General features: G+C 42.2%; 2 protein-coding genes across 2 annotated transcripts; one reads left to right on the forward strand and one right to left on the reverse strand.

The window, feature by feature from the left end:
* Positions 1-35,202: 35,202 nt before the first annotated feature.
* On the reverse strand, positions 35,203-39,564 carry LOC145712411 (T-cell surface glycoprotein CD1a-like). Its single transcript, XM_060629637.3, has 6 exons — positions 39,382-39,564; positions 38,279-38,545; positions 37,320-37,598; positions 36,845-37,123; positions 36,428-36,518; positions 35,203-36,282 (listed from the first exon to the last, which is right to left on the reverse strand). Exons 1-6 carry the CDS (start codon positions 39,440-39,442, stop codon positions 36,204-36,206), a joined length of 1,056 nt encoding a protein of 351 aa, XP_060485620.1. The 5' UTR covers positions 39,443-39,564; the 3' UTR covers positions 35,203-36,203.
* Positions 39,565-55,879: 16,315 nt separating this feature from the next.
* Positions 55,880-60,343, forward strand: LOC145713357 (uncharacterized). Its single transcript, XM_081791945.1, has 3 exons — positions 55,880-56,265; positions 58,631-59,760; positions 60,070-60,343. The coding sequence occupies exons 1-3, from the start codon at positions 56,058-56,060 to the stop codon at positions 60,103-60,105; spliced, it is 1,374 nt and encodes a 457-aa protein (XP_081648071.1). The 5' UTR covers positions 55,880-56,057; the 3' UTR covers positions 60,106-60,343.
* The last annotated feature ends 11,746 nt before the right edge of the window (positions 60,344-72,089 follow it).

Raw genomic sequence — 72,089 nt, forward strand, 5'->3', positions numbered from 1 at the left:
CCGCAGGGACTAAACCGAAAAGGGAGAAAGGAGAAAGGAGAGGGTTTCAATTCCATTAAGACCGTAAACAAGGGGAGCGCAAAGGCTGCAACTCCGCAGCTCCCTACCTGGCGGTGCTCTGGTGGGAAGGGCGAATCCCCAGGAGCAGAGTGGGGGCCGGGAGGTTCTCAGGCCACAAGGGGAGGAGCGGTTCCGCTGCTGGAAGGACATTTGGTGGAGACTGTTGAAGCCACCTGGTCCTGGCAGACCCCAGAAAACGGCCACAGTCACTGGTGCTGGAACAAGGTCGTGGAGGGTGAAGCCCGGTGCCAGATGTGTGTTGTGATTTTCCATCATCCCTGAAACGCTGCTGCTGCACTAGCTCGTGAAGTTTTTCTGGGCCGGGCTGGCACCTCGGCGCAGTCTCGGGGCACCAGCAGCAGCAGGGTCCTGCAAGCAGTCCTGGGTGCAGCCGACATTCGGCCATTGCTCATTTGACTATTGCTCGGGGAGACCCTCCCTCAGAGGGGCAGAACGGGTCAAAGCCGAGGTCCTTCGGAAGTAAGGGGCCGGGGAAAACAGCCGCGTCTGAGACAAAACTCGGGAGAGAGGTACTGCCTGGGGCCTGGTCACGCAGAGTGAAAAAGCGGGGAGTGGAGGAGAGCTGAAGACAGGACAGGTGCACGATTGTTGATCTGGGAGAACAGAGCGGGTAGCTGGGTACCGCCATTTTAACCGCTCCCAGGCATGCGCATACGCACCTACGAGCTCCGCAACAATCCAGCCCAGTAGACTGGCAGCGCCATCTAGTGGAGAGTGGAGCCATTACACCGAGCCCCGCCCAACCAGGCCAACTTCCTTCTTCAAGAACACAAGTCTCACCGCCAGCTTAGTTTATGGACGATAAAGCGCGTCATAGTCTGACTTCTATGGGAAAACGAAGTAATTTCAGTCCTGTTTCAATCTGTTAGCAGATCCAGCTATACAATTTTTTTTCTCTTTTACCCATCTTTTTCTTGACTACAAAAGAGAAAACATTTTTCTTTTCAATTTTTATTAAAAATATTTTTCTTTATTTTTTCACTATATTTTTTACTTTTGTGTAAATTTTTTCAAATTCTATCTTACTTCTATCATTCTATTTTATTCTACTTCACTGTATTCACCTTTTCAAATTTTCAAACGATTTCCTTGTTTTCTTTTTTTTCTTTTTTCTGTTTTTCATTTCTTTTCTTTTTCTTGAATGCAGAAAGTGGAAAACCTCATTTTTACTTTCAAGTTCTATTAAAAATATTTTCCTTAATTTTTTTACTATATTTTTTGCTTTTATGTAAAAGTTTTCAAATTCTATTTTATTTCCATCATTTTATTTTAGTCTACTACAGTGTATTCACTTTTTCAAATTTTCAAATAATTTCCTTTTTTCCTATTTTTTCTCTTTTTTGTTTCTTTTCTTTTTCTTGAATACAGAAAGAGAAAATTTCATTTTTATTTTTAAGTTTTATTAAAATTATTTTTCTTTAATTTTTTTTCTACTATAATCTTTACTTCTCTGTAAATTTTTTCAAATTCTATTTTACTCCCATCATCTCATTTTGGTCTACTTCAATGTATTCATTTTTTCAAATTCTCAAACAATTTCCTTCCCCCCCCCAAACATTTTTTTTCTCTAATCTGTCAAACCATGTCAACACCCAGACCAAAACACACCTAGGATCTAGCATCATTTATTAGATTTTGTGTGTATGTGTGTGCGTGTGTGTGTTTAATTTTTTAATTTTAATACTTTTTAATGTTAAGTTTTCTACCTCATTAATTCCTTTTCTCCCTCCAAAATGACAAAATGAAGGAATTCAGCCCAAAAGAAAGAGCACAAAGAAACGACATCCAGGGATTTAACCAACACAGATATAAGCAAGATGTCTGAACCAACATTTAGAATCATGATATTGAGAATACTAGCTGCAGTCGAAAATAGATTAGAATCCCTTTCTGCAGAGATAAAAAGGGTAAAAAAATTAGCCAAAATGAAATTTAAAATGTAACTGAGCTGCAATCATGGATGGATGCCACGGCGGCAAGGATGGATGAGGCAGAACAGAGAATCAGCGATATAGACGACAAACTTACAGAGAATAATGAAGCAGAAAAAAAGAGGGATATTAAGGCAAAAGAGCATGATTTAAGAATTAGAGAAATCAGTGACTCATTAAAAAAGAACAACATCAGAATCATAGGGGTCCCAGAAGAGGAAGAGAGAGAAATAGGGGTAGAAGGGTTATGTGGGCAAATGATAGTGGAAAACTTTCCTAACCTGGGGAAAGACACAGACATCAAAATCCAGGAAACACAGAGGACCCCCATTAGATTCAACAAAACACGACCATCAACAAGGCATATCATAGTCAAATTCACAAAATACTCAGGCAAGGAGAGAATCATGAAAGTAGCAAGGGAAAAAAAGTCCCTAACCTACAAGGGAAGACAGATCAGCTTTGCACCAGACCTCTCCATAGAAACTTAGCAGGCCAGAAAGGCGTGGCGGGATATATTCAGTGTGCTAAATCAGAAAAATATGCAGCCAAGAATTCTTTATCCAGCAAGGCTGTCACTCAAAATAGAAGGAGAGATGAAAAGATTCCCAAACAAACAAAAACTAAAGGAGTTTGTGACCACTAAACCAGCCCTGCAAGAAATTTTAAGGGGACTCTCTGAAGGGAGAAAAGATATATATACATATATACAAATATATATTTATATTTATATTTATATTTATATTTATATTTATATTTATATTTATATTTGTATCAAAAGCAAGAAAGATTAGGAAGGACCAGAGAACACCACCAGAAACTCCAACTCTACAGGCATCATAATGGCAATCAATTCATATCTTTCAGTACTCACTGTAAACGTCAATGGACTCAATGCTCCAATCAAAAGACATAGGGTAACAGAATGGATAAGAAAACAAGATCCATCTATATGCTGTGTATAAGAGACCCACTTCAGACCTAAAGACGCCTTCAGACTGAAAATAAGGGGATGGAGAGCCATCTATCATGCTAATGGTCAACAAAAGAAAGCCAGAGTAGCCATACTTATATCAGACGATATAGGCTTTAAAACAAAGACTGTATCAAGAGATGCAGAAGGGAATTATACCATAACCAAGGGGTCTATCCATCAAGAAGACCTAACAATTGTAAACATTTATGTGCCAAATGTGTTAGCACCCAAATATATAAATCAATTAATCACAAACATAAAGAAACTCATTGATAGTAATACCATAATACTAGGAGACTTCAACACCCCACTCACAGCAATTGACAGATCACCTAATCAAAAAATCCACAAGGAAACAATGGCTTTGAATGACACACTGGGCCAGATGGACTTAACAGATATATTCAGAACATTTCATCCCAAAGCAGCAGAATATACATTCTTCCCCAGTGCACATGGAACATTCTCCAGAATAGACCACGTACTGGGACACAAATCAGCCCTCAGCAAGTACAAAAACATTGAGATCATACCATGCATATTTTCAGCCCACAACACTATGACACTCAAAATGAACCATAAGAAAAAATTTGGAAAGGTAACACATACTTGGAGACTGAAGAACATCCTGCTAAAGAATTAATGGGCTAACCAAGCAGTTAAAGAGAAAATTAAAAAGTATATGGAAGGGAATGAAAATGATAATACCACAACCCAAAATCTCTGGGACGCAGCCAAGGGGGTCATAAGAGGAAAGTATATAGCAATCCAGGCCTTCCTAAAGAAGGAAGAAAGATCTCAGATACACAACCTAACCTTACGCCTTAAGGAGCTGGAAAAAAGAACACCAAATAAAACCCCAAACCTGCAGAAGACAGGAAATAATAAAGATTAGAGCAGAAAGTAATGCTATCGAAACCAAAACAAAAAACAAACAACAGTAGAGTAGATCAATGAATCCAGAAGCTGGTTCTTTGAAAGAATTAACAAAATTGATAAACCACTAGCCACTTTGATCAAAAAGAAAAAGGAAAGGACACAAATAAATGAAATCAAGAATGAAAGAGGAGAGATCACAACCAACACAGCAGGAATTAAAACAATAATAAGAGAATATTACGAGCAATTATATGCCAATAAAATGGGCAATCTGGAAGAAAGGGGCCAATTCCTAGAAACGTACACTGCCAAAATGGAAACCGTTTCTAGGAATTGGCCCCTTTCTTCCAGATTGCCCATTTTATTGGCATATAATTGCTCGTAATATTCTCTTATTATTGTTTTAATTCCTGCTGTGTTGGTTGTGATCTCTCCTCTTTCATTCTTGATTTCATTTATTTGTGTCCTTTCCTTTTTCTTTTTGATCAAAGTGGCTAGTGGTTTATCAATTTTGTTAATTCTTTCAAAGAACCAGCTTCTGGATTCATTGATCTACTCTACTGTTGTTTGTTTTTTGTTTTGGTTTCGATAGCATTACTTTCTGCTCTAATCTTTATTATTTCCTGTCTTCTGCAGGTTTGGGGTTTTATTTGGTGTTCTTTTTTCCAGCTCCTTAAGGCGTAAGGTTAGGTTGTGTATCTGAGATCTTTCTTCCTTCTTTAGGAAGGCCTGGATTGCTATATACTTTCCTCTTATGACCCCCTTGGCTGCGTCCCAGAGATTTTGGGTTGTGGTATTATCATTTTCATTCCCTTCCATATACTTTTTAATTTTCTCTTTAACTGCTTGGTTAGCCCATTAATTCTTTAGCAGGATGTTCTTCAGTCTCCAAGTATGTGTTACCTTTCCAAATTTTTTCTTATGGTTCATTTTGAGTGTCATAGTGTTGTGGGCTGAAAATATGCATGGTATGATCTCAATGTTTTTGTACTTGCTGAGGGCTGATTTGTGTCCCAGTACGTGGTCTATTCTGGAGAATGTTCCATGTGCACTGGGGAAGAATGTATATTCTGCTGCTTTGGGATGAAATGTTCTGAATATATCTGTTAAGTCCATCTGGCCCAGTGTGTCATTCAAAGCCATTGTTTCCTTGTGGATTTTTTGATTAGGTGATCTGTCAATTGCTGTGAGTGGGGTGTTGAAGTCTCCTAGTATTATGGTATTACTATCAATGAGTTTCTTTATGTTTGTGATTAATTGATTTATATATTTGGGTGCTAACACATTTGGCACATAAATGTTTACAATTGTTAGGTCTTCTTGATGGATAGACCCCTTGGTTATGGTATAATTCCCTTCTGCATCTCTTGATACAGTCTTTGTTTTAAAGCCTATATCGTCTGATATAAGTATGGCTACTCTGGCTTTCTTTTGTTGACCATTAGCATGATAGATGGCTCTCCATCCCCTTATTTTCAGTCTGAAGGCGTCTTTAGGTCTGAAGTGGGTCTCTTATACACAGCATATAGATGGATCTTGTTTTCTTATCCATTCTGTTACCCTATGTCTTTTGATTGGAGCATTGAGTCCATTGACATTTAGAGTGAGTAGTGAAAGATAGGAATTTATTGCCATTATGTTGCTTGTAAAGTTGGTGGTGTTCTCTGGTCCTTTTTAATCTTTGTTGCTTTTGGTATTTATTTATTTATTTATTTATTTATTTATTTATTTATTTATATTTTCATCTTTTCTCCCCTCAGAGAGTCCCCCTTAAAATTTTTTGCAGGGCTGGTTTAGTGGTCACAAACTCTTTTAGTTTCTGTTTGTGTGGGAAACTTTTTATCTCTCCTTCTATTTTGAATGACAGCCTTGCTGGATAAAGAATTCTTGGCTGTATATTTTTCTGATTTAGCACACTGAACATGTCCTGCCACTCCTTTCTGGCCTGCCAACTTTCTGTGGATGGGTCTGCTGCAAATCTGATCTGTCTTCCCTTGTGGGTTAGGGACTTTTTTTTCCCTTGCTGCTTTCATGATTCTCTCCTTGCCTGAGTATTTTGTGAATTTGACTATGATATGCCTTGTTGATGGTCGGGTTTTGTTGAATCTAATGGGGGTCCTCTGTGTTTCCTGGATTTTGATGTCTGTGTCTTTCCCCAGTTAGGAAAGTTTTCTGCTATGATTTGCTCACATAACCCTTCTACCCCTATTTATCTCTCTTCCTCTTCTGGGACCCCTATGATTCTGATATTGTTCCTTTTATTTTTTTAATTTTTTTTAACGTTTATTTATTTTTGAGACAGAGAGAGACAGAGCATGAACGGGGGAGGGTCAGAGAGAGAGGGAGACACAGAATCTGAAAGAGGCTCCAGGCTCTGAGCTGTCAGCACAGAGTCTGGCGTGGGGCTCTAACTCATGGTCCACAAGATCATGACCTGAGCCGAAGTCAGATGCTCAACCAAATGAGCCACCCAGGTGCCCCTGATGTTGTTCCTTTTTAATGAGTCACTGATTTCTCTAATTGTTAAATCATGCTTTTTTGCCTTAATATCCCTCTTTTTTCCTGCTTCATTATTCTCTATAAATTTGTCCTCTACATTGTTGATTCTCTGTTCTGCCTCACCCATCCTTGCCTCTGCTGCATGTATCCATGATTGCAGCTCAGTTACAACATCTTAAATTTCATTTTGGCTATTTTTTTACTCCTTTTATGTCTGCAGAAAGGGATTCTAATCTATTTTTTTTTTAATTTTTTTTTTTAACGTTTATTTATTTTTGAGACAGAGAGAGACAGAGCATGAACGGGGGAGGGTCACAGAGAGAGGGAGACACAGAATCTGAAACAGGCTCCAAGCTCTGAGCTGTCAGCACAGAGCCCAATGCGGGGCTCGAACCCACGGACCGTGAGATCATGACCTGAGCCGAAGTCGGACGCTTAACCGACCGAGCCACCCAGGCGCCCCTCTAATCTATTTTTGACTGCAGCTAGTATTCTTACTATTGTGATTCTAAATTTTGGTTCAGGCATCTTGCTTGTATCTGTGTTGGTTAAATCCCTGGATGTCGTTTCTTCGTGCTCTTTCTTTTGGGGTGAATTCCTTCATTTTGTCATTTTGGAGGGAGAAAAGGAATTAATGAGGTAGAAAAATTAACATTAAAAAATATTAAAATGAAAAAATTAAACACACACACACACACATACACACAAAATCTAATAAATGATGCTAGATCCTAGGTGTGTTTTGGTCTGGGTGTTGACATGGTTTGACAGATTAGAGGAAAAAAATGTTGAGGGGGAAGGAAATTGAGAATTTGAAACAATGAATGCATTGAAGTAGACTAAAATGAGATGATGGGAGTAAAATAGAATATAAATAAATTTACAGAGAAGTAAAGATCATAGTAGAAAAAAATTTAAAAAAATATTTTTAATAAAACTTAAAAATAAAAAGGAATTTTTCTCTTTCTGTATCAAGAAAAAGAAAAGAAATGAAAAGAGAAAAAATAGGAAAAAAAGAAATTATTTGAAAAAGTGAATACACTGTAGTAGACTAAAATAAAATGATGGAAGTAAAATAGAATTTGAAAAATTTACATAAAAGCAAAAAATATAGTAAAAATATTAAAGAAAATATTTTAATAGAAATTGAAAGTGAAAATGAAGTTTTTCTCTTTCTGCATCCAAGAAAAAGAAAAGAAATGAAAAAGAGAAAAAAAAACAGAAAGAAGAAAAAAGAAATCATTTGAAAATTTGAAAAGGTGAATACACTGAAGTAGACTAAAATAGAATGATGGAAGTAAGATAGAATTTGAAAAAAATTACACAAAAGTAAAAAATATAGTGAAAAAATAAAGAAAAATATTTTAATAAAAATTGAAAATAAAAATCAATTTTTTCTTTTTCTGTATTGAAGAAAAAGAAAAGAAGTGTAAAAGAGAACATAAAAAGGAAAATTGAATAGATGGACCTGCTAACAGATTGAAATAGGACTGAAATGACTTTGTTTTCCCCTAGAAGTCAGTCTATGAGGCTCTTTATAGTCCATAAACTAAGTAGGTGGTGAGACTTGTGTTCCTGAAAAGCGAGGTTGGCCCAGTTGGGCGGGGCTCAGTGGAACGGCTTTGCTGTCCAGTAGATGGCGCTGCCAGCCTACTGGGGTAGATTGTTGCGCGCTGGTAAGTATGCGCGTGCGCGGGAAGGTGAAAATGGTGTCACTCAGGTACTCAGTCTGTTCTCCTGGATCAGCAATCGCGCTCCGGTCCTCTGTCTTCAGCTCTCGTCCACTCCCCGCTTTTTCACTCTCCGTGACCAGCCCCAGGCAGTACCTCTCTCTGAGTTTTGTCTCTGAGTTTTGTCTCAGACGTGGCTGTTTTCCCCCCGCCCCTTACTTCCGACGGACTGCGACTTTGCGGGAGGGTCTCACCGAGCGATGGCCGAATGAGCAATGGCCGAATGTCGGCTGCACCCAGGAACGCCCGCTGGACCCTGTTGCCGGTGCCCTGAGAATGGAGTCAGGTGTCAGCCCGTCCCAGAAAAAGTTTGCGGGACAGTGTAGCAGCAGCGTTTCAGGGATGATGGAAAATCACAACACGCATCTGACCCCGGGCTTCACCCTCCACGACCTTGTTCCAGCACCAGTGAATGTGGCCTCCTTCCGGGGTCTGCTGGGACCAGGTGGCTTCAACAGTCTCCACCAAATGTCCCTCCAGCAGTGGAACCACTTCTCCCCTTGGGGCCTGAGAACCTCCCGGCCCCCACTCTGCTCCTGGGGATTCGCCCTTCCCACCAGAGCACCGCCAGGTAGGGAGCTGCGGAGTTGCAGCCTTTGCGCTCCCCTTGTTTACGGTCTTAGTGGAATTGAAACCCTCTCCTTTCTCCTTTCTCCCTTTTCGGTTTAGTCCCTGCGCCCGTTTCCAATTTTCCACATTCTCTCTAGCTGCTTTTGGGGAGGGGTGCTTTTCCCGTATTCTCCCCCCCTCCCCAGTCTCTGTCCTCTCTCTGCCTGCAAAAGCGGCTCCCTGCCCGTCGCCGGCCTCTCTCTCCCCAAGTTCACCTCTCCGCGCCACGTGCCTGCTGAATTCTGTGGTTCAGGTTGTGCGGATTGTTGTGTTAATCCTCCAATCAGTTTTCTAGGTGTGTAGGATGGTTGGGTGTTGGTCTGGCTGCATTTCGTGGACGCGAGACACACAGAAAACTTCCATGCTCTTCCGCCATCTTGGCTGCCCAACACCATTTTTTTAAAGTGACTTTCTATTTCCCATTGCATATTCTTGCCCTCTTTGTCTAAGATAAATTGAACATAAAGTCTTAGTTTTGTTTCTGGGCTCTCTGCTCTCTTCCACTTTGTGGTTCCATACAAATTTATGATTGTTTGCTCTAGAAATGTGAAAAATGCTGTTGGTACTTTAAGGGGTATTGCATTAAATCTGTAGATTTCTTTGGATAGCATAATACGCACATGTTAACAATATTTGTTCTCCAATCTATGAGCATGGAATTTCTTTCCAGTTCCTTGTGTTACCTTCCATTTTTTAAAGCAACGTTTTATAGTTTTCAAAGTACAAGTCTTCCACGTTGGTTACGTGTATTCCTAGGTATGTTATTATTTTTGGTGCAATGGTAAATGGGATGGTTTTCTTAATTTCTCTACTTGCTGTTTTATTATCAGTGTATAGAAATTCAAGGGATTTGTCTATATTGATTCTATGTCCTGTTACCTTCCTGAAATCATTTATCAGTTCTAATTGTTTTTGGGGGGGTGAAATCTTATGGTTTCTGTATATAGTATCATGTCATCTGCAAATAGTGAAAATTTTACTTCTTCCTTGCCAACGTGGATTCCTTTTATTCCTTCCTCTTGTCTGATTGCTATGACTTCCAGCACCATGTTGAATAAAAATGGTGAGAGTGGATATCCCTGACTTCTTCCTGACGTTTGGGGAAATGCTCCCAATTATTCACTATTAAGAATGATGATAGCTGTGGGTTTCTTTTATATATGTGAGCTTTATTATGTTGAGTTATGTCTAAATCTATTTTCTTGAGGGATTTTATCATCAATGGATATTGTACTGTGTCAGATGACTTTTCTGCATCCTTTGAACGGTCAGGCAGTTTTAATCCTTTCTCTTGTTGGTGTCATATAATGATTGATTTGTGAATATTGAACAACACTTGTATCTCAGGAATAAATTCCACTTGATCATGATGAATGATTTTCTTTAATGTATAGTTGGATTCAGTTTGCTAATGTTTGTTGAGAATTTTTGCATCTTTGTTTATCAGATGTATTGGCCTGTAGTTCTCTCCTTTTGTAGTACCTTTATCTGCTTTTGGTATCAGGGTAATACTGGCCTCATAGAATGAATTTGGAAGCTTTCCTTCCTCCTATTTTGTGGAATAGTTTGAGAAGAATAGGTATTATTTATTCTTTATATTTTTGGTAGAATTCTCCTGTGAAGTTGCCTGATCCTGGACTTTTGTTTGTTGGTAATTTTGTCTTTACTGATTCAATTTCATTGCTAGTAATTGGTCTGTTCAAAATTTCTATTTCTTTCCACCTCACTTTTGGGAGGTTATGTGCTTCTAGGAATCTATCCACTTCTTGTAGGTTTCCAATTTGGTGGCATATAATTTTTCATAATGTTCTCTTAAAATCCTTTGTATTTTTGTGGTTCCAGCTGTTATTTCTCCTCTTTCATTTCTAATTTTGTTTATGTGAGTTGCTGTGTCAATGGCTCATTTTTTAATGTCTCATTTAATGTTTATCAAATTTGTTGATCTTTTCAAAGAACTGCCTCCTGCTTTCATTGATCTGTTCTACTGTGTTTTTCTTTTTTAATTTCCTATATCCTGTATTTCTGCTCTGATTTTATTATTTCCTTACTCCTACTGGTCTGGGGTTTTATTTGTTCTTCGTTTTCTCTCCCCCTTAGTTGTAAAGTTAGGTTGCATATTTGAGATTTTTCTTGCTTCTGTAGGTGTGCCTGTACTGCTATAAATGTCCCTGTGATAACAACTTTTGCCGCATCCCAAATATTTTGGACATTGTGTTTTCATTTTCATTTCTCTCCATGTATTTTGTGATTTCCTCTTTAATTTCCTTGTTGACCTACCCATTCATTGTTTAGTAGCATGTTATTTAACCTCCATGCATTTTATGCCTTTCCAGAATTTTTACTGTTGTTAATTTGTAGTTTCATAGTGTTCTGGTCAGAAAAGATGCTTGGTATGACTTTGATCTTTTTGAACATGTTGAGACTTGTTTTGTGGCCTAATTCATGACCTATTCTGGAGAATGTTTCATGTGCACTGATAAAGAATGTGTATTCTGTTTTAGAATGGAATGTACTGAATAGACCACTTAGATCTATTTGGTTGAATGTTATTCAAAGCCCATGTTTCAATGGTGATTTTATTCTTGGGTGCTCTGTCCATAAATATAAGTGGGTTGTAAAAGTCCCCTACTATTATTATATTACTAACAATTTCTTCCTTTATGTTTGCTATTAGCTGCTTTATATATTTGGGTGCTCCTATGTAGGTACATAAACATACAACTGTTATACCTTCTTGTTGTATTATTCCCTTTATTTTTACACAGTGTCCTTCTTTTCTCTTGGTAGTCTTTCTTTTAACTCTATTTTGTCTGATACAGGTATTGACATCCTGGCTTTCATTTCACATCCATTTGTTTGATATATGCTTTTTCACTCCTTCAATTCAAATCTTCATGTGTCTTTACATCTGAAATGAGTCCCTTGTAGGCAGCAGAAACATTTTTATCCATCTTATCACAGTATGTATTTTTATTATTGCATTTATTTCAATTACATTCAATTATTTATTGATAGGTATGATTTATGGCCATTGTGTTACTTGTTTTATGGTTGTTTTGGTATTCTCCATTCCTTTCTCCCTTGCTCTCTTCTTTCATGGTTAGTTGAGTTTCGTTCATGATATACTTGGATTCTTTTCTCATTTTTTGTGTGACTATTACTAATATTTTTGCAACTTCATTGAGGTAAAACTGATATATCAAGAACTGTACAAATTTAACATGTACAATTTGATGAGTTCAGAGATAGCAAATATTTATGTTATCATCACCACAACCAGGTAATAGACAACTCCAAGATCTTGACAAGTTTTCTTGTGTCCCTGTTTTGTTTCATTTTGTATTGTGATAAGGGCACTTAACATATCTACTCTTGTAACAAATCTTGAAGTGCGCAATATAGTTTTAATAACCATAGGCACTATTTCACAGGACATCTCTAGAACTTACTCACTAACATAAGTGAAACTTTATACTTATTGAATAACAACTTCCCAATTACCCACCATCAAACTTCTAGCAACTACTACTCTGCTTCTATGAGTTCCATTATTTTAGATAACTCATGTAAATGAAATCACACAGTGTTTATCTCTCTGGGACTAGCTTATTTCACTTAGCATAATACCAAGTTTCAATCATATTATCACAAGGACAGTATTTCCTCTTTTTTTGAGGCTGAATACGATTCCATTGTATGTATATACCTCTTTTTTTTCTTTTTTCATCCAAGTGTAGTCAGACACTTGACAAAAAGGAAATAGAAGAAAACTCCAAGAAGAGGAAAGAGCAAGGAAAAGGTAGATAGCAGAAAGAAGCAAAGCAGGTAGAAGGAATAAGATGGGATCACCGAGGCCCTGTTTTCTACCTCTTTGTTGAGAGTCTCACTGAGGGTTTCCAGTTTTTTCTCAAGTCAGTGAGTATCTTTGTGACCATCATTTTAATTTTCTGTCAGAGACAAGTGAAGATGGCAGAGGAGTAGAGGGACCCTGGGCTTGCCTCTTCCATTGAACACAGCTAAATGAATATCAAATCATTTTGAACACACAAGAAATTGATATCGGGATTGAGAGAACAAAACCACACAACCAAAGCTAGAAAAGCGACCACACTGTGGAAGGAAGAAGCTGCAGAGATTTGATGTGAGGGAGAAAAGAACTAGAGGGTAGGGAGCCCTGATCACAGAGAGAGGAGAGAGAAAGAGAGATAGAGGTAGGAGGAGAGAAAAAGTGGAGGCACACTCAGGGGATTTCACAGTAAGAAGAACTCTTTCCCAAAACCATTGACTGGGAAAAGGAGAGGGGCTGTCCACTGCAAGTTTTTAGCAGTGGGGGTGTACAAATTCTGAAATTTTGGAGGTCTGGGCCAGTTTCACGCATGGAGAGCTTGGTAGTGTGGTGGATGCTTTGTAGTGGGCAGTGTAGACTTAGGATCCCCTGGGTTGCACAGGAAAAAACAATACCTCTGCTGGAGTGCACTTGGGAGAGGTGGCATGGACTGTCTGGGGACAAAAGACCCTGCAGGCATCAACATGATGCCCTACTCACTGGCCTGGGAACAGAGATACTGAATGAGGGCAGCAAACCTTGGTGCACGGTTTTGGCTGCACTTTACCATAAACCCTGAGCCAGTGCACAGTTGTATGATGAATTTCCATGACAAAGTGGCAAACACCAAAAGAGTGGCCAGAAGGTCTTCCGGATGATACGCATGGGTCTACTGGGAGGGGGTCCCTAAAAGTTAGAGTTTTGAAACACAGCCGCATGCTTGAAGTACAACATAGGATGTTGTGGAAGACTGTGCGTTCTGCCAGGCAGACCGCTCTGATGCCTACAGGGTGAAGGCAGGGATCTGGCAGAAGCTAGGCACACAAGTGGGGTGATTATTTGCTCTTCTGTCAGGGCTTCCTGAAGAATGGTGGAGGCAAAATCCTGCTCTAGGGACACAAGAGTGGGGAGAAACCATTTTCCCCTCACATACGCCTCAGCTCCGCCTGACCTCAGTGGGCAAAACAGTGCCACCCAGTGGATTTCAGAACTACCTACACCAAGTCCCACCCACTGAGCCCTGTGGGTGCATCTGACTAGGGCAAGGCCACCTGAGGATCAATGCAACAGGACCCCAGAACACCAGCACAAACCCTTCTCATGCAGCAAGTCAACTGATTTTAGATTGCTGCAAAGCTTTACCTCTAGGAGAAATATGATCTAGCTTACTTTTTAATTTTTTTATACTTTAACTTTCTAAAATTTTTGTTTTATGAATCTAGCTTCTGTTAACAAGGAGTCCAAAACAGGATATAGCTTCCTTTTTTTTTATGGACCTCTTTTTAACATAGACATTACTCTCAGTAGCAAGAACACAAATGGCTTTACTAACACAAAAACAGTGACCCAGATAAAATTACAAAACAGAGGAACTCACCTCAAGGAAAGAACAAACAAAAAGAAGTCAAACGTAGGATTTAACCAATACAAGTACAAGTAAGATGTCTGAACTAGAATCTAAAACAGTTATCATAGGACAGTATTTGAGAATGAGAAAAGCATAGAGGACACTAAAGAATCCCACACAGCATATTTAAAAAAAACAAACAAACAAACAAACTAAAAACTAGTCAGGCCAAAATAAAAATGCTATAAACAAGATGCAAAACCAAATACAAATGGCAATGAGGATGGAGTAGATACAGGAATGAATCCGTGATATAGAAGATTAAATTATGGGGGGAAAATGAAGCTGAAAAAAAGAGGGATAGAAAGGTAGGGGAATATGAATGTAGACTTAGGGAACGCAGCAACTCCTTAAAGCATAATAACATTTGTACCATAGGAGTCCCAGAAGAAGAGAAAGAAAAAGAAACATAAGGTTTATTTGAGCAAAGTATAGCTGAAAACTTCCCTAATTTGGGGAAGAAAACAGACACCTAAATCCAAGAAGCACAGACTACACCCATTAAATTCAACAAAAGTCAGCCATCGCCAAGACATATAATAGTCAAATTCACAAAATGCACAGCCAAGGAAAGGGTCCTGAAGCAGAAAGGAAAACAAAGTCCTTAACTAAAGAGGAAGACAGATCATGTTTGCAGCAGATGTGTCCACAGAAATGTGGCAGGCCAGAAGGGGTGGCATGATATTCAACGTGCCGAGTAGGAAAAATGTGTGGTCAAAAATACTTTATCCATCCAGCAAAGTGATCATTCACAATACAAGGAGAGATAACAAATTTCCCAGACAGACAAAAACTAAAGGAGTTGTGACCACTAAACCAGCCCTGCAAGAATTATTAAAGGAGACTCTTTGGGGGGGGGGGGGAGGGGCGGAGATCAAAAGTAACAAACACTAGAAAAGAACAGAGGACATCACCAGAAACACCAACTGTACAGGTAACTCAATGGCACTAAATTCATATCTGTCAATAATCGCTCTGAGTGTAAATGGACTAAATGCTCCAATCAAAACACATAGGGTATCAGAATGGATTTTAAAAAAAGAAAACAAGACCCATTTATATGCTGCTAACAACACACTGACTTGAGACATGAAGACACCTGCAGATTGAAATTAAGAGGATAAAGAAACATTTATCATGCTAATGGACATCAAAAAAAGAAAGTTGAAGTAGTAGTCATACTTTCATCAGACAACCTAGATTTTAAAACAAAGAAAAGTTTGTCTTATGTAACAAGAGATGAAGAAGGTCACTACATCATAATCAAGGAGTCTATCCAACAAGAATATCTAACAATTGAAAATACTTACACCCCCAACTTGAAAGAACCCAAATATATAAATCAATTAGTAACAAACATAAAGAAACTTGCTGATAATAATACAAAAACAGTAGGATACTTTAATGCTCAACTTAAGCAAGAGACAGGTCACTTAAGCAGAAAACCAACAAGGAAACAATGGATTTCAGTGACACACAGACGAGATGGACTTAACTGATATCTGCAGAACATTTCATCTTAAAGCAGCACAATACACACACTTTTTGAGTGCAAATGGAACATTGTCCAGGATAGATCATATACTGGGTCATAACTCAGGCCTTGACAGTGCTCACAGTTAGGAAGAACAAATATTGTTAAAATGTCTATACTACCCAAAGCAATCTACACATTTCATGCAATTCCTATCAAAATACCGGCAGTATTTTTCACAGAAATAGTACAAACAATTCTAAAATTTGTGTGGGACCACAAAAGATCCCAAAGAGCCAAAGCAATCTTGAAAACGCAAAGCAAAGATGGAGGCATCATAATTCCAGACTTCCAACTCTAATACAAAGCTGTGGTGAACAAGACAGTATCATAGGAACACAGAAACAGACACATAGTTCAATGGAACAGAATAGAAAATCCAGTAATGGACCCACAACGATATGGTCAACTAATGTTGAACATAGTAGGAAAGAATATACAATGAAAATATTCATCTCTTCAACAAGTGGTGTTGGGAAAACTGGACAGCAATATGCAGAAGATTGAAACTGGGCCACTTCCTTACACCAGACATAAAAATAAATTCAAAATGGATAAAAGACCTAAATGTGAGACAGGAAACCATCAAAATCCAAGAGGAGAAGACAGCAACCTTTTTGACCTCAGCCTCACCAACTTATTAGACATGTCATGAGTGTTATGGAAACAAAAACAAAAATAATATGTTGTGAGATTCTCAAGATAACAACCTTCTGGGCGCGCCTGGGTGGCTCAGTCGGTTAAGCGTCCAACTTCGGCTCAGGTCATGATCTCACGGTCCATGAGCTCGAGCCCCGCGTCGGGCTCTGGGCTGATGGCTCAGAGCCTGGAGCCTGCTTCCGATTCTGTGTCTCCCTCTCTCTCTGCCCCTGTCCCGTTCATGCTCTGTCTCTCTCTGTCTCAAAAATAAATAAAAAAATAAAACGTTAAAAAAAAATAACAACCTTCTGCACATGAAGAAAACAATTGGCAAAACCAAAAGGCAACCTTCAAAATGAGAGAACATATTGCAAATGGCATATGCGACAAAAGGCTAGTGTCCAAAATCTATAACAAACTTATCAAACTCAACACCCCCCCCCCAAAAAAGCTAATAATTCCATTAAGAAATAGGCAGAAGTCATAAATAAACATTTTTCCAGAGAACACATACAAATGGCTACAGACACATGAAAGGATGGTCATCAATACTTATCATCAAGTAAATAGAAATCAAAGCTACAATGAGATATCACTTCACACTGGTCAGAATGGCTAAAATTAACAATACAAGAAACAACAGGTGATGGGGAGGATGTGAAGAAAGGGGAATACCTCACACTGTTCCTGGGAATGCAAACTGGTGCAGGCACTCTGGGAAACAGTGTGGAGCTTCCTCAGAAAGTTTAGAATAGAACTACCTATGACTCAGCCATATCACTACTAGGTATTTACCCAAAGGCTACAAAAATACTGATTTCGAGGGGTACATGCACCCTGATGTTTATAGCAGCACCATCAACAATAGCCAAATAATGGAAAGAGCCCAATGTCCACTGACTGGTGAATGGATCTTCGTATCTATACACAATGGAATGTCATTCAGCCATAAAATAACGATAACTCGCTGTTTACAATTCCATGGAGGGAGCTAGAGTGTATTATGCTAAGCAAAATAAGTCGGTGAGAGAAACACAAATACCATCTTTAATCACTCACATGAGGAATTGAAGAAACTAAACAGATAAATATAGGGGGATTAAAGAGGGAGGCAAACCATGAACCAGACCCTTACCTACAGAGGACAGACTGAGGGTTCCTGGAGGGGATTGGGTGGGGGATGGGTGAAATGGGTGATGGGCATTGTGGTGATGTTGTATGTCGGTGATGAAATTGCTAAATTCTACCCCTGAAAGTAACATTACCCTATATGCTACCTAACAGAAATTTAAATTAAAACTTGATTAAAAAAAGGAAAAAAAGAAAAGGGTCGGGATGTGAGGTGATAGCCATGTTAACTAGCTTAGTTGTGGGCCTGATGTCACCATGTTCACATACACTCAACCATCAAGCGGTTACTTCCTTTTATGTTTTCAAAAGACAACAGAGTTTATGTTATGCCCAGAATTCGTGATCCCCAAAGACCACTAGGGAGCTGAGTCCGATGCAAAAGCAAAAGAGCCTTTATTCGAGCTAGCTCGAGCTCAATCCCCTACCTGCACCGACGCAGGGGTGAGATACCAGGGAGAGAAAGGGAGTTTCAAAAGCACAAAGGTTTTATAGGGGTCTAGGGGCAGTTGGTGAGGTAATGGCTGTGGCCTCAGCCGATTGGCTGGGGAAGGGTGGGAGTCCTGTTTCGCAGGTCGCCGCAGGTCGCCCGGCGTGTTTTGATCAGGAAGTTTGAACGGGTGAGCGGGAGGTTACTCAAGGGGAGGAGGCGCGGTCTGAGGTTTCTGTGATTTTCCCGGAAAAGGGGTCATGTCGGGGACATAGTCACTCAAGGTGGAGGACACAGAACAAGATGGAGTCGGCCGGCGTAGGCCTGCCCTTTCATTTATTGCACAGCAGTTCAATGCATTCAAACAGGTGATGAATGCTACATAAAATATTATCTTTCACAGTTTGCCTCAATTCAACTTCCTTGACCAATGCTTCATTTTCCTTCAAAACGTTGCATGTCAAACTGGAGGCTCCACAGCTCAGGGCCTGAACGTCACCTGCAGCTCCCTGCATGCCGTGTGCACTGGGCCCCCGACGTTCTTCAGGCCGTCCTCTCGGAGAAGTTGTTAGAAGACTTTCATCAGGAGGACCTTTGTGCTGGAGTCCAGCTCCAGCAGGTCCAGGGATTCCCGAAGGATGAACGGCGTCTGCTGGAAGCCGAGCTATCCCAGCCTGAGTGGCAGGGCCCGGGCTCTGGACGGATTGGTGACTGCAGGGCGCCCACCGACAGTGAAGCTTCTTGTCCTCCCGCTTCTAGGTAATTTGGCCTTAAAACTACCCGGCGTATTGTCTGTCGGGGAATTGCCCTCGGCAGGCCCCCTGGGAAAAGAACCATTAGGGAAGAAAATGAGGTTCCGCAAGAAATCGTGCGGCCTTACGTTTAGCCCTCGCCATCCCCTATGGAGACTCCTGTACTTACGGGAAGGATAGCCTCATGCATTTGCCAGCAAAGAGGGCCTGTAAAGGAGAGACATAGGGATTTGAAAGTCCCACTCCGGCGCTAAGGAGTGTATCTCTGGGCACAGGTGACTTCAGCCCCTAGGCCCACCTGGCCCCCGGAGGCATTCCAGATGATGACTGAACCTAGTCGCTTAAGCTACAGAATGGTTCATTGGTTCCTAGGTGCATTGTCTCTCTGAGAACGTATGGGGCATGGGTTTCTAAGGGCTTTTCGGCCCTTTCCTGGCACCTCGGACCGAGGCAGACACATTGTTCTTCTGGCCTCATGTGGTTAGGAGGTCATGTCCCTGTAACTGTTCCCCTTGAGGTGCTGAGAAACGCAGGGCCTCTCACGAGAACGGCAAAGCAAATGCTTTCTGGATTATAGATAAACGCAGATGCATAATGGGATAATGTAAGAAATTAATCTATAATCAAAGGGTATGCGGGAAAATTAGGGGAAAACGTCCATGTTATTTCTTAAAGGTTGTTTACGCATAGGACCATTTTCAAAATTAGGTAATGTTAGAAAAACATAGATGACATATGCTACAAGGAAATCACTAGCAAATAAAATGCCACGTTTGCTACAATAAATCGGCCAGCTCAACACACTGCTGTTGTCTGCATCCATTTTTATTTTTTGTTTTTATTTTAGTTTTTTATTTTAGTTTTGTTTTATTTTCACTTTTTCACCAATGCCGTTCATCCTTTGGGAACTCCTGGACCTGCTGGAGCTGGACTCCGGCAGGCGTCGGCAAAAAAGTGAAAATAAAACAAAACTAAAATAAAAAACTAAAATAAAAATGGACGCAGACAACCGCAGTGTGTTGATCTGGCCGATTTATTGTAGCAACGTGGCATTTTATTTGCTAGTGATTTCCTTGTAGCATATGTCATCTATGTTTTTCTAACATTACCTAATTTTGAAAATGGTCCTATGCGTAAACAACCTTTAAGAAATAACATGGACGTTTTCCCCTAATTTTCCCGCATACCCTTTGATTATAGATTAATTTCTTACATTATCCCATTATGCATCTGCGTTTATCTATAATCCAGAAAGCATTTGCTTTGCCGTTCTCGTGAGAGGCCCTGTGTTTCTCAGCACCTCAAGGGGAACAGTTACAGGGACATGACCTCCTAACCACATGAGGCCAGAAGAACAATGTGTCTGCCTCGGTCCGAGGTGCCAGGAAGGGGCCGAAAAGGCCTTAGAAACCATGCCCCATACGTTCTCAGAGAGACAATGCACCTAGGAACCAATGAACCATTCTGTAGCTTAAGCGACTAGGTTCAGTCATCATCTGGAATGCCTCCGGGGGCCAGGTGGGCCTAGGGGCTGAAGTCACCTGTGCCCAGAGATCCTTACCGCCGGAGTGGGACTTTCAAATCCCTATGTCTCTCCTTTACAGGCCCTCTTTGCTGGCAAATGCATGAGGCTATCCTTCCCGTAAGTACAGGAGTCTCCATAGGGGATGGCGAGGGCTAAACGTAAGGCCGCACGATTTCTTGCGGAACCTCATTTTCTTCCCTAATGGTTCTTTTCCCAGGGGGCCTGCCGAGGGCAATTCCCCGACAGACAATACCCCGGGTAGTTTTAAGGCCAAATTACTTAGAAGCGGGAGGACAAGAAGCTTCACTGTCGGCGGGCCGCCCTGCAGTCACCAATCCGTCGAGAGCCCGGGCCCTGCCACACAGGCTGGGATAGCTCGGCCTCCAGCACCTTTGTTCATGTCACATCACAGGCTCTGCTGCACCTGCCAGAGCTGGCAAAGGCCCATGTGGCCAGTGGGGCCCTCAGCCTTCCTCCCTGGGTGGCTGGAAAGCTGCACACTGTACAAAGGTACAATTTTCATTTGTCATCATACTCCAGTGAAGCAAAAGGCAGCAGCAACAACGAAACAAAAGCATCAGAAAAGTGAAGGCAGACACACAGACCCACAGAAGGGACTGGAGCCCCAGTGATTTGGGGGCTCCCAGTTCCACCAGCCAATACATTCCCTGCATGCTTTCAGCCCAGCAAGACAGATTTCTGTCCTTTGTGACTGAATGCTTGCTCCTCTCTGATGGACGTGGACATGGTCCATGGGGATGCTGGGCTAATTTCTCTCTTGCTTGCAGAGTTTTTCCTCACTTCCCTCTTCCTTTCCCCTGATTCTTGAAAATATCCCTCTATTCTTTTTCTTTCTGCTTGCCTTTTTCTTTATGTGTCATCATCTGTCACACTCTTACCCTGTCTTGCTTGTTAACCCTGACATCTGGATGAGGCCCCATCCTGGGTGTTTGCATGGGTTTCTAACTAACCACTGGTCAGGAATCAAAGGCTGGTTCTGCTTCTGCATAAGTGATCTCTAAAAAATTCACTCCAGGGTTTTCCTAGAGGTGAAAGGATAAGCTGCACCAGCCATTATGAACCAGGAAATGTCGTGGCAATGGCATTAAGTACCCAAACTGCAGGATATTTTCCATAGATTTCTTTCCAACACAATACATCTATTCATTTATTCATTCATTCAGACATTCTATCACTCATACACTCATTTATGACTTACTCAACTTTTCCTATATGTATGGTAAGCATTCTCTAAGAGTGGTTTCAAAATGTATGAGAAGCTGCTACATGTAAAGATATTTAAGAAATAATGAATAATCTCATCCCCCAAGCTGCGTGTGTGTGTGTGTGTGTGTACATTTAATCACGCAGAGGCAAATTTTAGAACTCTTAAATAAGAAAATTTAACCTCATACATTTGAGCAATAATTGCTTTATTAAATAATCCATGAATCGCACATCACCCCATCTGGCACACAGGTGGGCACTTTGAGAAGTTGTACAAATGGAAGGTTTTTATAGAGGGATGGTGGGGCCAGGGAGTTCCTAGCAAATGAGATTGGTTGTTCCAAGAGCCAAGCAGACTTTCTTAGGGGAAGAGCAAGGGGTCTTATCCACATGACCTCATCTGCCTTTGAAGGTTGAAGAGGACCCAGGTGACAGACTCATTGCCCTGTGGAAAGAAAAATTTACTTGTGATGACTGCTTAAGGCTACATTTCTGGGGTGGTTGAAATTCGTTTTGACTGGGTATGAAACCCCAGGTTGGGAAATCAGTTTATGACCTCATTTTGGGTCTGTGATTTTCTTTTTCTACCAGGGTGTGGCTCAAGGAGATATACCTTCATCGTCTGTCTCTGTGCCAGCAGGATCTGTTCTTGGTAGCCTGCTGGCTGGCCTGTCTGGGGTAGAGAAGGGGGCGCTTCCTCTGCTCCGGTCCAGTCTCATCCTCAGCCAGGTGCTTTGTCTTTCAGTTCCGGGACTCAGACTTTTGAGTGTTCCCCCCTTTCCCTCAGCAGATGGATTCTCTTAGTCTGGGACAAGGTGTGTTCCTGTCCCTTCCCCCACTGCCCCTCCCCCCAGCTGCAGAGTGGCTCACTGTGCCCTGAGGTAGTGGGGCTCTCTGCCCTTCTCACACCAAGTGAAGGCTCCTTCCTGTGTGGGGGATGGTCGTCTTCCTGCCCTTCTTAGGAGGGAGCTGCTCTCAGGCCTTGTACCACCAGAAAGCAGTTCCCTGGTGTTTACCCTGGACTCCAGTCTGTCAGGAGCCCCTGGTAGGTTGATGGGAAAAAATCTAGAGATACGGCAAATTTCTGGGCCTCATGCTAGCCTTCAGTCATTTGTTAACAGTTGTAGCTGAATTATTCTTTCTGGTTTATAGAGACTCTGGCACCTGTCCTAAGTAAGCAAGGAATTGGTTTGCATGTCCTATTTCCTTGGAGGCATCTGTATTTCCCTAGAATTGGGGTTAACAAGCTGCCCTGATATTCAGCTCTATAATGTGATGAGGCTTTTGGGGTGATGGTGTGGCATTCGTGGGGTTCAGAGCCAAGGGCCAACAAAGAATTCTTAAGATGTCTTTGGTGCAAAAAAAGTGATTTTATTAAAGCAGGGAGACAGGTTCCATGGCAGGAAGAGCTGGCCTGGACCCTGTAGATAGATGGGTTATATATTTGGGAGTGGGAGAGGTAAAAAAAAAAAAAAAAACCTCACAGATTACTGGAGGCCTAGCTGTTGTCAAGCTTAGGTTCTTTTCCTTCTAGCAAAGAATTAGCATTAAGACAGTAGGCAGTTCCTGGAGAAATGTTTTACTCAGCCTGCCTCAAGTATTTGTCAATGGGCTGTAGGTTATAAAGGAAATTTAATTTCACCTGCCATTTCCTTCTTGCCTTTGTTCCCCTTATCACTATGAAGGGTGATGTTTGGGCTCCAGGAAACTGAGTCTATAGGTTTTGGGAGATGAGGCTATTGATAAGATTGCCTTTTTCTTGCAACTCACTAAGATATTTGTAAACTGATGGAGACTCATGTCCTACAGGACTGTGATCTCTATCAGTTAACCATCTGTTTTCCCCCTTTCATTTGTTCTTGGGCAGCCAGGAGTGCCTGAGGAATATCACAGATATCCCACCTGGGGGTAGGAGGGTGGTGTTTGTGGCCTGTCCACTTGCCTTATGCTCCCTCATCATTATGGATTCAAGAAGTGATTTTGATCATCCAGTGTTTCAAAATCTTGAGTATTGCAGTGTTTTTGTTGTTTTGTTGTTGTTTTTTTTTTTCCTATGTGACAATGAAACCTTTCCCCAGAACTACGTTCTTCCTTCACTTAGCTGAAAATTATATCTGGTCAACCAAGAAATAACAAGACACATAGCCCAAACACATTATCCAGATGATATAAAGCACCAAGAAATATTGAAGAGCCTGTAAACACTCTAGAACACCATAAAGTAGTTCAGCATGTCTAGCAGAGGTCAGTTCATAAGAGAACCATGGAACATTCTAGCAGGAATACTAAGAAGAGAATCTGGGAACACGATTCCAGAGCACTCTATTAACTCCATATGTTACAAATTCTCATGGTTTCTTATTACAAGTAATGGGAGATTTGTATTAGGATCTTCTGTGTGAACTTCATGATTATTAGCATATGGCTTTTCTAAAGAAAATTGTGTAAGATTCTCAATCAAGTAAGATTACAACTGATTCTTTCTGATACTTAAAAAAAAATTTTTTGTTGATATCGCCATATTTTTGGGAATAATTGTATACCTGGACCAAATTATTCAATCATTCAGAAATACTCATTGAGCTCCTATCACTTGCAAGCCCTGTCTTAGATATTGGGGATCCATTACAAGACGGATGTTTATCTAACACCCTAAGATGACCAATGAAGTCACAATTCTGAGTGGGCAAATATCAGTTAAGGGTCACCACTTTAAAATTTTTTAATATTTATTTATTTTTGAGAGACAGAGACCCAGGGAGGAGAAGAAAGAAGGAAGACAGAACCCGAAGTAGGCTCCAGGCTCTGAGTTGTCAGGACAGAGCCCAGTGCAGGGCTCAAACCCACAAACCATGAGATCATGACCTGAGACAAAGTCGGACACTTAACAGACTAAGCCACCCAGATGCCCCAAGGGTAACCGCTTTAAAAAATACTTCAATTCTGGGGCGCCTGGGTGGCTCAGTAGGTTAAGCATCCAACTTGGGCTTAGGTCATGATCTCACAGTTCATGGGTTCAGGCCCCACATCGGGCTCTGTGCTGACAGCTCACAGCCTGGAGTCGGCTTCAGATTCTGTATCTCCCTCTCTCTCCGTCCCTCCCCTGCTCATGCTCTCTCTCTCTCTCTCTCTCTCTCTCTCTCTCTCTCTCTCTGAAAAATAAATAAATATAATAAATTAAGTAAAATAAATAAATACATATTTTATACACACACACACACACACACACACACACACACACACACTTCAGTTCGATCTCTGCCTCAGGGTCCCCATGGCAGAGTGGAGCCTGCTTGGAATTCTCTCCCTCTCCCTCTCTCTCCTCCTCCCCTGCTCACATGGTCCCTGTCTCTCTCAAAATAAAATAAACTTTAAAAAAAGAAGAATATATTGTTTCAAGCAGTCGTGTTGTTGGGTAGAGTCAATCAAACTCAGCATATACATTATAATCAAACTCAGCATATGCAGTTCTGGGGAAGGTGGTGTTGTAGGTGTTGAGATCACCTCTTCCCAACTGGAAACCACTCATGTCAATTTAAATAACCCAGAAAATGACCCCAAAACTGACAGAACTAACTGTCCACAGAGATTCCATTGAACAGGGTATCATGTGTAGAGACGAGGTGGGGAATCCAAGGGACACAGAGGACGTCCAGTGTCTACAGGGGGAAGAGGTGCAGATGCCCTGATAAAGGAGAGAAAGGGACCAAACCAGGGAGCCACCTGGGAAGAATTCCCATAACACTTCACATTGAAAACCAGAAAGGTACAGTTTCTGGAGTTCCTACACTCTGTGGGGCTTAACACCTGGAATATAAAAAACAGCAGGCTCAGCTCTGGGACAGCTCAAGGGTCAAGAGGAAACTGACTGCCCCTGCTCTTAAAGAAATGGCACGACAAACAGCTCCACAGAATTATAGCATAGAAGCAGCAGTTGGAAATACGCCTGGGACACCTGGGAGGGAGACTTATTTACTAATCTCAGAGCATGCCCCATAGGGACAGAGATGGTTGAAGGATTCCTCAAGGATAAAGGAGCTGGCAGATGTCACTTACCACCTCCTCCCCCTATGTAACCACACAGACAGCTATGGGAACTCTAGAAGGCAAAGGAGAACTGTGGAGCAAGGCAAGCTGACTGCCCTCACTATTCCGTGAGGACTGTCTGAACAGCATGGTTTGAGACACCCAGTCCAGGGAGGAGAGACGGGGGTATCACCATGTTTTTCACTACCACCAAGACAGTGGGACTTCAAAGAACAGCGGCCCCCAGTGGAGGCAAGACCCGCTTGACCAAGTATCGCCCCTCCATTCCTGGCAACTGCTTATCTAGTGGAGCAAGACTGACAGTGAGACAATCAGACAGCCTCTCCTCTAGTCGCCAGTCCCAGATGCCAACAGACAACTGTTTCTGTTTGTTGGTTGGTTGGTTGGTTGGTTGGTTGGTTGGTTCATTGGTTTTCCTTTATTTTTCTTTTCTTTTTAATGTTTTTTAAGTTTCATTTATTTATTTTGAGAGAGACTGAGACTGTGTGAGTGGGGGAGAGGTAGAGAGAGAGGGAGAGAGAGAATCCCAAGCAGGTTCTGCACTTTCAGCACAGAGCCCGATGTGGGGCACAAACTCACAAAACTATGGGATCATGATCAGCCAAAACTGAGAGTTGGACCTATAACTGACTGAGCCACTGAGGGGCCCTTCTTTTCTTTTCTATTTCTTTCTTTCCTCTTCTTTTTTTCTTTTGGAATCAGGCTCATAGTTTCTGGTTTGTTTTTGGTCAATTCTTTTATTGATCAGGCATTCTTATTCTATTCATTTTCCACCTTCTCTCTTTCTTATTCTTTATTTTCTTCTCCCTTTCTCTGGATTTAGCCTTATAGTTTTTTAATTCTCTGTTTGTATTTCTTTTCTCCCCTTTCATTTTACTCTTTTATGGGATCAGTCTTCACCTCCACACACCTTTCACTTTCCTTTTTCCAGGCATACTTGAACAAACAAATTAAACCACATCTGGTTGAAATTGAAACACTCCACACTGCAAGCAAAGAGGATCTCTGCAGAAGATTGAGCAGTGGAACAGAGCAGTCAAAACACAAAGCAGAGTGCACAGAGCATACACCAAAAACATTTCCTGGAGTGTGATACCCTGGATGGTGTATGACCCTTTTTTAATATAGTCATACTCTATGGTGAAGGACACATAACAAGCTTTTAAAACACACAAAAGACAGAAACCTAGCCAAAATGACAAAAGAGGGAAATTCTCCCCAAAAGTAAGTTCAAGAAGAAATCACACCAGAGAATTGCTCAAAACAGGCATAAATAATATATCTGAACAAGAATTTAGAATAACAATCATAAGACTAATAGCTAGCCTTGAAAAAAAGTATAAAAGCCACCATAGAACTCTTGCTGGAGAGACAAAGACCTGAGAACCAGTCAGGATGAATTTAAAAATGCCATACCTGATATGCAAAATAAACTAGACACAGGGACAGAGATGATGGAAGAAGCAGAGAGAAGAACAGATGAAATAAAGATAAAATTATAAAAAATAATGGAGGTAAAAAAAAAAGAAGGAAAAGAAATTACTAGATCACCTGTGGAGAAATAGAGAACTAAGTTATTGCATGAAACAAAACAATATCCATATCATAGGAATTCCAGAAGAAGAAGAGCAAGAGAAGGGGGGAGAAGGTTTATTGGAACAAATTATAGCTGAGAACTTCCCTAATCTGGAGAAGGAAACAGGCATGCAAGCCCAAGAGTACAGAAAACTCCCTTCAAAATCAACGAAAACAGGTCAACACCATGACAAGAACCATGAATAAAATTGGCAAAATACAAAGATAAAGAGAGAATTCTGTAAGCAGCTTGGGAAAAATGGTCCATCACCCATAAAGGTAAGCATTTAAGGGTGATAACAGATCTGCCCATTGAAACGTGGCAGGCCAGAAGGGAGTGGCAGGAAATATTCAAAATGCTGAATAGGAAAAAATATGCAGCCAAGAATCCTTGATCCAACAAGGCTGTCATTCAGAAAGGAAGGCTTTCTCAGACAAAAACTAAAGGAGTTTGTTACCACTAAACCAGCCCTGCAAGAGCTCCTAAGGGGGACTCTGTGAGTGGAAAGTACCAAAAATTACAAAGGATCAGAGGACAGCACCACAAACATGAAATCTCCAGATAACACAATGGCATTAAATACATATGTTCAATAATCACTCTGAATGTAAACAGACTAAATGCCCCGATAAAAAAACATAGGGTATGAGAATGGATAAAAAAAAAAAAAAAAAGATTCATCTACATGCCCCATACAAGAGAGAGGCTCGTTTCAGACCTGAGGACACCTGCAGATTGAAAGTGAGGGGATGGAGAACTATCTATCATGCTCCTGGATGTCAAAAGAAAGTATGGAGTAGCCATACTTTTATCAGACAAACTAGATTTCAAAACAAAGGCTGTAACAAGAGATGAAGAAAGGCATTATATCATATTTAAAGGGGCTATCCAATAATAAGGATAAAAAAAGTATACATATTTATGCCCTCAACAGGATAGCACACAAATAGATAAATCAGTTAATCACAAACATAAGCAAACTTATTGATAATAACACTGAAATGGTAGGAGAGTTCAATACTCCACTTACAACAATGAACAGATTTTCTACACAGAAAATCAATAACGAAACAGTGGCTCTGATGGACACATTAGACCCAATAGACTTAACAGATATATTCACAACTTTTCATCCTAAATTTTTTTTAATCTTTATTTATTTTTGAGAGAGAGACAGAGTGTGAGCAGAGGAGGAGCAGACAGAGGGAGACACAGAATCCAAAGCAGGCTCCAGGCCCTGAGCTGTCAGCACAGAGCCCAACGCAGGGCTCAAACTCATGAACTGTGAGATCATGACCTGAGACAAAGTTGGACGCTCAACCGACTGGGTCACCTAGGCGCCCCCACAACATTTCATCCTAAAGCATCATAATACACATTCTTCTCAAGTGGACATGGAACATCCTCCAAAATAGATCACTTATTGGGTCACAAAATGGCCCTCAACAGGTACAAAAAGATTGAGATCATACCATGCATATTTTCAGATCAAAAATTGAAATCAACCACAAGAAAAAAATCGGAAAGCCTCCAAATAAATGGACATTAAAGAATATCCTTCTTTAGAATGAGTGGGTTAACCAGGAAATTAAAGAAGAAACTTAAAAATACTTGGAGGCAAATGAAAATGAAAACACGACAGTCCAAATGCTTTGGGATGCCACAAAGGCAGGCTGAAGAGGAAAGTACGTTGCAGTCCAGTCCTATCTCAAGAAACAAGCAAGATCTCAAATACACAACATAATATTATACCTAAAGGAGCTAGCTACAAACACAGCAGTCAATAAAAACCAAAGCCAGCAGAAGAAGGGAAATAATAAAGGTTACAGCAGAAATAGACTATGTAGAATCAAAGAGAGAGAGAGAGAGAGAGAGAGAGAGAGAGAGAGAGAGAGAGTAGAACAGATCAATGAAATTAAGAGCTAGTTTTTTGAAAGGTTACTCCAAATTGATAACCCATTAGCCAGATTTCTCAAAAGAAAAGAGAGAGGACTCTAATAGATAAAATCATGAATGAAAGAGGAGACATCACAACCAACACCACAGAAATACAATTAAAAGAGACTACTATGAAAAATTATATTCCAATAAATGGACCATCTGGAAGAAGTGGACACATTCCTAGACACTCACACACTACCAAAACTCAAAAAGGAAGAAACAGAAAATTTGAACAGACCCATAACCAACAAAGTAACTGAATTGGTTATCAAAAATCTCCCAACAAATAAACGTCCTGGGTCAGATGGCTTCCCAGGGGAATTCTACCAGACATTTAAAGCAGAATTAATACCTATCTTTCTCAAGCTGTTTCAAAAAATAGAAATGGAAGGAAAACTTCCAAACTCATTCTATGAAGCCAAAATTACCTTGATTGCTAAACCAGACAAAGACACCCACTAAAAAGGAGAATTACAGGCCAATATCCCTCATGAACATGGATGCAAAAATTTCCAACAAGATACTAGCAAATTGAATTCAACAGTACATTAAAAGAATTATTCACCATGACCAAGTGGATTTATTCCTGGCCTCCAGGTGTGGTTTAATGTTCACAAATCAATCAACATGACACACCACATTAATAGAAGAAAGGATAAGAACCATAGAATCCTGTCAATAGATGTAGAAAAAGCATTTGACAAAATACAGAACCTTTTCTTGATAAAAACTCTCAAAAAAGTCAGGATAGAAGGAACATAACTTAACATCATAAAAGCCATATATGAAAGAACCACAGCTAATATCATCCTCAATGGGGAAAAACTGAGAGGTTTCACCCTGAGATCAGGAATAGACAGAGATGTCCATTCTCACCACTGTTGTTCAACATAGTGTTGGATGTCCTAGCAAAAACAATCAGACAACAAAATGAAATAAAAGGAATCCAAATTAGCAAAGAAGAAGTCAAACTTCCACTCTTCACAAAAGACATGATATTCTAAATGGAAAACTTGAAAGACTCTACCAAAAACCTGCTAGAGCTGATACATGAATTCAGCAAAGTCCCAGGATATAAAATCAATGTACAGAAATCGGTTGCATTTCTATACACGAAAATGAAGCAACAGAAAGAGATATCAAGGAATTGAACCCATTTACAATTATACCAAAAAAAACCATAAAATACCTAGGAATAAACCTAACCAAAGAGGTAAAATATCTCTACTCTGAAAACTATAGAAAGCTTATGAAAGAAATAGAAAAAGTACAAAGAAATGAAAAATATTCCATGCTCATGGAAGGGAAAAACAAATATTGTTAAAATGTTGATACTAACCAAAACAGTCTACACGTTCAATGCAATTCCTATCAAAATAACATGAGCATTCTTCACAGAGCCAGAAAAAACAATCCTAAATTTGTATAGAACCACAAAAGACCCTGAATAGCCAAAATAATGTTGAAAAGGAAAACCAAATCTGGAGACATCACAATCCCAGACTTTAACCTGTATTACAAAGCTGTAGTCATCAAAAAAGTATGGCATTGGCACAAAAATAGACACATAGATCAATGGAGTAGAATAGAGAACCCATATGGATCCACAAATACATAGCCAACTAATCTTCAGCAAAGCAGAAAGAGTATCCAATGAAAAAATGACAGTCTCTTTGCAAATGGGAGAACTGGGAGAACTGGACAGCAACATGCAGAAAAATAAACGGACCACTTTCTTGCATCATGCACAGAAATAAATTCAAAATGGATGAAAGACCTAAATGTGAGACAGGAAATCATCAAAATGCTACAGGAGAGAACAGGCAGCAACTTCTTTGACCTAGGCCACAGCAACAATTTACTTAAAGATTAGTGGACCCTGTTGTGGGTTCATTTCTGGGTTTTCTGTTCTGTTCCATTGATCTATGTGTCTATTTTTGTGCCAGTTTCATAGTCTTGGTGACTACCTTTGTACTTTACCTTAAGTCCAGAATTGTGATGCTACCAGCTTTGCTTATATTTGTCAAGATTGCTTTCACTATTTGGGATCATTTGTGGTCCCCTACAAATTTAGGCTTGTTTGTACTAGCTCTGTGAAAAATGCTGGTGTTATTTTGATAGGGATTGCATGAAATGTGTAGATTGCTTTGGGTAGTATAGACATTTTAATAATATCTGTTCTTCCCATCTGTGAGCATGGAATGTTTTCTTTTCTATTTCTTTGTGTCCTCTTCAGTTTCTTTCATAAATTTTCTATAGTTTTCAGACACAAATCTTTTACCTCTTGTTTGGATTTATTCCCAGGAATCTTATGGTTTTTGATGTAATTGTAAATGGATTGATTCCTTGATTTCTCTTTCTCCTTGTTCATTATTGTTGCATAGAAATGGAAATAGATTTCTGTAGGTTGATTTTGTATCCTGCAGATTTACTGAATTGTGTATCAGTTCTAGCAATTTTTCAGTGGGGTCTATCAGGTTTTCCACAGAGAATCAGGTTGTCCGTGAATAGTGAAAGTCTGACTTGTTCCTTGTGAATGTGGATGCCTTTTATTTCTTTTGGTTGTCTGATTGCTGAGGCTAGACTTCCAGAATTATGTTAAATAACAATGGTGAGAGCGGACATCACTGTCTTGTTTCTGACCCTAGAGGAAAAGCTCTCACTTTGGCTCCATTGAAGATTAGCTGTGGGTCTTTCATATATGACTTTTATGATGTTGGGGCTGTTCCCTCTATCCCTAATTTTTGAGGGCTCTTATCAAGAATGGATGCTGTCTTTTGTCAAATGTTTTTCAGCATCTATTGAAGGGATCACACGGATATTATCCTTTCTTTTACTAATGTGGTTTTATCACATTGATTGATTTACAAATATTGAACCACCCCTGCAACCCAGGAATAATTCCCATTTGATCGTGGTAAACACTTCTTTTAATGTTCTGTTGGATTCAATTTTCTAGTATCTTGTTGAGAATTTTTGCATGCATGTTCATTAGGGATCTTGGCCTGTAATTCTCCTTTTTAGTGGGGCCCTGTCAGGTGTTACAAGCAAGGTAATGCTGGCCTTGTAGAATGAGTTTGGAATTTTTCCTTCCATTTCTTTTTTTCAAACAGATTGAAAAGAATAGATATTAAATCTTCTTTAAATGTTTCCTAGAAAACACATGGGAAACCATGTAGTTCTGCAATTTTGTTTATTAGATTTTTCATAACTGATTAAATTCTTTGCTGGTTATGGGTCTGTACAGGTTTACTATTTCTCTTTCAGTTTTGGTAGTTTCTATGTTTCATTTCTGCTGGTCTTCTTGAGGAGGGGCTCACTGCTCTGGTTCTCAGGCACATCTGCCCAAGAATAGCAGCACCTGCAGAGCACAGAGGGGCGGGGCTTGATGCCACTAGTTAATGCTGCTGCTGTTGGTACTGTGCTGCTTGCTCAACTTAGTTGATGCTGGGGGGGGGGGGGGACAAAGAGAAATGGCACCAACCCCCTCCCTCATCCCTGGACTGGGTACTCCGTGCTAGCCATTCTCAGGGCACTCCCAAAGCAGCAAACAGTCTCCTCTCATGTGTCCCAGGCATCACTCAGATTCCTGCTTTCACCCTACCTTTCCCAGACTATCTGTGTACCCAGCAGTTCAATGCCCCTATGCTCTATCGCTGGCAGGAAGACTGAGTTTTAAAACCACAAACTTTAAGGACCTGGCATGAAGTGGACCCACACTGGTCTTGGGGGGATCTCGCCATGCTGGGACTGGTGCAGGTTTCTCCCAGAAGGGCAGCCACACCAAAGAACAGGGTGTGTATTTGGACTAAAATGCAGCAAAGAGCTGGCATCTAGATTACACGCCCTCTGTAGGTATCTCTGTTCTATGCTAAGAGGTGGGATAGGGTAATGGTGCCGGCCAGTACTGTTGTCCCCAGAGAGACAATTCTACCTCTCCTAGATACACTACAAGAAAGGGGAACAGTCTCTCCCAGTGTGTCCCAAGGACTCCTCAGTGCCTTCACTCTGCCCCTGGGGATTCTGTCCTTCTCCACAGGATGACTGCAAAACCCACTGTGTTTCACACCAGCAACAGCATGTACTTCCAACACTCCAGTCTTTGACCTCCAGTGGCTATAAAACTCATGAAAATCAGCCCCTCTCCTTTTTCTGGTCAATGGCTTTGGGGAAATGTTTTCCTTCTGTGAATCCCTATATGTTTCTCTCTCTCTCACTCACTCTCTCCTCTGTCTGAGACCAGGGCTCCCTCCCCTCCCCAGCACCTATGATCTGTATCTCCCCCAAACACAACTCCACACCTCACCTCCTACCTTCCAAGATGTAGTCTCTTCTCCCCCTTTAGTTGTGCAATTTGTCCTCTCAGTCCTCAGATTGACTTCTTGAGTATTCAGAATAATTTGATATCTATCTAGTTGTGTTCAAGGGATGAGGCAAACCTGTGGTGCTCTTACTATTCTGCCATCTTAGCTCTTCTTCTCTGACCATCTTCTTCCTTTTTCTTTTCTTCTCTTTATCTTCCATGTAGTGAGAACCCCTTGGGTCTATCTCTTGGCAAATTTCATGATAAAACTTTTCTGTCTTCTTCCATACAGGTTTCATCCTCAGCTTTGCTTCTCTTGTGTTGAAAAATGGATTTTAATTGTTTCAAGGTTTATATCCCAATGTTATCATCCAAGACAAGAAAGAGGATCTCTTTCCCTTGCCATCAACTAAAAGAATCAGCCTTCTAGTGACCTGGTCACCTAGAGTCAGTCATGGCTCTGAACCATCATTCTAAATGAGGACAAGTGGCATCTTTATGATGATTGACGTGAACTGGTTGTGTCCCATCCATGCTTCAGCCTGTAACATGGTCTAGGATGCTTTCTCCTGATGGCCTTAGGCTGATCAGAGCCCAAGCCTATGCATGAGATGCATGAGGGTAGGGTCAACTAACAAAAAACCACATGCTGGCCATTTGAGAATGACAAGGTAGACAAGAACATAGACAAGAAACAATTAGCCTAATTCAGATGAGAAGATGGAAGTCCTGTGATTTGCTCTTCTCCATCCTATATTTTTCACCTTTCCCACATCTCCTATCTCAACTTCATTTTCCAGGAGGTCCACATGTACCATGGTGGATTCCTGCACTTCATCCCTCTGGATGTTCTCCTGCCCTGGGCTCCCTCTTTCAGCCCCTAAACAAATTAGAAGTTGTGCCTTTCCCAACGTTGGACTGAAATAAGTTGCTACACTAAGAAAGTAGATAGAAACAGCAATGAAAACAGTAATCAAATGAGGAAAGCAAAAATTTTAAGCTCCAAATACAGTGATGGTCTTTTCTTCCCCTGCTAATTTCCGCTCAAAATGTCTCTTCTGCATGATCGGGGCTTGAGAATGATTTGTGGAGGTAATTAAAACACTAGAGTAACTGAAATCTAACCATGGACATCTCCACTAGCACTGCCATTGAAACAATCAGTCACAAAAGTCCATATTCAATATCTACAGACTGTCTATGCTAATGGACCCACCTACGGACATTGATTTGTAACCCCCAGACCCACCAGTTCACTGCTATTCATAATGAATGGCAGGGAGAGTGCTCTGACATGCGTCACCCATCGCATGTGTCCTGGTGAGGCTGAACCAGTTGCTGCTCTGCATTTCCATGGTAATTCCCACACTGTAAACCTGTGTCTTTTTCATTGTCTATTTGGTGCCAAATTTTCTGCATTTACATGCACTTTCTTGGTGATTTCGGTGTTTCAAAAGGCCCTGAAGCCCAGACGTGCAAGGTTGACTCGTGTTCAAGAGGGTGTGATGTGTCTCACAGATAAAACACTTGTGCAGGTAGGTCTCTCTCAGGCTCAAGATGCAGAACTGTGGGCCTTGAGTTCAGTGGTACTGAATCAACAATGTACAAATCCGGGAAAAGTAAAAGGTCTATGTGGAGCCACCTCAGAACGTTCTAAAGTAACATCTAGGGCACTATAATGATGTTACAGAAAAGGAAGGAAAAGAGCTAAATATGTGGGTTCATGAAATGACAACCATATCTTCTTTGTTTCTAGAAGCACCATGGGCAGCACAGCTGTGGGACTGAAAGTCAAAGACACTGGAGATCACAGTAACCAAACCTGGAAATGTTATATATTTCTGAGGTGGTATTTCAATATAGGGAAATACAACATAAGATAAATTACTGGGATATACATGTGTATATATAAGATGTCTTAAAACAAAAACACACATGAAATAAGGCTGTGTATTCATCAGATGGCAACTGTTCTGAGCAGAGGCTCCAAAAACTGAACCCCGTATTTCCCCCAGGAGCAGGTATTCTTCTGTTTTCAAGATCATCTCGTTACCCTCCAAGGAGACACTTGCACTGCTACCTCTCAGGCACCACATTTATGCACCTGTGACTCCCTGTTGGTTTTGCTAAAATGCACATTGTTATTCAGTGAACCTCAGCTGAGGCCAAGACCCTATATTGCCAACAAGCCCCAAGGTGATGTCTCTGCTGCTGTCCTGAGGGCCTCAAACAGCCAGGACCTGTATCTGCCCTCCTCCTTTTATCCACAACAGGTCCACTCCAATAGGTGTCTGGTTTAAATAATAGAAATATCCACAGACAAAACTGTATTCTCCTCAGAGGCTCAGAGATGTTACCAAGGAACCATAACAGTATCAAGTCTCCAGGCAAAGTGAGAAGACTTTTAACAAGAAGAACATCAAACGTCTCAACTACTACAAACACGACAGGAGGCGAAAGAAGAAAAAACTATGAAATTGGCATCAATTCAACACAGACGTTTATTGAGGACATATTCCATGCAGGCGAGACTCCTTGCCAATGATACAAATATTAAAAAGACGTGGGCTTTGCACTCAAGAGACCTAGGAATTAGAAGGGAAAAGGGACCTAAATGCAGGGCAAAAACAAATAGGAACTGGGTGTAGATTATCCACAGTGCAGGTTAAAGTGGTGGAAATTCCCACCAAGCAGAGACTGCTTCCACTATGCAGACCAGAGAAGGTGCGTGGGAGGAAGTAACACAAGATGCCTGTGACCCATGGAGGTCCTCAGACTTCATTTTACTCTAAGATAATTTTGAGATTTAAGTCTGAGACTCAGGTCAGAACAAGAATTCCTGTTAAACGACACTCAGCTTATACTGACAACTGATGCCTGAGCAGAAAGGAAAGACAAAAGCTGCACATAGGGACTTGCTGGTCCATCACTGCTGAGATGGGTTTAGGGACGTCCTGGTCCTGGGCTGCTGGGATCTCTCTCCAAAGGGAGGCCAGTGCACTGAGGTCTCCAGTGTGATTTCCTAGGAGGAACAGATTGGAAATGCTCTGCAGCAGGTGGGGATGAGGACTGTAGGGAGAGGAGCACTGGGAGGAGGAAAGGTGAGGACAGACACAAGGGGAAAGACACAGTTGGGAAAGAGCAGAAACATGGTTCCAGAGTCTTACCAGCGTTTCCAGAGCCAGAACGCAAGACCTGCCAGAAGCACCAGGGGCACGATCACTGCCAGGAAGACCAAGCTCACAGGGCGGTCCTGCTCTGTTGGTTTGGTACACAGAGGGTGTCAATTCCCATCCATCTTGGGTTCAACTGCACCTTCCTGGTCCTTTTTCTCCTGTCACCCTCTGCCTCACCAACCACTCTTCCTCTTTCTCCTCTCCCATCCCTGCTCACAGATGGATCCTTCAACCAACCCTCTGCTTCCTGCTGTATCTACAGGACCCTCACACCCAGCTCTCCATTTCTTAGGTCACTAAATTTTAGTCCTTTATGGTCTGGAGTCCCTAGAATCCCAACTTTGTATCTGTCTCTCCTGCACTGCTGGAGGACCACCCTTTCCCTGCTGGGCACCAGCCCTTTCTCACCCCAGTAGAGGACAATATCCTGGCCTTCTAGACTGCTGTGTCTCACTCGGCAAGACAGGCCGGCTGCCTCCCTGGCTTCCACATCCAAGGACGTCTGAAGATACCATGTCCCGTCAGCATGGGGCAAGACCTCGCCTCGTCGGGTGCCCTGGTGCTCCTGGTCACCCCGCATCCACGTCACCCACACTGGCTTTGGGTAGAAGCCAGAGACATGGCACAGAAGGAGCAGATGGCCAGGCCCCTGACTGGGGCCAGTGGACAGCCAGGCTTCTGGCCTCACTGCAGAGACAGGACAGGAATTCTCAGACTGAGAGGGAAGATCCTCACATCGCTTTAGATACACACATCTTTCCACCTCTAGAAACCCACCACCATCAGCCGTCTCCCTCTTGGCCCCTTTTCTCCCTGAGTTTGAGGAAATGTTGCAAGTTTCTGAGTGCAGAAAGAAAGCTTGGAGGGAGGGAGCAGGACTGACCTTGCCGCTGAAGATCTGCCTTCCCTGCATCAAGTAGACCCAAGAGGAAACGGGGGCAGATGTCATTAACATGTGCTTGTATTCGTAAGTTGACCACATGGTACTGATTGAATAGTTTGGAGACCTGCTGAGCCCTCCTTCCTCCCTTTGGAGATGGCCACCATGACGTGTTCTGGAAGCTCACGAGATCTGATCCTTGATACGCAATCCACAAAAATCCTACTGGTGCCTCTCCAAAGGGCAGCACACAGCTTTTGACCAGCTGTACCTGAAAAGGATCTGGCAAAAGAGACTGTAAGTTATAGGAAATGGGGAGGGAAAGAGATGAAATGAGGTAAGTAGAAGCCAATAACAGAGGAAGCAGAGGGAGAAGTTGAGGGTATTGGAAGGAATGGAGCAAAGTTTGGTTTAAGTGGAGGCTCACACAGAGGGGAAGTGGTGGTCACTGCAGCAGAGGAAGAGGTGAATGACTGAGGAAGGAACAACTGTTGGAGGAGAGACCGGAAGACTGTGGGCAGAGAACAGGAGAGGGCTCAGCAGGAGAGCTGTGATAAAACCATCCAGGGTGAGGGGGGGGTAGTGGGTACAGGGAACACATGGACAGATGTTGATGAGAGGACTCGAGGAGTAAAGCACAATTCAAGGATCAGTCACAGAGTGAAGGAGAGGAGAGTCTCTGGCTGGAGGCCAGGGAATGGGGTGGTCATGGGAGACTCTGGTGAGAGACAGGAGAACACAGCCTGAGGTCAAGGAGCGGAGGGGAAATAGCAGAAGTCGTGAAGCTTTTCAAGTTCGGGGTCTGGCTTCTGCCTCCTGAACACACGGGTATGATTCCGTTTTATGAAGGGGAGTCGAGAGGTTCAGCAGCCAGGGGAGGCTCTTTCCTGGAGGAAGAAGGAACTCAAGACGACACACACCGGCCACCTCCATCCCACCTGTCCTGAGGGACCCGAGCTCACATTCAAGCTGCCATTGACTGACGTGGTTCTGAAATATCAGAGGAAATGCAATGGATGCTGCATGTAATGACCTTTCCTGTTCCATCAGCTCCCTGTTGCTGAAGTTGCCCTTGGACCAAGGTCGCAGGTGTATGAGAATACCGGTCTTGCTGTCCCAGCCATGAGTCTGAAGCTCATCCAGCCAAGCTGAGCCAAGGTTTTGTGTCCAGGAACGGTTGTAAAAAGATGTTGTCAGGATGATTCGGAAGGAGTTCGGCCCCTGGAAGTCTGTGTCAGAACAGATAGAGTGAGGGAGGCATTGCAAAGAAGAGAGAATCAGAAAAAGGTGCCAGCGAGGGGCACTGAAATCTGGAAGACAGGGAGCCATAGTTCTCTCAGGAAACACGTGTTGCCCAAAGCTCTGAGCCCATCATTCTGAACCCATCGTTCAGCAGAGAACAGGGCCCTGGGGTCAGGGATGTGTAGAAAGGAACCGGGTGGACATTCTCATTCCCCAGATATGTGCTGGAGAACCCACACCATGAGTGCACACACAGGCGAGTGTGCACAAACACAGTGACACACCCATGCAAACTTACATTACACACTCTTGCACAAACTAACATACACAGATACACATGCACACCTTCACACACAAATACACATATACACCTATTAAAACACAACCATACAGACACACAAGCAGTTGTGCACACATGTCACACACAGACTTGCACACATACAGACACACATGCAGATACACGCAGAGAAACAAACATAGGCACCTATCCGCACATACTCATACATACTTGCACACGTGTAGGCACACAAGCACATGGACATAAATGATGCACACGTGCACACATGCAGACACAGATGCACACATGGGCCTCTAAAAGCACACATTTATAACACACACATGCAGGCACAGAAGCACACATATGACACACATGTTCACACACTGACACACAAATGTATGCACATCACACGCGTGTAGGCACAAACATGCACACATGACACGTGAGCACACATGATACACGTGTGCATGCGCATGTACGCATTTGCATGCACACATGTACACACATCACACACATATACACTCTGAGCAGGGCCACCGTCCTCACCATCGTCACTGTCACCACCTGGAACAAGAACCGTGAGCAACACCAGTTGCAACAACAGCATCTTATGTGCAGATGTTCTTTCTTTCTCTCCGAAAGTGGGTCTTTGGCGTCTGTTCTCACAAACCTCCCCACACGCAGCCCCTCTCTTCTGACTTCCTTCTCAACACACACGCCTGCCCTGAGTCTCCGCGACAATGCAAATGGGCTCCGCCCTCAACCCTGGACACCTACTCAGACTCTCACTTCCCCTCTGGGTCTGACCCTCCTCTCCCGCTTCCAGCTTCTCCCTGTCACCAGCCTCCATTCTGTTTCCCAAGGTCCTAACTCAGGTGCTGGGGACCAAGTCTTGGGTGGCATGGAAAAGGGACCCTACCTGTCGTGCCTTTTCTCCTCATCCACACAGTAACCCATGAAAACACGGCTCCCCAGCATGCAGCCCTGGAGCCTGCTGTCACCCTGTCCCTCCTGCCCTTGGAACACTCCCCATGGACTCCCTTCCCTGTCTCACCCCCACCCCAGCCCATCCACATCTCTGATGTGTTACTGCTTGTGTTTAAAAACAATCAACCAGGTCAATTCAAAGATCTAATCGATTGCATTAAGGGATACAAGTTTGAGGGAGCATACAATTTGGCATGGGAAAGAGGAGCCCCTAGGAAGCGTACAAATAAGAGGTTTTTATAGGAAGGAAGTTGGAAAAATACAAGAAACAAATGTTTCAGGGAAGCTCACTTTCCCTTAATTGGGAGCTTAGAGGTCTAGCCATACAGATGACCTCCCCTCACTGGGGGATGGAGAGGACCCACGTGACAACGGACCTCACTGTGATGAACAGAGAATTCCTCGCTGACAGGGGAAGACTTACATTTCTGGGGGAGGTTGGAACTGCCGTTAGCTTAGGCATCAAACAAGGTTTGGGGACTTGGCTTGGCCTGAGACACCATTTTGAGTCCATGGGTTTCTTTTAACACTTACTCTATTTGCTTTTCCAAATTTCCCCATGATTGCCTGTGTAACAGTATCAACAACCACCAGTTCACCATTATTTTAGGGGAGAATCAGTTGTCATCAGAGAGACCACGGGACATTGAAACATCTGAAGAATACCCACTCAGTCGGACTTGCACTAATGTATATTCACTCACCAAACACTCACTTAACACCAGCCCGGTCCAAGCACCTTGCTACATGCACGAAAATACAGTCTTCACAATCCAATCACTTTATTCAAGGAGCTTTTAGTCTCTTTGGGAGGAAATAACACATACACCAAGAATTATGTATTCTGGTGTGCTGAGTTACTTTTTCTTCCTTTTGTGTTTGTTTTTTTTTTTTAATTCGAGTTAACGCTATGCATTACTCAGCGTTCATCAATGTAAGTATAAAACTATTCCCTTCACCATCTTCTCTCATTCCCCACCTGCCTCCCCTCAGGTGACCAACAATGTGTTCTCTATTGTTCCCATTCAGTTTTTTCCTTTATCTCTCTTTTGTCTTTTTCATTTGTTTTGTTTCTTCAGTTCCACACGTGAGTGAGACAATAGGTGTTTGTCTTTCTCTGGAAGACTTACTTATTTCATGTAGCTTAAAACTCTCCAGTTCCATCTATGTCATTGCATATAGCAATATTTCAGTCCTTTACTTGACTGAGTAACATCCCATTATACGTACATACCACACTTTGTCCTTCTTCACCCGTCATCCGTGGACACTGGGTGGCTTCCATAATTTGGCTACCGTAAATAATGCCGCAGTAAACATAGGGGTGCGTGCATCTTTTCAAATTGCCATTTTCATATTACTTGAGTAAATATACAGTAGTGGAGTTACAGGATCACGTGGGAAATCTGTTTTTAACTGTTGAGGAAACTGCATACTGTTTCCACAGGGGCTGCACCAGTTTGCATTCCTACCAACGGGGCACAAGGGTCCTTTTCCACATCTTCCCCAACGCTTCCTGTGTGTCTGAATTTAACCGAACTGACAGGAGTGAGGTGGCATCTCATTGTGGTTTTGATTTGCATTTCCCTGATGAAGAGTGATGCTGAGCATCTTTTCATGTGTTTGTTTGGCCATCTGGATGTCTTCTCTGGAGAAATGTCTATTCATGTCTTCTGCCCTCTTTTTAAATGGATTATTGATTTTATTGGTGTGGAGTTGTACAAGTTCCTTGTATAGTTTGGATACTAACCCTTTATCAGATATATCATTAGCAAATATCTGTTCATATTCTGGACATTGTCTTTGAATTTTGTTGATTGTTACCTTTGCTGTGCAGAAGCTTTATATTTCCATGTAATCCCAATATTTTATCTTTGCTTTGTTTCCCTTGTCTCAGGAGCCATTTCTAGAAAAGTATTGCTGCAGCTGATGGAGAGACAGATCTGCCTGTGCTCTCTTCTGGCATGCTTATGATATCAGGTTCCACATTGTGGGTTTTTTTTTTAACATTTATTCATTTCTGAGAGAGAGAGACAGAACACAAGCAGAGGAGGGTGAGAAAGAGAGGGAGACACAGAATCCAAAGCAGGTTCCAGGCTCTAAGCTGGCAGCACAGAGCCCAACGTGGGGCTCAAACTCACAGACTGTGAGATCATGACCTGAGCCGGAGTAGGAAGCTTAATCAACTGAGCCACCCAGGTGCCCCACACATTTTGATCCTGAATCCACATTGAGTCTATTATGGCATATAGTGTAACAAAGTGGTCCAGTTTCTTTCTTTTGCATGTTGCTGTCCACTTTCGCCAACGCTGCATTTTATTTTTTTAATATAATTTATTGTCAAATTGGTTTGCATACAACACACACTGCTCATCCCAACCAGTGCCCTCCTCCCTGCCCATCACCCACTTTCCCCTCTCCCCCCCGCATCTACCCTTAGTTTGTTCTCGGTCTCATAAGAGACCCAGTCTTAAGAGTCTCCTCTCTCTCTGTAACTTTTTTTTCCCCTTCCCCTCCCCCATGGTCTTCTGTTTAGTTTCTCCAGATCCAAATATGAGCCAACACCACATTTTAAAGATACTTTCTATTTGCCATTGCATGATCTTGCCTCTTTGTAAAAAAATTAATTGGCCATAAAATCCTGGGTTTATTGCTTAGTTCTCTGCTCTCTCCCATTGATCTGTGTCTACTTTTGTCCCAGTACCATAATGTTTTTATTACTACAGCTTTGTAGTGTAACTTGAAATCTGGAATGGTGATACTTCCAGCTTTGTTGTACTTTTTAAAGATTGATTTGTCCATTCAGAGTCTTTTTGGTTCCATACAAACTTCAAGATGGGTTGCTCCAGTTCTGTGAAAAATGCTGTTGGTATTTTGATGGGCATTGCATTAAATCTGTAGATTGCTTTGTGTACTATGGACATGTTAACATTATTTTTCTTCCAATCCACGAGCATGGAATATCTTCCCATTTCCTTGTGTCACCTTCAATTTGTTCATCAGTGTTTTATAGTTCTCAGAGTACATGTCTTTCACCCCTTTGGTTAAGTGTATTCCTAAGTATTCTCTTATTTTTTGGTGCCATTGTCAATGTGATGGCTTTCTTAATTTCTGTTTCTGCTGCTCCGTTATTGTATAGAAATGCGTGCATTTCTATATATTGATTTTGTATCCTGTGACCTTACTGAATTCATTTATTGGTTCTGTATGTTTGGGGGGAGTGTCTGTAGGGTTGTGTATATGTAATATTGTGTCATCTGCAAACAATGAACATTTTAATTCTTCCTTGCCAGTTTGGATAACTTTTATTCCTTCCTCACATCTGATTGCTGTGGCTGGGACTTCCAGTATAATATTGAATAAAATTAGCAAGAGAGGAAATCCTTGTCTTCTTCCTGTCCTTAGGGCAAATGCGCTCAATTTTTCACTAATAAATATGATGATAGCTGTGACATCACTGCTATATATGTGACCATCTGTTCTATTGTACTTTTTTAATTTCCTATATCATTTATTTCTGCTCTAATCTTTATTCTTTCTTTTCTTCTACTGTTTGGGGTTTTATTTGTTCTTCTTCTCTAGCTCTTTTAGTTGTAAAGTTAGGTAGTTCTTTGAGATTTTTCTTGATTCTTGAGGTGTGCCTATATTGCTATACTCTTCCCATTTAGAACACCTTTGGCTGAACCCCAAAGATTTTGGGCCATTGTATGTTCATTTTCATTTCTGTCCATGTATTTTTTCATTTCCTCTTTGATTTCTTGTTTGACCCACTCACTGTTTAGTAGCATGTGATTTAACTTCCATGTATTTTATGCTATTTCAAGGTTTTGTTTTGTTTTGTTTTTTTGTTTGTTGGGGTTTTTTGTTTGTTTTTTGGGTTTTTTTACTGTGGTTAATTTGTAGTTTCACAGTGTTCTGGTGACAAAAGATGCTGGCTACACTTTGAACTTTTTGAATTTGTTGAGACTTGAGACTTTCTACTTTCTTTAAATTTACTTTTTCCTTTTAAGTTCTTTATATTATTATTATTCTTATTCTTCTTCTTCTTATTATTATTATTATTTTGGATCTCACTTCTTTTAATGAGCAGATTAAAACACACCTAGGATCTAACTTCTTTTTTTGTCTAGACTTCCTTGTAACATAGATATTACTCTCAGTAGCAAGAATACAAAAGTCTTTACTAACATCAAAATAGTGACCCAGATAAAATGAAAAGACAGAGTAATTCACCTCAAAGAAAGAAAGAACAAAGTAAACAGAACCATTTATATGCTGCTAACAAGAGAATGATTTGAGAGCTAAAGACACTTGCAGATTGAAATTGAAGGATGAAGAAAGATTTATCATGCTAATGAACACCAAAAGAAAATAAGAAGCTGGAATAGTCATTCTTGTATCACACAAGCTAGGTTCTAAAGCAAAGACAAAGGCTGTCTTATGTAGTAAGAGATGAAGAAGGTTACTACATCATAATCAAGGGGTCTATCCGACAGGAAAATCTAACAATTGTAAATATTTATGCTCCCAACATGAGAGTATACAAATATATACATCAATTAGTAACAAACCTAAAGAAACTCGCTGATACTAATAGAAAATAGTAGGAGACTTTAATACTCAATTTAAGTGAGAGACAGATTACTTAGCAGAAAAATCAACAAGGAAACAATGGCTTTCAGTGACACACGGACCAGATGGATTCAATTGATATACGCACAACATTTCATTATAAAGCAACACATACACGCTTTTCAAGTGTAATTGGAACATTCTCCAGGATAGATCACATACGGGGTCATAAATCAGGCCTTGACAATACTCATGGATAGGAAGAACAAATATTGTTAAAATGTTTTACTACCCAAAGCAATCTACACATTTCATGCAATTCCTATCAAAATACCAGCAGCAAAATACCACAAAGATAGTACAAATAATTCTAAAATTTCTATGGTACCACAAAAGATCCCAAACAGCCAAAGCAATCTTGAAAATGCAAGGCAAAGCTGGAGGCATCACAATTCCAAGCTTCCAACTCTATTACAAAGCTGTGGTGAAAAAGACAATATCATAGGGGCACAGAAACAGACACATAGATCAATGGAACAGAATAGAAAATCCAGTAATGGACCCACAACCATATGGCCAACTAATGCCCAACATAGTAGGAAAAAATATCCAATGAAAAAATGAGTCTCTTCCACAAATGGGGTTGGAAAAACGGGACAGAAATATGCAGAAGAATGAAACTGGACCAATTTCTTACACCATACACAAAAATAAAGTCAAAATGGATAAAAAGACCTCTGTGACACAGGAAACCATCAAAATCCTAGAGGAGGACTCAGGCAGCAACCTCTTTGACCTTGGCCTCAGCAACTTCTTACTAGACATGTCATGGGAGGCATGGAAACAAAAGCAAGAATACAATATTGTGAGTTGCTCAAGATAAAAACCTTCTTCACAGTGAAGAAAACAATCAACAAAATGAAAAGGCAACCTTCAAAATGGGAGAAGATATTTGCAAATGACATATGTGACGAAAGGCTAGTGTCCAAAATCTATAACAAACTTATCAAACTCAACACCAAAAAAAACCTAATAATTCCATTAAGACATGGGAAGAAGTCATGAATAGATATTTTTCCAGAGAACACATGCAAATGGCTACAGACACATGAAAGGATGGTCATCACTACTTATCATCAGGCAAATACAAATCAAAGCTACAATGAGCCATCACATCACACCGGTCAGAATCGCTAAATTAACAACACAAGAAACAACAGGTGATGAAGAGGATGTGAAGAAAGGGGAATACCTCACACTGTTCCTGGGAATGCAAACTGGTGCAGGCACTCTGGGAAACAGTGTGGAGCTTCCTCAGAAAGTTAAAATAGAACCACCTATGACTCAGCAATGTCACTACTAGGTCTTTACCCAAAGGCTACAAAAACACTGATTTGAAGGGGTACATGCACCCTGATGATTATAGCAGTACCATCAACAATAGCCAAATAATGGAAAGAGCCCAATGTCCATTGACTGGTGAATGGATCTTGGTATCTACACACAATGGAATGTCATTCAGCCATAAAATAACGATATCTCGATGTTTACAGTTCCATGGATGGAGCTAGAGTGTATTGTGCTAAGCAAAATAAGTCAGTGAGAGAAACACAAATACCATTTTTATTCACTCACATGAGAAATTGAAGAAACTAAACAGATAAGTATAGGAGAATCAAAGAGGGAGGCAAACCATGCACCAGACCCTTACCTACAGAGAACAGACTGAGGGTTCCTGGAGGGGATTGGGTGGGGGATGAGTGAAATGGGTGATGGGCATTGTTGTGATGTTGTATGTCGGTGATGAAATTGCTAAATTCTACCCCTGAAAGTAACATTACCCTATATGCTACCTAACAGAAATTTAAATTAAAACTTGATTTAAAAAAGGAAAAAAAGAAAAGGGTCGGGATGTGAGTTGATAGCCATGTTAACTAGCTTAGTTGTGGGCATGATGTCACCATGTCCACATACACTCAACCATCAAGCAGTTACTTTCTTTTATGTTTTCAAAAGACAACAGACTTTATTGCACAGCAATTCAATGCATTCAAACGTGATGAATGCAACGTAAAATATTATTCTTCACAGTTTGTCTCAATTCAATTTCCTTGACCAATTCTTCATTTTCCTTCAAAATGCTGCATGTCAAACTGGAGGCTCCACAGCTCAGGACCTGAGCGTCACCTGTAGCTCCCTGCATGCCGTGTGCACTGGGCTCCCAACATTCTTCGGAACGTCCTCTGAGAAGTTGTTGGAAGACTTTCATCAGTAGGACCTTTGTTCATGTCACATCACAGGCTCTGCTGCACCTGCCAGAGCTGGCGAAGGCCCATGTGGCCAGTGCGGCCTCCCAGCCTTCCTCCCTGGGTGGCTGGAAAGCTGCACACTGTACAAAGGTACAATTTTCATTTGTCATCATACTCCAGTGAAGCAAAAAGCAGCAGCAACAACGAAACAAAAGCATCAGAAAAGTGAAGGCAGACACACAGACCCACAGAAGGGACTGGAGCCCCAATGATTTGCAACCCCCCCCCCCAGTTCCACCAGCCAATACATTCCCTGCATGCCTCAGCCCAGCAAGGCAGTTTTCTGTCCTTTGTGACTGGAAGCTCCCCTCTGATGGACGTGGATGTGGCCCCTGGGAATGCTGGGCTAATGTGCGTCTTCTTTACAATGTTCCTCCACACTTCTCTCTTCCTTTCTTTAAAATATTCCCCTATTCCTTTTCTTACCTGCTTGCCTTTTTCTTCACGTGTCCTCACCTGTCCCACTCTTACCCTGTCTTATTGACACTGACATCTGGATCAATCCCTATCCTGGGTGTTTTCGTGGGTTTCTAACAAACCACTGATCAGGAATAGAGTGCTGGTTCAGCTGCTGGATAAGTGACTGGTAAAAATTTCTTCCAGGGTTTTCCTAGACATGAAAGGACAAGCTGTATCAGCCTTTAATAAACCAGGAAATGTCATGGCAATGGCAGTGAAATACTCAAAATGCAGGAAATTTTCTATGGATTTCTTTTGAACACAATACGTCTATTCATTCATTTATTCATTCTTTCATACATTCTATCATTCATTCATTCATTCATTCATTCATGACTTACTCAGCTTTTTCTATTTGTATGGGAAACATGTTCTCGGAGAGTGGTTCCAAAATGTATGAGAGGCAGCTGTGTGTCCAGATACTTAACATATAATGAATAATCTCATCCTTTAAGCTTTTTATTCTTTGATGTCTACATTCATCTTCCAGAGGCAAACATCAAAACTGTTAAATAAGAAAATTTAACTTCATACATTTGAGCAATAATTTCTTTATTAAATGACCCATGAATCGCACATCACCCCAGCTAGCACACAGGTACGCACTTTCAGAAGTTGTACAAATGGAAGGTTTTTACAGAGGGAGGGTGGGGCCAGGGGGCTGGTAGCAAAGGAGAAGGGTTGTTCCAGGATTCAGGCCTGTTTTCTTGTGGGAAGAGCAAGGAGTCTTATCCTGCGCATGACCTTGTCTTCCTTAGGGGGTTGGAGAGGTGCCAGGTGACAGATTTAGTGGTACTGATGGAAAGAAAAATTTCCTGCCTGACTCATTTAGGCTACATTTCTGGGGTCACTGAAATTAGTTAGATGGGGTATGAAGCCCCAGGGAGGGAACTCAGCTGATGACATCATTTTGGGTCTACGATTTTCTTTTTCTAACAGGATGTGGCTCAAGGGCATGTATCTTCATTGTCTTCTTCCCCCACCAGCACGAGCTGCCCTTGGTTCCCTGCTGGCTGGTCTGCTTGGGACAGAGAGGGGGTCACTACCTCTGCTCTGGTCCAGTCCCCTCCTCAGCCAGGTGCTTCGTGTATCAGTTTGGAGACTGGGCCTTCTGAGAGTTCCCCCCTTTGTCTCAGCAGATGGAGCCTCTTAGTCTGGGACAAGGTGTGTTCCTGTCCCTTCCCCCACTGGCCCTTCCTCCAGCTCCTGAGTGGCTTACTGTGCCCTGAGGTAGTGGGGCTCTCTGCCCTTCCCACACCCAGTGAAGGCTTCTTTCTGTGTGGGAGATGGTGGCCTTCCTGCCCTTCTCAGGAGGGAGCTGCTCAGAGGCCTCAGGCTTGTACCACCAGAAAGCAGTTCTCTGGTCTGTGTCCTGGATGCCAGTCTGTCGGGAGCCCCTGGCCAGGTCGATGGGAAAAGCCTAGGGATACAGCAAATTTCTGGGACTCATGCTGGCCTTCAGTCATTTGTTAACACTTATAGCTGAAGTAATCTTTCTGGTTTGTAGAGACTCTGTCCTCTGTCCTATGTAAGCAAGGGTTTGCATGCCATATTTCCTTGGAGGCATCTGTATTTCCCTAGATTTTGCGTTAACAAGCTGCCCTGATCCTCAGCTCTGTAATGTGATGAGGCTTTGGGGCGATGATGAGGTGTTTGTGGGGTTCAGAGCCAACAGCCAACAAAGAATTCTTGAAGACGTCTTTGGTGCAAAAAGGTGATTTCATTAAAGTAGGGGGACAGGACTCATGGGCAGGAAAAGCTGCCCCAGACCCTGTGGAGAGACTGGTTATATATTTGGGAGCTGGGGGAGATAAAGTGGAGGGGATGTTTCCAATGAGATTGTCATATGCTAAAGAACAACTCACAGGATACTGGAGGCCTAGCTATTGGCAAGCTTAGGTTCTTTTCCTTCTAGCAAAGAATTAGCATTAAGACAGTAGGCAGTTCCTGGAGAAATGTTTTACTCTGCCTGCCCCAAGTATTTGTCAATGGGCTGTAGGTCATAAAGGAAATTTAATTTCACCTGCCATTTCCTTCTTGCCTTTGTTCCCCTTATCACTATGAAGGGTGATGTTGGGGCTCCAAGAAACTGAGTCTATAGGTTTCTGGAGATGAGGCTATTGATAAGACTGCCTTTTTCTTGCAACTCACTAAGATATTTGTAAACTGATGGAGACTCATGTCCTACAGGACTGTGATCTTATCAGTTAACCATTTGTTTTCCCCCTTTCCTTTGTTCTTGGGCATCCAGGGGTGCCTGAGGAATGTCACACATATCCCACCTGTAGGTTGGTGGGGGGGCGGGGGGGGGGGTTGCTGATTGCTGCCTGTCAGCTTTCTTTATGCTCCCTGGTGATAATGGCTTCAACAAGTGATTTTGATCATGCAGCTTTTCAAAATCTTGAGTCTTTGGAATGAGTTTTTTTCTCTCTATGTTACAATGAAAACTTTCCCCACAACTATTTTCCTCCTTACATTAGCCTGAGATTATATCCATTTACTGGTCAACGAAGAAATAACAAGACACATAGCCCAAACACATTATCCAGATGATATAAAGCACCAAGAAATATTGAAGAGCCTGTAAACAATCTAGGACACCATAAAGTAGTTCAGCATGTCTAGCAGAGGCCAGTTCATGATAAGACAACCACGGAACATTCTAGCAGGAATACTAAGAAGAGAATCTGGGAACACCATTCCAGAACACTCTATTAACTCCGTGCGTTACAAATTCTCATAGTTTCTTATTACAAGTAATGGGAGATTTGCACTAGGATCTTTTGTGTGAACTTCATGATTATTAGCATATGGCTTATTCTAAAGAAAAATGTGTAAGATTCTCATTTCATCAAGTATGATTACAACTAATGCTTTCTTAAGCTTACAAAAATTTATGTTGATATCTCCATAATTTTCAAGAATGATTGTATGCCGACACAAAATTATTCAATCATTCAGAAATAATCATAGAACTCCTATCACTTGCTGGCCCTCTCCTCGATATTGGGGATCCGTTACAAGAGGGATGTGTATCTAACACCCTAAGGTGACCAATGAGGTCACAATTCTCAGTGGGCAAATATCACTTAAATGTAACCACTGTAAAAAATATTAGTTCGGTTCGATCATCTCCCCACGGCAGTGTGGAGTTGTTTGGATCTCTCTCTCTCTCTCTCTCTCTCTCTCTCTCTCTCTCTCTCTGCTCCTCCCCTGCTCACAGTGTCTCTGCCTCCCTCAAAACAAAATAAATAAACTTTAAAGTAGTAGAACATGTTTCAAGCAGTTGTGTTCTTGGGTAGAGTCTGTACATTATAATCAAACACAGCATCTGCAGTTCTGGGGAAGGTGGTGTTGTAGGTGTTGATATCACCTCTTCCCAACTACAAAACCCCCATATCAGTTTAAATAACGCAGAAAATGACTCAAAGAGTGGCAGCACTAACTGTCCACAGAGGTCATATAGAACAGGGTAGGATGGATAGAGACGAGGTAGGGAACTCAGGGGACACACAGGATGCCCGGTGTCCACAGGAGGAAGAGGTGCAGAGGCCCTGATAAAGGATAGAAAGGGACCACACCAGGGAGCCCACCTGGGAAGAATTCCCATAACACTTGGCGTTGAAAACCAGAAAGGTATAGTTTCTGGAGTTCCTATACTCTGTGGGGCTTAACACCTGGAATATAAAAACCAGTAGGCTCAGCTCTGGGGCACTCAAGAGGAAACTGAGTGCTCCTGCTCTTAAAGAAATGGCACAAGGAACAGCCCCACCGAGTTATAGCAAAGAAGCCGCGGTTGGAAATACGCATGGGGCATCTGGGAGGGAGATTTACTAATCTCAGACCAGGACCACCAACACCAAACGCCACCCCTCGTGCCTGGCAACTGCTTATCTAGTGGAGCAAGACTGACAATGAGACAACCAGACAGCCTCTCCTCCCGCTGCCAGTCCCAGGTACCAGCAGACAACTTTCTTGTTGCTTGTTTGTCTTCCTTTCTTTTTCCTTTTCTTTTCTTTTTAATTTTTTAATGTTTTAGTTATTGATTTGGAGAGAGACAGAGACAGAGTGAGAGGAGGAGGGGAAGAGAGAAAGAGACAGGATCCCATGCAGGTTCTTCACTTTCAGCATAGATCCACCACAATGAAGGGCACAAGCTCATGAAACCATGAGGTCATGATCAGCCAAAACTGAGAGTTGGACGCTTAACTGACTGAGCCACCCGGGTGCCTCTCTTTTTTCTTTTATTTTCTTTCTTTTTTCTTTTCTTTTCTATTTCTTTCTTTCCTCTTCTTTTTTTCTTTTGAAATCAAGCTCATAGTTTCTGGTTTGTTTTGGTCAATACTTTTATTGATCAGGCATTCTTATTCTATTCATTTTCCACCTTCTCTCTTTCTTATTCTTCTTTATTTTCTTCTCTCTTTCTCTGGATTTAGCCTTATACTTATTTGGTTCTCTGTTTGGATTTATTTTCACTCCTTTCATTTTTCTCTTTTAATGGGATCAGGCTTCCGCCTACCCCAACCTATACCTTTCTTTTTTTTTTTTTTTTCCACGCACACTTCAACAAACAAAGTAAAGCACATCTGGATGAAGGTGCAGACACTCCACTGCAAGCAAAGAGGATCTCTACAGAGGACTCAGCAGTGGGATAGAACAGCCAAAAAACAACAGCAGAGTCCACACAACATACACCAAAAACACCTCCTGGAGTGTGAGATCCTGGACAGTGTATAACCCTTTTTTAATATAGTAGTACTCTCAGGTGAAGGACATATAACAAGCTTTTGAAACACACACAAGACAGAAATATGGCCAAAATGATAAAACAGAGGAATTCTCCCCAAAAGTAAGTTCAAGAAGAAATCACTGCCAGAAAATTACTCAAAATTGATATAAATAATATATCTGAACAAGAATTTAGAATAACAGTCATAAGACTAATAGCCAGGCTTGAAAAAAAAAAAAAAGCATAGAAGACACCAGAGAAAACTCTTGCTAGAGAGATCAAAGACCTAGGAACCAGTCAGGGTGAATTCAAAAATGTTGTACCTGAGATGCAAAATAAACTAAATACAGGGACAGCAAGGATGGAAGAAGCAGAGGAAAGAATAGGTGAAATAGAAGATATGATTAGAAAAAAATAACGAAGATTTAAAAAGAGGTAAATGAAATTACTAGATCACCAGCAGAGAATTAGAGAACTAAGTGATTCCATGAAGCAAAACAATGCCCACATCGTTGGAGTTCAAGAAGAAGATAAAGAGAAGGGGGCAGAAGGTTTACCTGAACAAATTATAGCTGGGAATTTCCCTATTCGGGGGAAGGAACCAGGCATCCAAGTCGAAGAGGCACAGAAAACTCCTGTCAAAATCAACAAAAACAGGTGAACATCATGACATGAACCACCAGTGAAACTGACAAAATATAAACATAAAGAGAGAATTCTGAAAGCAACTTGGTAAAAACGGTCCTTCACCTACATGGGTAGACACATAAGTGTGGTCGCAAATCTGTCCACTGAAAATGGCAGGCCAGCAGGGAGTGGCAGGAAATATTCAACATGCTGAATTGGAAAAGTATGCAGCCAAGAATCCTTTATCCAGCAAGGCTATCATTCAGAATGGAAGGACAGATAAAGACTTTCTCAGACAACAACAACAACAACAAAAACTAAAGGAGTTTGTGACCACTAAACCAGCCCTGCAAGAGCTCCCGAGTGGGATTCTGTGAATGGAAAGCACCAAAATTTACAAAGGACTAGAGGACATCACAACAAACATAAGACCTACAGATAACACAATGGCATTAAATTCATATCTTTCAATAATTACTCTTAATGTAAATGAACTAAATGCCCCAATCAAAAACATAGGGTATAAGAATGAATTAAAAAAATAAGATTTTTCTATACACTCCCAACAAGAGACTCATCTCAGACCTGAGGGCACCTGCACATTGAAAGTAAGGGGATGGAGAACCATCTGTCACTCTCCTGGATGTCAAAAAAAGAAGAAAGAAAAAAACCTGGAGTAGCTATACTTATATCAAACTAGATTTTAAAAAAGACTGTGACAAGAGAAGAATAAGGGCATTATATCATAATTAAGGGGGCTATCCATTAGGAAGAACTAGCAATTATAAATACTTATGTCCACAACATACAGCACCCAAACAGATAAATCAGTTAATCACAAACATAAGCAAACTTATTGATAATAACACCGAAATGGTAGGAGATGTTAATAGTTCACTTACAACAATGGATAGAGCATCTAGGCAGAAAATCAATAAGGAAACAATGGCACTGAATGACACATTGGACCCAATGGACTTAACAGATATAATCACAACATTTCATCCTAAAGCAGCAGAATACACATTCTTCTCAAGTGGACATGGAACATTCTCCAAAATAGATCACTTACTGTGTCACAAAATGGCCCTCAACTGAAAGGAACAGCTTTGAATCCAAATGACAGCCCTGCCTTAGTTTAAAGCTAGGTTCTCTTTTCTGCTTATTATGGATCTTTGATAAGAAATACAATTGCTGAGAAGTCTGTTTTGCTTGCTGTTTGCTATGAGCATTGTGAGACCTTTCCTGATTGTAACCCGCTGTAGAATGGGCTGTAAAACTTCCTAAATGTAGTCTGATATGTAATGGAATGAGTGATTATATACAAACTAACCGGCATTTCTCGCTTCTGTAAACCTGCCTGCTTAGCACATTCCTCACCTACCCCCTTCCCCCTTTCTTCCTCCCGCCACAAGTAAAAAACCTCCCCTGTGCTATTTGTCTCTGTCTATAAAAACGCTATACCAACCCTATTCGTGGCCTCTTGTGTCACCGGCGACGAGTGCGCAGAGGACCAGGTTCGAACCTGCAATAAACGACCCTTGCCACTTGGCTTTGACTTACGACTCTGGTGGTCTTTTGTGGGAGGTTTTGGAACTTCAGGCATTACATTTGGAGGTCCCACCGAGATCTCCCCCGAGCCCACCAAACTTCTGGTCAACGGGTCGTATTTGATTCCGATCGGTAAGTAAGCCGGCTCTAACATTCTTCCTTTTCTCTCTGATCTGTGTTTCTTCTCTGGAGAACCGGTTCTGTCTGGAAGCTGGTGTGACCCTGGCGGACGCGCTATACGGCACCCAGCCGGGGTCAGTTGGAGACGTCCACTGACATCTGGGGGCCTTCTTGGCCCATCTGGGGGCCTTCTTGGCCCATCTGGGGACCTTCTTGGTCCATCAGGGGACCTTCCTGGTCCATCAGGGGGCCTTTTTGGCCCATCAGGATTCTTTTCTGTGGGCTGCTTACGCCCAACGCGCCTGCGAACTAAATACTTTCATTTTGTCTATGAACTTCCAGAGTGCTAAGAAATATCTCTAGGCGTCTAAAAGAAAAAACCATCTAGGCATGCCAATTGTTACCCGTATTTTGATGTGATGTGTGTCTGTGTGTCTGTCTGTTAAATCGACTGGAATGATTGTTGGGAGTCAGGGGCACGTGCCTGACTTACCCTATGTGTAGTCCCACGGCATAAGCTACGGGATTCGAGTGGGCTCTAACCCGATTTCCGCGGTGATCCTCATACGGCTTAAGGCGGTCAAAATTTATTTTGATCCAAGCAGGGGGTTTGTACCTGCCCGCCCATGCTAAGAGGCACCTAAGTTCCCGCGAGGGACGCGGACGGGCGAGTACGCGAGTGCTTCTATGTCAGTCTAAATGTATTGTCACCCCTGGGCCCTTGTAATAACCGCCATCCTAGCCATAACCCTTTCTGTTGGGCTGGCCGAGACGGCCCCAGAAAGTTGAAACCACTGTCAGAGATTCTTGTTGGCTCTTGTTTTTCTTTCGTGCGTCGGATGTTTTATTGGAATTAAGTGTTTTTTCGGCTGATCAGAATTAATTATTCCATCCTTTGTTCCTCTTTCCTCCTTCCTCAGCTGCCTGCGGCTTTCCCTCCCGCCCCTCCACCCGGGGCCCAGCCAGGCCGCCAGGGGTCTCACCCTCGGAGGTCGCCTGTGCGAACTCCATCGCTGATTTCAGCCACTTCAGGGCCCCCTCCGTGCCGCCCCCTTCTCTTCTCCTCTTCCTCAGAATCATAACATGGGCCAAACGCAGAGCACCCCTCTCTCCCTCCTTCTCGCCAACTTCAGGGACGTAAAAGCTAGAGGACACAACTTAAGCCTAGACATTCGCAAAAGGAAGTTGATCACCTATTGCCGCTCTGCATGGCCCACCTTTGGGGTCAATTGGCCTACAGAGGGAACCTTCTGCCTCCCTGTGGTCCTTAAAGTAAAATAAAAAATTTTCCTACCAGGGAAAGAAGGTCACTCGGATCAGATTCCCTATATTCTGGTGTGGCAAGATTTAGTAGAAAACCCACCTCCTTGGATGGCCTCTTCCTTAATAGCAGAGTCATGCCAAATCCTAGCGGCTAAACCTATCAACCCTCCCAAGCCGCCAACTCCAACTGCACCCCCTGTTCTCCCCGACAACCAAGATTTACTTTCCCTTGACCCTCCCCCTTACCAGGTTCCTCCTCTTATTCCGAAAGCTGCCCCTATCCCTGCTGTGCCGGCAGAGCCTCCCGTAGCCCAGCCCATAGGAGAACTAGAGAATAGGGAGGCTCAACCCGCGCCCAAGCCTAGTGGGGGCAAAGTCCAAGGGCCGCCGGACATACCCGTAGGTGGGCTCCACATGAGCCAGGACTCCGCCTTCCTGACTCCACCGTAGCTTTACCCTTACGGGAAATAGGGTCTCCCGATGAGACGGGGAACCCCCGACTTCAATACTGGCCCTTCTCTACCAGTGACCTATATAACTGGAAAACCCAGAATGCCCGATTTTCTGACAACCCTAAAGATTTAATAAGTCTCTTAGACAGCGTTATGTTTACCCACCAACCCACCTGGGATGATTGTCAGCAGCTCCTCCGAATCCTGTTCACCACCGAGGAGCGAGAAAGAATTCAATTGGAAGCAAGAAAGCTGGTTCCTGGAGATGACGGCCAACCCACTGCTAACCTTGATCTCATTAATGCAGCTTTTCCCTTGACCCGACCCCCACAGGATGGCTGGGACTACAACACGGCAGAAGGTAGGGGACGGCTACGCATTTATCGCCAGACTCTAATGGCGGGTCTCCGGGCTGCTGCATGCAAGCCCACTAATTTGGCAAAAGTGTATTCAGTGATACAAGGTAAGACAGAGAGCCCTGCCGCTTATTTAGAAAGATTAATGGAAACCTTCAGACAGTATACCCCCATGAACCCCGAGGCCCCCGAAAATCAAGCTGCTGTTGTAATGGCCTTTGTAAATCAGGCAGCCACTGATATTAAAAAGAAACTCCAGAAACTAGAGGACCTGGAGGGAAAACAGATTCAGGACTTACTCTGCATTGCCCAGCGCGTCCTTAATAATAGAGAGACTCCAGAGGACAGGCAACTTAAAGCCACCGAGAAAATGACCAAAGTCCTGGCCGCTGTTGTCCAAAAGCCCCTGGATAAACAAAAGCCCCTAGATAAGGACCAATGTGCCTATTGCAAAGAAAAAGGCCATTGGGCCCGAAAATGCCCTAGAAAGAAAAAGCCACGTCATGATCAAAAACCATGGCAGCCACAAACCACACCCGCCCTCTTCACTCAAGATGCAGAATAGGGGGGACGGGGTTCGGATCCCCTCCCCGAACCTAGGGTAACGCTACAAGTGGAGGGGAACCCAGTTCAATTTCTAGTTGACACAGGAGCACAACATTCGGTCTTGATCAGGCCCCATGGAAAAATTTCTCAAAAATCTTCCTGGGTCCAAGGGGCTACCAGAATAAAAAATATCCCTGGACCACCCAGAGGACTGTGGACCTAGGAAATGGAAAGGTCACCCATTCCTTCCTAGTCATCCCCGACAGCCCATGCCCCTTATTAAAAAGAGACTTACTCACTAAAATGGGGGCCCAAATTCATTTTACGCCAGGGGGCCCCCAAGTGACTGGCCCTCACAACCAACCCATTACCACACTTACTCTAAGATTAGAAGATGAATATCGACTCCACCAGGGGCCACCCTCACAAAGTCAAAACATAGAGCCCTGGCTCCAACAGTTTCCAGGAGCATGGGCTGAAACCGGAGGTTGGCTAAACATCGCCCAGCTCTATTCATAGAACTGAAACCGGGGGCAGATCCAGTTCGGGTCCGACAATACCCAATGTCAATGGAGGCCAGAAATGGCATCACGCCACATATCCGTCGCCCCCTAGACTTAGGCATCTTGCGTCCCTGCCATTCAGCCTGGAACACCCCCCTGCTGCCTGTACAAAAACCTAACAGTGCGGACTATCGTCCGGTACAAGATCTGAGAGAAGTTAACCGCCGAGTCATGGACATACACCCAACAGTACCCAACCCCTATACCCTCCTAAGTGCCCTCAGCCCAGAAAGACAATGGTATACTGTCCTTGATTTAAAAGATGCTTTTTTCAGCCTGCCTCTGGCCCCCAAAAGTCAAGAGCTCTTCGCCTTCGAGTGGTCCAATCCTGAGAGAGGCATAAATGGGCAACTCACCTGGACCCGGCTCCCCCAAGGATTTAAAAACTCACCCACCTTGTTCGATGAGGCACTTCACGAGGATCTGGGTGAGTACCGGAATCAAAACCCCAAAGTGACTCTCTTGCAGTACATTGACGATCTTTTAATCGCCGCTGAGACTGCCAAAGCTTGCTTGCAAGGCACCAAAAATCTCCTCCGGACACTTGGTGCCCTGGGGTACCAGGCTTCAGCAAAGAAAGCCCAAATTTGCAGATCCGAGGTAACCTACTTGGGGTATCTGTTAAGAGAGGGCCAACGATGGCTCACTGATGCACGGAAGGAAACCGTCCTCCGCATCCCCCGACCCACAACGCGAAGGCAGGTAAGAGAATTCCTGGGATCGGCCGGGTTCTGCCGCTTGTGGATACCTCGGTTCGCCGAGATAGCTAAGCCTCTTTACCTGGTCACCCGAGAACAGGCGCCCTTTGAGTGGACAGAGAAAACTGAGCAGGCTTTCCAGCAAATCAAACTCGCCCTATTGTCGGCGCCAGCCTTAGGGCTCCCCGATGTCTCCAAACCCTTTCATCTCTTCGTAGATGAAAACAAGGGGGTAGCCAAAGCAGTGCTAACGCAACTCCTTGGTCCATGGCCCAGGCCCATTGCCTATCTTTCAAAAAGACTAGACCCAGTAGCGGCTGGCTGGCCCCCTTGCCTCCGTATGATCACTGCTACAGCTCTAATGGTAAAGGATGCTGATAAGTTAACTATGGGACAAGAGTTACATGTTACAACCCCTCATGCCATCGAGGGAGTCCTCAAACAACCTCCTGACCGATGGATAAGTAACACCCGACTGGTTCACTACCAGGGACTATTATTAAATCCCCTCAGAATCATTTATGCTCCCCCCTGAACACTAAACCCTGCCTCCCTGTTACCAGACCCGGACTTGGATACCCCCCTCCATGACTGCGCTGAGATATTGGCACATGTTCATGGAGTTCGGGAAGATTTACAGGATCACCCGCTGCCAGACGCCGAGGTTACCTGGTTCACTGACGGCAGCAGCTTTGTACATCAAGGTCAAAGGTACGCGGGGGCAGCAGTCACAACTGAAACTGAGACTGTTTGGGCAGAGCCTTTGCCAGCTGGCACCTCTGCCCAACGAGCTGAACTTGTGGCCTTAACCAAGGCAATGACTTTGGGAAAAGACAAGAAACTAAACGTGTATACCGATAGCAGATATGCTTTTGCTACGGCCCACACACATGGAGCTATATACAGAGAGAGGGGACTGTTAACTGTAGAGGGGAAAACTATCAAAAACAAAGAAGAAATATTGGCTCTTTTAAAGGCACTCTGGCTGCCTAAACGACTAGCCATCATACATTGCCCAGGCCACCAAAAACTGGTCACACCGGTGGCCAGAGGAAATAATTTGGCTGACCAGGTGGCCCGAGAGGCAGCCTTACAGGTGGACTGTGCTTTAATGACCACCCTACCAGACCCCGGTTCAGCTAGTTTACCAGAAAATCCCGCCTACACTAAAGAAGACCTAAACTGGATCCAAAAATTACCTTTAACTCAGTGCCTTAACGGATGGTGGAGAGCAGCAGACTGTAGCATAATCCTCCCAGAAGAAATGGGAAATAAAGTCTTATCCAAGATGCACCGAGCCACTCATATGGGCACAAGAAAAATGCAAGACTTAATAAGACATGCTAGGATCACCATTAAAGACTCCAGGACAAAAATTGAGCAGATAGTTACTAGCTGTAAAGCTTGTCAATTAACTAACGCCACCAACCACGGGAAAAACCCTGGCTCCAGAACCCACGGAACCAGGCCGGGAGCCTATTGGGAAGTAGACTTCACCGAGGTAAAGCCTAAAAAATATGGATATAAATATTTGTTAGTGTTTATAGATACCTTTTCAGGATGGACAGAGGCCTTCCCCACCAAGCATGAGACTGCGCAGATAGTAGCAAAGAAAATGTTAGAAGACATCATACCCAGGTACGGATTCCCTACCCTAATAGGATCAGACAACGGACCAGCATTCATTTCAAAGGTAATACAAGGGATAGCGCAGTTTATTGGGGCTGATTGGAAACTACATTGTGCATATAAACCCCAAAGCTCAGGACAGGTAGAAAAAATGAATAAAACTCTAAAAGAGACCTTAACTAAATTAACCATAGAGACTGGCGCTAATTGGGTAGTCTTACTCCCCTACGCTCTGTTCAGGGTGCGGAACTCCCCTTACAAACTGGGATTAACCCCCTTTAAAATCATGTATGGAGTGCCCCCCCCCTATAATTCCCAACCTACAGTCTAATGTGTTAACTGAATTTGATGATCATAAACTTATTTCCCTGAGGGAACTCCAGCACACCCACCAGGAAGTTTGGCCTAGATTGAGAGCCATTTATGAGAACGGGCCCCCTCCTGAGCCGCATCACTACCGACCCAGAGATTGGGTATACATGCGGAGACACAAGCAAGAGACCCTCCAACCACGGTGGAAGGGACCCTACATTGTGATCCTAACCACACCCACTGCTCTCAAAGTTGACGGGATTGCTACCTGGATCCATTACACCCACGCCCAACCAGCTGATCCCTTTGCGGTTCGTGAAGACTTCGTGCCGGAAGCCAACACTGCCTGGACGGTTGACCAGAGTAAGACTCATCCTTTAAAATTGACTCTGCGTCGAAAACCTGACCCCAAAAACCGGCTGAGACCAAAGGCCTGGGTGTCCCATACCAAGACTGTTGCTGCAGCTCTGGACCCACAATGATCGGAGGAACACTCATTAGCGTGCTCCTGTTCACCTCCTACGGACTCATAAGTATTGCAGGCAACCCCCACATACCCTATACTTTAACTTGGGAGGTTTCTAATTTAGAAACACAGGAAGTCTATAATACTATCCTGCTCTCCGCTTTACTTGGGCCTCTGGCCATTCTACTTCTCGCTCTCACATTAGGCCTCTGCATCATAAACAAAATTATTAATTTTGTCCAAGACAGGTTCAATGCTGTACAATTAATGGTCTTACGAACTCAGTACCAACCGCTTGAGACATTACAAATAGAAAACTGAAGATCCATGATTGGCTCTTTAGGCACAAGGAAAAGGGGGGAATGAAAGGAACAGCTTTGAATCCAAATGACAGCCCTGCCTTAGTTTAAAGCTAGGTTCTCTTTTCTGCTTATTATGGATCTTTGATAAGAAATACAATTGCTGGGGGAGTGCCGGAAGATGGCGGCGTAGGAGGACGCGGGGCTCACAGCGCGTCCTGCCGATCACTTAGATTCCACCTACACCTGCCTAAAGAACCCAGAAAACCGCCAGAGGATTAGCAGAACGGAGTCTCCGGAGTCAAGCGCAGACTAGAGGCCCACGGAAGAGGGTAGGAAGGGCGGCGAGGCGGTGCGCGCTCCACAGACTGGCGGGAGGGAGCCGGGGCGGAGGGGCGGCTCGCCGGCCAAGCGGAGCCCCCGAGTCTGGCTGGCAAAAGCGGAGGGGCCGGACGGACTGTGTTCCGACAGCAAGCGCGACTTAGCGTCTGGGAGGTCATAAGTGAACAGCTCTGCTCGGAAAGCGGGAAGGCTGGAGGACAAAGGGAGGGAGAGCTGCTGAGCCCCCGGACGGCAGAGCTCAGCTTGGCGGGGAACAAAGGCGCCAGCGCCATCTCCCCCGCCCATCCCCCAGCCAAAATCCCAAAGGGAACCGGTTCCTGCCAGAGAACTTGCTCGCTCCGCGCAAACACCCAACTCTGTGCTTCTGCGGAGCCAAACCTCCGGCAGCGGATCTGACTCCCTCCCGCTGCCACAGGGCTCCTCCTGAAGTGGATCACCTAAGGAGAAGCGAGCTAAGCCTGCCCCTCCAGCCCCCGTGCACCTTGCCTACCCACCCCAGCTAATACGCCAGATCCCCAGCAACACAAGCCTGGCAGTGTGCAAGTAGCCCAGACGGGACACGCCACCCCACAGTGAATCCCGCCCCTAGGAGAGGGGAAGAGAAGGCACACACCAGTCTGACTGTGGCCCCAGCAGTGGGCTGGGGGCAGACATCGGGTCGGACTGCGGCCCCGCCCACTAACTCCAGTTATACACCACAGCACAGGGGAAGTGCACTGCAGGTCCTCACCACGCCAGGGACTCTCCAAAATGACCAAACGGAAGAATTCCCCTCAGAAGAATCTCCAGGGAATAACAACAGCTAATGAACTGATCAAAAAGGATTTAAATAATATAACAGAAAGTGAATTTAGAATAATAGTCATAAAATTAATCGCTGGGCTTGAAAACAGTATACAGGACAGCAGAGAATCTCTTGCCACAAAGATCGAGGGACTAAGGAACAGTCACGAGGAGTTGAAAAACGCTTTAAACGAATTGCAAAACAAAATGGAATCCACGATGGCTCGGCTTGAAGAGGCAGAGGAGAGAATAGGTGAACTAGAAGATAAAGTTATGGAGAAAGAGGAAGCTGAAAGAAAGAGGGATAAAAAAATCCAGGAGTATGAGGGGAAAATTAGAGAACTAAGTGATACACTAAAAAAAAATAATATACGCATAATTGGTATCCCAGAGGAGGAAGAGAGAGGGAAGGGTGCTGAAGGGGTACTTGAACAAATTATAGCTGAGAACTTCCCTGAACTGGGGAAGGAAAAAGGCATTGAAATCCAAGAGGCACAGAGAACTCCCTTCAGACGTAACTTGAATCGATCTTCTGCACGACATATCATAGTGAAACTGGCAAAATACAAGGATAAAGAGAAAATTCTGAAAGCAGCAAGGGATAAACGTGCCCTCACATATAAAGGGAGACCTATAAGACTCGTGACTGATCTCTCCTTTGAAACTTGGCAGGCCAGAAAGGCTTGGCACGATATCTACAGTGTGCTAAACAGAAAAAATATGCAGCCGAGAATCCTTTATCCAGCAAGTCTGTCATTTAGAATAGAAGGAGAGATAAAGGTCTTCCCAAACAAACAAAAACTGAAGGAATTTGTCACCACGAAACCAGCCCTACAAGAGATCCTAAGGGGGATCCTGTGAGACAAAGTACCAGAGACATCACTACAAGCATAAAACATACAGACATCACAATGACTCTAAACCCATATCTTTCTATAATAACACTGAATGTAAATGGATTAAATGCGCCAACCAAAAGACATAGGGTATCAGAATGGATAAAAAAACAAGACCCATCTATTTGCTGTCTACAAGAGACTCATTTTAGATCTGAGGACACCTTTAGATTGAGAGTGAGGGGATGGAGAACTATTTATCATGCTCCTGGAAGCCAAAAGAAAGCTGGAGTAGCCATACTTATATCAGACAAACTAGACTTTAAATTAAAGGCTGTAACAAGAGATGAAGAAGGGCATTATATAATAATCACAGGGTCTATCCACCAGGAAGAGCTAACTATTATAAATGTCTATGCGCCAAATACCCGAGCCCCCAGATATATAAAACAATTACTCATAAACATAAGCAACCTCATTGATAAGAATGTGGTCATTGCAGGGGACTTTAACACCCCACTTACAGAAATGGATAGATCATCTAGACACACAGTCAATAAAGAAACAAGGGCCCTGAATGATACATTGGATCAGATGGACTTGACAGATATATTTAGAACTCTGCATCCCAAAGCAACAGAATATACTTTCTTCTCGAGTGCACATGGAACATTCTCCAAGATAGATCATATACTGGGTCACAAAACAGCCCTTCATAAGTTTACAAGAAATGAAATTATACCATGCATACTTTCAGACCACAATGCTATGAAGCTTGAAATCAACCACAGGAAAAAGTCTGGAAAACCTCCAAAAGCATGGAGGTTAAAGAACACCCTACTAACGAATGAGTGGGTCAACCAGGCAATTAGAGAAGAAATTAAAACATATATGGAAACAAACGAAAATGAAAATACAACAATCCAAACGCTCTGGGATGCAGCGAAGGCAGTCCTGAGAGGAAAATACATTGCAATCCAGGCCTATCTCAAGAAACAAGAAAAATCCCAAATACAAAACCTAACAGCACACCTAAAGGAAATAGAAGCAGAACAGCAAAGGCAGCCTAAACCCAGCAGAAGAAGAGAAATAATAAAGATCAGAGCAGAAATAAACAATATAGAATCTAAAAAAACTGTAGAGCAGATCAACGAAACCAAGAGTTGGCTTTTTGAAAAAATAAACAAAATTGACAAACCTCTAGCCAGGCTTCTCAAAAAGAAAAGGGAGATGACCCAAATAGATAAAATCATGAATGAAAATGGAATGATTACAACCAATCCCTCAGAGATACAAACAATTATCAGGGAATACTATGAAAAATTATATGCCAGCAAATTGGACAACCTGGAAGAAATGGACAAATTTCTAAACACCCACACTCTTCCAAAACTCAATCAGGAGGAAATAGAAAGCTTGAACAGACCCATAACCAGCGAAGAAATTGAATCGGTTATCAAAAATCTCCCAACAAATAAGAGTCCAGGACCAGATGGCTTCCCAGGGGAGTTCTACCAGACATTTAAAGCAGAGATAATACCTATCCTTCTCAAGCTATTCCAAGAAATAGAAAGGGAAGGAAAACTTCCAGACTCATTCTATGAAGCCAGTATTACTTTGATTCCTAAACCAGACAGAGACCCAGTAAAAAAAAAGAGAACTACAGGCCAATATCCCTGATGAATATGGATGCAAAAATTCTTAATAAGATACTAGCAAATCGAATTCAACAGCATATAAAAAGAATTATTCACCATGATCAAGTGGGATTCATTCCTGGGATGCAGGGCTGGTTCAACATTCGCAAATCGATCAACGTGATACATCACATTAACAAAAAAAAAGAGAAGAACCATATGATCCTGTCAATCGATGCAGAAAAGGCCTTTGACAAAATCCAGCACACTTTCTTAATAAAAACCCTTGAGAAAGTCGGGATAGAAGGAACATACTTAAAGATCATAAAGGCCATTTATGAAAAGCCACAGCTAACATCATCCTCAACGGGGAAAAACTGAGAGCTTTTTCCCTGAGATCAGGAACACGACAGGGATGCCCACTGTCACCGCTGCTGTTTAATATAGTGCTGGAAGTTCTAGCATCAGCAATCAGACAACAAAAGGAAATCAAAGGCATCAAAATTGGCAAAGATGAAGTCAAGCTTTCGCTTTTTGCAGATGACATGATATTATACATGGAAAATCCGATAGACTCCACCAAAAGTCTGCTAGAACTGATACATGAATTCAGCAAAGTTGCAGGATACAAAATCAATGTGCAGAAATCAGTTGCATTCTTATACACTAACAATGAAGCAACAGAAAGACAAATGAAGAAACTGATCCCATTCACAATTGCACAAAGAAGCATAAAATACCTAGGAATAAATCTAACCAAAGATGTAAAAGATCTGTATGCTGAAAACTATAGAAAGCTTATGCAGGTAATTGAAGAAGATATAAAGAAATGGAAAGACATTCCCTGCTCATGGATTGGAAGAATAAATATTGTCAAAATGTCAATACTACCCAAAGCTATCTACACATTCAATGCAATCCCTATCAAAATTGCACCAGCATTCTTCTCGAAACTAGAACAAGCAATCCTAAAATTCATATGGAACCACAAAAGGCCCCGAATAGCCAAAGTAATTTTGAAGAAGAAGACCAAAGCAGGAGGCATCACAATCCCAGACTTTAGCCTCTACTACAAAGCTGTCATCATCAAGACAGCATGGTATTGGCATAAAAACAGACACATAGACCAATGGAATAGAATAGAAACCCCAGAACTAGACCCACAAACGTATGGCCAACTCATCTCTGACAAAGCAGGAAAGAACATCCAATGGAAAAAAGACAGTCTATTTAACAAACGGTGCTGGGAGAACTGGACAGCAACATGCAGAAGGTTGAAACTAGACCACTTTCTCACACCATTCACAAAAATCAACTCAAAATGGATAAAGGACCTGAATGTGAGACAGGAAACCATCAAAACCTTAGAGGAGAAAGCAGGAAAAGACCTCTCTGACCTCAGCCGTAGCAATCTCTTACTCGGCACATCCCCAAAGGCAAGGGAATTAAAAGCAAAAGTGAATTACTGGGACCTTATGAAGATAAAAAGCTTCTGCACAGCAAAGGAAACAACCAACAAAACTAAAAGGCAACCAACGGAATGGGAAAAGATATTTGCAAATGACACATTGGACAAAGGGCTAGTATCCAAAATCTATAAAGAGCTCATCAAACTCCACACCCGAAAAACAAATAACCCAGTGAAGAAATGGGCAGAAAACATGAATAGACACTTCTCTAAAGAAGACATCCGGATGGCCAACAGGCACATGAAAAGATGTTCAACGTCGCTCCTTATCAGGGAAATACAAATCAAAACCACACTCAGATACCACCTCACGCCAGTCAGAGTGGCCAAAATGAAGAAATCAGGAGACTATAGATGCTGGAGAGGATGTGGAGAAACAGGAACCCTCTTGCACTGTTGGTGGGAATGCAAATTGGTGCAGCTGCTCTGGAAAGCAGTGTGGAGGTTCCTCAGAAAATTAAAAATAGACCTACCCTATGACCCAGCAATAGCACTGCTAGGAATTTATCCAAGGGATACAGGAGTACTGATGCATAGAGGCACCTGTACCCCAATGTTTATAGCGGCACTCTCAACAATAGCCAAATTATGGAAAGAGCCTAAATGTCCATCAACTGATGAATGGATAAAGACATTGTGGTTTATATACACAATGGAATACTACGTGGCAATGAGAAAAAATGAAATATGGCCTTTTGTAGCAACATGGATGGAACTGGAGAGTGTGATGCTAAGTGAAATAAGCCATACAGAGAAAGACAGATACCATATGGTTTCACTCTTATGTGGATCCTGAGAAACATAACAGAAACCCATGGGGGAGGGGAAGGAAAAAAAAAAAAAAAAAAAGATGTTAGAGTGGGAGAGAGCCAAAGCATTAGAGACTGTTAAAAACTGAGAACAAACTGAGGGTTGATGGGGGGTGAGAAGGAGGGCAGGGTGGGAGGGAGGGCAGGGTGGGTGATGGGTATTGAGGAGGGCACCTTTTGGGATGAGCACGGGGTGTTGTATGGAAACCAATTTGACAGTAAATTTCATATATTAAAAAATAAAATAAAAAAAAAATACAATTGCTGAGAAGTCTGTTTTGCTTGCTGTTTGCTATGAGCATTGTGAGACCTTTCCTGATTGTAACCCGCTGTAGAATGGGCTGTAAAACTTCCTAAATGTAGTCTGATATGTAATGGAATGAGTGATTGTATACAAACTAACCGGCATTTCTCGCTTCTGTAAACCTGCCTGCTTAGCACATTCCTCACCTACCCCCTTCCCCCTTTCTTCCTCCCGCCACAAGTAAAAAACCTCCCCTGTGCTATTTGTCTCTGTCTATAAAAACGCTATACCAACCCTATTCGTGGCCTCTCGTGTCACCGGCGACGAGTGCGCAGAGGACCAGGTTCGAACCTGCAATAAACGACCCTTGCCCCTTGGCTTTGACTTACGACTCTGGTGGTCTTTTGTGGGAGGTTTTGGAACTTCAGGCATTACACAACAGGTACAAAAATGTTGAGCTCATACCATGCATATTTTCAGATCACAACACTATGAAACTTGAAATCAAACATCAGAAAAAATTTGGAAAGCCTCCAAATACATGGAGATTAAAGAACATCCTTCTTTAGAATTAATGGGTTAACCAGAAAATTAAAGAAGAAATTTAAAAATACTCAGAAGCAAATGAAAATGAAAACATGACAGTCCAAGTGCTCTGGGATGCAACAAAGGCAGGCTGAAGAGGAAAGTACACTGCAATCCAGGCCTGTCTCAAGAAGCAAGAAAGGTCCCAAATACACAACTTAATATTACACCTAAAGGAGCTAGAAACACAGCAGCAAATTAAGCCCAAAGCCAGCAGAAGCAGGGAAATAATAAAGATTAGAGCAGAAATAAACTATATGGAATAAAAAAAAACAAAACAAAACAAAAAAACAACAGTAGAACAGATGAATGAAACTAAGTGCTGGTTTTTTGAAAGAATACACAAAATTGATGAACCCCTAGCCAGACTTCTCAAAAAGGAGAGGACCCAAATAGATAAAATCATGAATGAAAGAGGAGAGATCACAACCAACACCACAGAAATACAATTGTAAGAGATTACTATGAAAAATTATATGCCAACAGATGGATAATCTGCAAGAAATGGACAAATTCCTGGACACTCACACACTACCAAAACTCAAAATGGAAGAAATAGAAAATTTGAACATACCCATACAAGCAAAGAAATTGAACCAGTTATCAAAAATCTCCCAACAAATCAGAGTCCAGGACCAGATGACTTCCCAGGGGGATTCTACCAGGCATTTAAAGCAGAGTCAATATCTATTCTTCTGAAACTGTTCCAAAAAAATAGAAATGGAAGGAAAGCTTCCAGACTTATTCTATGAAGCCAAAATTACCTTGACTGCAAAACCAGACAAAGATGCCTCTAACAAGGAGAATTACAGGCCAGTATCCTTGAAGAACATGGATGCAGAAATTCTCAACAAGATACTAGCAAATTGAATTCAACAGTACATTAAAAGAATTATTCACCATGATCAGGTGGGATTCATTCCTGGGTTCCAGGGATGGCTCAATGTTCACAAATCAATCAACATGATACACCACATTAATAGAAGAAAGAATAAGAACCGTAGGATCCTGTCAATAGGTGTAGAAATAGCATTTGACAAAATGCAGCATCCTTTCTGGATAAAAACGCTCAAGAAAGTCAGGATAGAATGAACATACCTGAATATCATAAAAGCCATATATGAGAGGCCCACAGATAATATCATCCTTGATGGTGAAAAACTGAGAGGTTTCATCCTGAGATCAGGAACACGACAGAGATGTACACTCTCACCACACTTATTCAACATAGTGTTGGAAGTCCTAGCCTCAGAAATCAAACAAAATGAAATAAAAGACATCCAAATTGGCGAAGAAGTCAAACTTTCTCTCTCTGCAAATGACATAATACTCTAAATGAAAAACTGGAAAGACTCCACCAAAAACCTGCTAGAGCTGATCCATGAATTCAGCAAAGTCATGGGATATAAAATCAATGTACAGAAATCAGTTGCATTTCTATACACCAAAATGAAGCAACAGAAAGAGATATCAAGGAATTTAGCCCATTTACAACTGCACCAAAAAACATAAAATACCCAGGAATAAACCTAACCAAAGAGGTAAAAGATCTGTATGCTGAAAAGTATAGAAAGCTTATGAAAGAAACAGAAGAAGTACAAAGAAATGGAAAAACATTCCATGCTCATTTAAGGGAAGAACAACTATTGTTAAAATGTCAATACTAACCAAAGCAGTCTATGCATTCAATGCAATTCCTAACAAAATAACACAAGCATTCTTCACAGAGCCAGAACAATCCTAAATTTGTATGGAACCACAAAATCCCAAATAGCCAAAGTTGTGTCAGAAAAGAAGATCAAAGCTGGAGGCATCACAATCCCAGACTTTAACCTGTATTACAAAGCTGTAATCATCAAGACAGTAGGGCATTGGCACAAAGACAGACACATAGATCAATGAGATAGAATGGCGAACCCAGAAATGGACCCACAAACATATGGGCAAATAATCTTCGACAAAACAGAAAGAGTCTCCAATGAAAAAATGACAGCCTCTTTAGCAAATGGTGCTGGGAGAACTGGACAGCAACATGCAGAAAAATATACGGACCACTTTCTTACATCATACACAAAAATAAATTCAAAATGCGTGAAAGACCTAAGTGTGAGACAGGAAGCCATCAAAATCCTACAGGAGAGAACAGGCAGCAACTTCTTAGACCTAGGCCATAGCAACTTTTGACTTGACATGTCTCCAGAAGCAAGGGAAATAGAAGCAAAATTTAACTATGGGGACCTCATCAAGGTAAAAATCTGCACAGCAAACAATCAACAAAACTAAATGGCAACCAATGGAATGGGAGAAGATATTTGTAAATGACCTGTCAGATAGAGGGTTAGTATCCAAAATCTATAAAGAACTTACAAAACTCAACACACAAAAGACAAATAATACAGTGAAGAAATCAGCAGAAGACATGAATAGACACTTTTCCAAAGAAAACATCCCAGTAGCAAACACACACATGAAAAGATGCTCAACATCACTCATTATCAGGGAAATGCAAATCAAAACCACAATGAGATACCACCTCACGCTGGTCAGAATGGCTAAATTAACAACTTAGGAAACAAGGCTATGGAGAAAGGGGAACAATTTTGCACTGTTGGTGGGAATGTAAACTGGTGCAACCACTCTGGAAAACAGTATGGAGGTTCCTCAAAATATTAGAAAATAGAATTACCCTATGATCCAGCAATTGCACTACTAGGAATTTATCCAAAGGATACAAAAATGATGATTCAAAGGGGAACATGAACCCCAATGTTTATAACAGCACTATCAACAATAGCTAAATTATTGGAGGGCGTGGATGGCTCCGTCGGTTAAGCATCTGGCTTCGGCTCAGGTCATGATCTCACAGTCCGTGAGTTCGAGCCCCGCATCAGGCTCTGTGCTGACAGCTCGGAGCCTGGAGCCTGCTTCAGATTCTGTGTCTCCCTCTCTCTCTGCCCCTCTCCCGTTCATGCTCTGTGTCTCTCTGTCTCAAAAATAAATAAACATTAGAAAAAAAAATTTTTAAATAGCTACATTATGGAAAGAGCCCAAATGTCCACCAGCTGGTGAATAGATTAAGAAGATATGGTACATATATACAATGGAATACTACTTGGCAATAAAAAAGAATAAAATCTTGCCATTTGCAACAATGTAGATGGAACTGGAGGGTATTATGCTAAGTGAAATAAGTCTGTCAGAGAAAGATACTTATCATATGATTTCACTCATATGTGGAATTTGAAAAACTCAACAGATGAACACGGGGAAGGGAAGAAAACTATATGGTAAAAACAAAGAGGAAGGCAAACCATAAGAGACTCAAATACAGAGAACAAATTAAGGGTTGCTGGAAGGGGGGTGTGTTAGATGGGTATCAGTAATTAAGGAGAGTACTTTTCAGGATGAGCACTGGGTGTCATATGTAACAGATGAATCACTGAGTTCTACTCCTGAGGCCAAGGCTACACTGTATGTTAACAAACTTGAATATAAAAAAATTCCACATATAAGAGAAAACAGATGGTATTTGTCTTTCTCTGACTTATTTTGCCTAGCATAATACACTCTAGCTTCATCCACATTGTTGCAAATGGCAAGGTTTCATTCTTTTTCATGGCTGAGGAATATTCGTGTCTGTGTGTGTGTGTGTGTGTGTGTGTGTGTGTGTGTGTGTAGGTATATAAGAAGTCAAACTGTCACTACATATATATATCACATCTTCTTTATCCATTCATCATCAGTCAATGGACATTTAGGCTTTTTTTGTACTTTGGCTATTATTGATAATGCTGCTATAAACATGGGGACCATGCACCCCTTTGAATCAGTATTTTTGTAGCCTTTGGATAAATACCTAGTAGTGCAATTGCTGGATTGTAGGGTAGTTCTATTTTTAACTTTTTTGAGGAAGTTCCACACTGTTTCTCAGAGTGGCTGTATGACTTTGCATTGCCACCAACAGTGTAGGTGGGTTCCCCATTCTCCACTTCCTTTCCAGAACTGTTGTTTCCTATGTTGTAAATGTTAGCCATTCTGACAGGTGTGAGGGGGTATCTCATTTTGATTTGTACTTCACTGATGATGAGTGATGTTGAGCTTTTTTATTCATGTGTCTGTTGCCCATTTGTATATCATCTTTGGAAAAATGTCTATGTCTTCTGCCCATTTCTTAACTGGATTATTTGTGTTTTGGGTGTTGAGTTTGGTAAGTTCTTCCTAGATTTTGTATACAAACACTTTATCAGATGTGTCATTGACACATATCTTTTCCCTTTCCATAGTCTGCCTTTTAGATTTATTGATTGTTTCTTTTACTGTGCAAAAGCTCTTTATCTTCATGAATTCCCAATTGTTCATTTTTTGCTTTTGTTTCCCTTGCCCCTGGAGATGTGTCTAGTTAGAAGTTGCTATGGTCAATGTCAGAGAGGTTGCTGTCTGTGTTCTCTTCTAGGATACTGAGGTCTTTTTGTGTATGGAGTAGAAAGTGGTCTAGTTTCATTCTACTGCATGTTGCTGTCCAGTTTTACCAACAGTATTTATTGTACAGACTGTCTTTTTTGCTTTGAATATTAATTCCTGCTTTGTCAAAAATTAGTGGGCCCTGTAGTTG

Source organism: Panthera onca, chromosome F1, assembly GCF_046562875.1.
Source record: "Panthera onca isolate mPanOnc1 chromosome F1, mPanOnc1 haplotype 2, whole genome shotgun sequence".
Classification (NCBI taxonomy): domain Eukaryota; kingdom Metazoa; phylum Chordata; class Mammalia; order Carnivora; family Felidae; genus Panthera; species Panthera onca.

What these genes read in the sequence shown, in the direction of transcription:
- LOC145712411 (XM_060629637.3), bottom strand. Translation starts at nt 39,442, where the DNA reads ATGCTGTTGTTGCAACTGGTGTTGCTCACGGTTCTTGTTCCAGGTGGT. An exon ending in GGATATTGTCCTCTACTGGG is followed by an intron (nt 36,519 to 36,844) that starts GTGAGAAAGGGC and finishes CCAAACCAACAG; the next exon opens with AGCAGGACCGCCCTGTGAGC. An exon ending in TTCTGGCTCTGGAAACGCTG is followed by an intron (nt 36,283 to 36,427) that starts GTAAGACTCTGG and finishes TGTTCCTCCTAG; the next exon opens with GAAATCACACTGGAGACCTC.
- LOC145713357 (XM_081791945.1), top strand. Translation starts at nt 56,058, where the DNA reads ATGTTTACCCACCAACCCACCTGGGATGATTGTCAGCAGCTCCTCCGA. An exon ending in GGACTACAACACGGCAGAAG is followed by an intron (nt 56,266 to 58,630) that starts GTAGGGGACGGC and finishes CCCTGTTACCAG; the next exon opens with ACCCGGACTTGGATACCCCC. An exon ending in GACCAGCATTCATTTCAAAG is followed by an intron (nt 59,761 to 60,069) that starts GTAATACAAGGG and finishes TATTTCCCTGAG; the next exon opens with GGAACTCCAGCACACCCACC.